A 72,089-nucleotide genomic window follows, 5' to 3' on the forward strand; every position below is an offset into this window, starting at 1 on the left:
CTTATTCCCTAAAGAAACTTATGCACCTGTGATCAAAGGTACATCTACAAGAATATTCATGGATGATTTGATCATGGTAGCTAAAAAATTAGAAAATAAACCAAATATCGAATGATAATAGAATGGATGAATACGTTGTGGTATATACAATGAAATATTATGCAAAAATAATAATCCTTACTACAGATACTTCCAAAAATATAAAACAATCTCACAAACATAAGCTTGAACAAATGAAGCCAAAAACAAACAAATGCATCCATTATAATTCTGTTGTATAAAAATCAAAAAGACCTAAAACTAAATTATAGTGTTTAAATATCCACACAGAGAGGGCAAACCTATAAAGGAAAGCAACAGGGTGTGTATAGCTAAAATTGAGAAGATCTTGTCATCAGGTGGAAGGCACAGAGGACTTCTAGGGTACTGGCCATGCTCTCTTTCATAGCCTGAGAGGAATTCCATAGGAACTGACTTTATAAACATTTATTATATTGTGCAACTATATTTCATATATTTTCCTTTTTATATACTTCAGGATTTTCTAAATGTTAGATTTATTGGAAAATATCTGCATATTCATAAGATAATTTTTTCTCAAGATCCAAGATACCTGTTTATCAATAATTCCACTACACATTTATTTGTGTAATACTATTCATTTGAGGATTATTATATGAGTTTGCCAAGCATTGACTATATTTTTTTATTGAAACACACCTCTTCTGTCTTCCACTAAATTTAATTACCTCTCAAATGCTTTACCAAGTTTATCATAGTTTCTAAAAAACTACAATGCCCTAAAACATCTGGAAATATTTTTTTAATTAATGGTGACATTTTCATCATTTCAGAGTATTGCCTCTGGCTAATTTTTTTTTTTTTTTTGGTAGAGCTGGGTGTCACTATGTTGCTCAGGCTTGCCTCTTGCTCCTGGCCTCAAGCAATCCTCCCAGACTGTCCTCCCAAGGCACTTGTGATTACAGGCATCAGCCAGGGAGCTCAACCAATCCTTTCTTTTTTGACAATCCAGAAATAAGTCTAATATTTATCAGAAGAGTTCATATCTAGATCTATCATTCCATTTCTACCCATGATGGCACTTAAATATAATAACAAAATGAACACATAAGCATCATCTGTACACTTTGGATTCCTACTCAGCCTGTAGTTTTACCTTATCAACCAATCAATTGGATGCTTTGAGTTATGTCTCAAACAAACAAACATGACTGCTTTGAAGGATCAAACCATTCAGAATACTTTATTCTTACAAACTAATTTTGTTCCTGCAAAATAATTTACTTCAACCTCTGGAAAAACAGTGATTTCGGCCAAAAGTTTCTTTTGGTTTTTAATACATAACTTTCTTAAATGATGTGCTTGTGTTTTAAGCTTTATTTATTGTAAGTGCTTAGTAACCCAAGCCACAAAATTGCAAAGACCTTATTCTTTTATTTTCCCAGTTCCTTTTCCTTCTTTTAGTGGTGCCAGCAACAAAAGGACATGTAACTTTATCTCTTTTCTGGTTGCTAGGATTTTACCTTGTAGTCTCTGGAATGACAAGTTCTCTAATTGCTGCTATTTTTCACCATCCTCTTCCTTTTTGTGCTATCAAGTGGCTAGTGTGTATTTCCAAATTATATTTTTAAATAAAGTTTCCTTAAGACAACAGAGGTTAAAAGAAATACTCAAGCCAAAATGTTTTGGCTTTTCATGTTTTTAAACAGGATTTGGTTTTGTAGTTCCAGAAATGGGCCACATCAAACTTTCCAGGATTTTTCCTATGGTCTTTGTATGAAATATAAACCCTTTAACCCTTTGGAAAACATTTACATCATCATTACTCATTAGAAATAAAAATAATTTGATTAAAAATTTTACTTAACATATCCTGAATGTATTCACAAAACTTTCAGATTAACAATGGAATTATACAGAAAAAAATTAACTGGCACTTACCAATACCATGGGGAAAAAGGCAGAAATCACTGACTCATAGAATTTAATAAGAGTTCTTAATAATTCAACATGAAACTTAAAATTTAGATTTCTCCCCTGCTTTTGGATATACAATTAATTGATCCATGCATTCTCTCTATTCCATTTTTTGTTCTTAGGAAGGCAAAGAATGTTTTCTCTAACTCATGAGAGCAGTGTTCTCCAACTTTCCTTAGTCCACAGTGAATAGGAAGAAAGTTCCTGTTCTACAAGGAATGAAAATGTCCCTGCATTGATAAAAAAATTTCAGAAAATCTGCATGGCAATTCAACAAATGATAACTGCTACATGTCAGAGGGTTCAGAAGGTAAGAATATCCAAATTTTAGATTATTTACATGATGTAAACCACAAAGCTTTTTCACTACTTCAGTCCTTCTCCTTGGACACATTCTAGTTTGCCTGTTTACTTGTTAAAATATGGTGTCATGTCTTGAACACACCACGTTGCATGTTAGACCAGCACAGGGTAGAACAAGGCTGTCCCTGTGCATATTCTGCCTCTGGCACTTCTGCTTATAAGCCTTTCTCACACATGTTGCTCTTAAGCCATATTTAATTCATCTTAAATTGTGCAGTGAGATTTGGAGTTCTAAATTACTTCTATTAACTATAAGCTTGACATCACAGAATGCCAGCCACTCAAATTTGAGTATTGATTCCATCATCTGATATGTAACCCTCCTGTTTTATATCATCTACAACTTTATCAAGGTCATAACTGAAAATACAGAGTAGAGCAGGGCTAAATATAAGTTAGTTTTAATCAGTGATCTTTGCACATAGTTCTCAGCCCTGCTATAAATTCATTTAAACACTGTCCTATTTTTTTGGCTCAAATTTTTCCACCAATACCTAGAGAGTTGATCTAATACATCACTGAACTTAGGTAGTACAAATATCCATACTGTGCCCTTGATCCACAATCCAGAAAGAGAATGAATCCAAAGTTTGTTTGCTTTTTATTCGTAAACCCAGTAGTTCCCTATTTGTTTCCTGAGTTTTTACAATCAACCTTTTAATAATCTGTTCCGGAATCTTTCCCAAGACCAGTAAGAAGTTTGTATAATCTACTTTCTTACAAATTTCAAAAAGAATCTAGTCTTCAGGTATCTATAAGTTTCTTCATAGCACTTTATAGATTATTAAGCAGACGCTCAACAATGCTGCACATGTTCTCAGTGTTGTGCTCTCCAATTTTTTCTAACCTAAGAGAATAAGATACACTTAGAGCATCCAATAATTCAGAGCAAATAATCTTTTTACTTCTCTTTTTGAGAAGTATTACATTTACCAAAAAAAAAAAAAAAAAAAAAAGAAAGAGACTGGTGTTTGAATGTACTTCAAAATGAATTTGCTTTTAGGTGAGCAGGTGGAAATCATTTTCACTATAAAACTCTGTTAACACATACTTCCTTCTATGAACTTTTTAATTTAATTCTGCTCCTACCTGAACAACAAAACCTGCTTTTGAGTCAAGGATCTGATATAGCCAGATATTTTAGTGTGACTTTAAGTCAATGTGCTCTTTCTTAAAGGGAGTATTTGTGTTTTAATCCCGATCTCTCTTATCTTGCAGTGTGGAATTTAAATCTGGGTTCTTTATTAAGGGAATTTCAAGTACCAGAGAGCAGGTTGGGGGAATTCAGATAAACTGGGAGAGGGAGAAGGGCTCTTATTTATACCTGAGATCACACCACTTGACTGCTTTTCCTTAGACTTGTAACTGAAAACCACCTGAACCAGAAAAGAAGAAACCAAAAAAAAAAAAAAAAGATAGTAGGTGCGCACTAAGTTTTGACCCTTTGTGTCTGAAATATGAGTTTGAAGATATATCACTATATTTATTTTCAAAAACATAAATCTTACATTTCTCTCAGTAATTCAGTGCTTGCTGCTAAAAGATTGCAAGAGAGGCCCTGGAGCTGAAAGTGGAAAGTCACTGCAAGTTCAGCTCAGAACATTTCAGAGGCTGGGCTTCAGTTCTTGCACCATCTCCTTGTTACAATGGCTACTACGAATGGTGCCAGTTTGGAAGCTTAACAAAAATTTTCAGGCCCAATTCAACATAAATCACATCTAATAATAAATATAATCATCATATAATAATATCCTCAATTAAATTGGACTTTTAACCTTTCAAATAATTGACCATATAGTGTATCTCCTGCAACTTCTATAACCTAATAGCCTGAAACAACCATTCTTAAGTCAATCCTTATACATAATTTTAGATGAAAGCATTTCACTCTATGTCATTACACTAGTAAAATGGCCCATGTAATATATTTTATTAACAGTTAATTCAATGCCATTCATAGTTTAGGTCAGCTATTGATGAAAAAAAATCAAAATTACCCAGGGGAATTATTCAATGCCCTGTGCGATGAGACAGTCTCAGAGAGAAACATGATAAAGAAAAGATACAGTTGAATAGGATTAAGATGGATCCAAAATTCATTCTCATAGTTTTATGATTTCATTTGCAATTCCAGGAAGTTAATTTATGGTAAATCTTTGTTCTTATATTCCATCAGATAATTTTGAAATGGAAAAGCCTCTGAGAAATGACATAGAGAATTAATGATATCTCAATACACTCTTGGCAAGTAGGAAAACAGATCTGAATAACTATCACCCATTCCAGTTGTGAATTTATTGTGAAAATTCTGATGCAATTACTTTTAGGTTAAAATAATAAAGTTGACATAATCTATTGAAATGTTGCCTTTGGAACTTATACTAGGAAATATGTAGGCACAGCCACAAACTTCTAAATCTGCCACTATAGTTTGTCTTTGAAGATAAAATAGCTATATGGATAATAACTATCAGATTTGTAACATGGAACAAATAGGAAATCAGTTTTTGTTTGTTTTTGCTATGATGGCTTCAAAGTAAAATAATTACTTCTTAATTTCGATATTATGAATTAAGTAAAAAATCTCAGATCAATTATGAATACAAGAATAACATTTAGAAGATTTTCCTGAGCTCACTTACAAATTGATAACATAGCATCTTAGTAAAATATAACATATTCAGTCCAATTTTTCTTTTAAATACTATCCAACATATCTTGCATTTAAGAAAATATTTGAGTAAAAATTAGAGTGAGAATAGGATGGAAAAGAACTGTTTCGGAGTGGGGTGGAAGGGAAATATTTCAGCAAATACTTTGCATCAGAGCCTTGCCTGCATAATTTTTAAAAATAAAATAATCCTGGGAGTTAAAAATCATTATTCTCATTTTATAGATAAGAAAAGCAAATCTCAGAAATGTTAAAAAGCCCACTGAATATTATCTGACCATTATTCAAATCAACTAACTCAATTCTAAAATCCATGCACCTTCTGCTACTACACAGATGTTGAACGACGAGTTAAAATTAAGATAAATGGCAAATTTTCAAATCCTAGGAGTATTACACAGCACTAAAATTGTATTTTTGAAAACTAATATTTTAAGAAAAGTGATAATTATTACATGAACTAGAAGAATTCCAACTGTAGCCATCCTGTGATTATAATTATGTAAAAAAAAATTTAAGTTGATTTCATAAGATAGTAGGATTACAAAGAATTCTAAATATAGCTCTTATTGGTCTAGAGATATCTCTGAAAAAATATATATGTAGAAAGAGTGGGAGAATACCTGTTTCTTGAATATGGTCAAATGAATGTTTTGGGACATGATTTAAAATTGAGAATACAACCGGGCGCGGTGGCTCAAGCCTGTAATCCCAGCACTTTAGGAGGCCAAGGTGGGTTGATCATGAGGTCAAGAAATCGAGACCATCCTGGCCAACAAGGTTGAAACCCCGTCTCTACTAAAAATACAAAAATTAGCTGGGCATGGTGGTGTGCTCCGAGTAGTCCCAGCTACTCGGGAGGCTGAGACAGGAGAATTGCTTGAACCCAGGAGGCAGAGGTTGCAGTGAGCCGAGATTGCACCACTGCACTCCAGCCTGGCGTCTGGGGACAGAGTGAGACTCTGTCTCAAAAAAAAAAAAAAAAAAATTGAGAATACATTTTTACACAATGGATTCAAATATGATATCTCATTTAATACTCGTAAATATATGAAGTGAGATCATTGTTATCCACATTTTACAGCTGAAGAAACTGAAGAAGTAATAGATTAAGTAATTTGCCTCCAGTCATCCAGTTGCCCAGCTAACTACTGTTGGAGGCAAGCAGCCCACAGCTCACATTTTTAGCCAATAGCACCTACACTGGTAATATTTAGGAAAGACAAAATGCATCAACAGCGCTTACTTATGGAAATAAAAGGTGTATGATGATAGATTACATAATAATGACAAAATGACAGGCTAAAATAAAATACCAAAGAAGTAACAAAGGCAGATCTGAAAAGCCAAAAATAATCAAACATTATAAATAATTCCAAAAGAGTCACTAACACTCGTATGGTATCACAAAGGCTAACCACATAAAAGGATGTATAGAGAAAAACATAAATACATCTTATTGAAGTTAGCAAAAATAAGTAAGTTATAAATATATTAAGATTGGCACTATAGATGCCAAAGAGGAAAAGTGGGAATGGAATGAGAATTCTGTATATAAGGAGAAACAGGAGGTGAAGTGGGTAAAAACAAATGGAGGAGAAAATTATGTACCTGATGTTTACATGTATTTTATAGTTAATTCTGGAATAATCCAGAACTGGATTACATTAACTTGAGTTTTGTCTAAACAGGAATTTCCATATGTTTTGGTAACATGCTGTGGTAGAGGTCGGCAACTCACCTTCCAGTCTTCCTTTTTCCTCATCTATGTCACTTCAGGCACTGACTTAGCCTCCCATGTCCTCAGTTTCCTAACTTGCAGAGGAGGGAGTAGAGATAGAGACTGTCTAAGCTCATCCTATGGGTGTAAGTAATTTCTGAACTGTATTTCACTAGTCGTGTTTTTTGAGCATAGTGACAGAAGAAACATGAAAAAGAGAGATGAGCTGTAGTAACATGGCAGTAGTCTAAACAGGATGACTGCCTATTGCTCAATATAGCTATTGGAATCTATACTCCCCCTAAGTATTTATCAATTCATTTTTCTTTATGGTGAGTTATTTAATACACCCAGCTTTAACTGCACACCACAAATCTCAAGGACCATACAGAGAAAGAGGCTTCAGAGGCAGGCAGTCTGTGTTAGAATGTTCTGCCCTGATGCTTGCTAAGAAATTTGCTTACTTCCCCTAAGCCTCAATTTCCTCATCTGTGAGCAAATATTATCTACTTTAAGAATTAAAATGAGGATTATGAAATAAATGATGTGAATTATCTAGCCCAATAACTGCCACCTGGTAGGGAGTTTAATAAGTGGCCACTATTACCAGGGTGCTACACTACACTGGGGTTAATGAGTAATGGGAACCAGCCTTATCAGTTGAGCAGCAATCAGGCTTAAAGACTGAGAGAAATAAAACAGGCAAGTGTCCATTTTCCCGGGTTCATGGAGACAGGCTACAAAGTGGAAGTGTGCCAAAAAAAAAATTGTAGAGAAAAGTATATGACAAAAACACAAAGAAATCAACACAGAATGCAGATAAATGTGGAAGAAAAAAACTAAGCTAAGAGGAAAACTATTTTGATTCTGATTCAAGTATGTGACTGATAAAGCCATGACCCTTCCCAGGAGGGGTGAGTGGTGGTCCCTGAGTTTAAATGTGATCCCAAGAACATACTGACCCGGATCTGGTTTTAGTGACTCTATATACAGAGTCAATGGCAATTTTAAAACATAAAAAGGCTTTCTCTACAAGATGAAAACTGATGCAAATTATTTTACTTTCAATAAGAAACTTGAACACATGCAGCTTCCCACTAAATAAACACAGACACCAAAGAGAAGGAAAGTCCAGAGTTCCCCAAAGTCTTTAAACATATCCCAGAGTGACTGCTCTATAAGGTCATCAAGGGCACCTCAAGCTATAGAGGCATCACTTTGTTCTTTAGTGACTAAAGTGAACACTTAGAAACCAATGACAAACTCTACATAGGAAATGCTTAGTGTTAGAAAATGTATGCATGTAAACGTCCACAGATCAGTTAATATCAATTGCACTTTCTTGCCTTCCTGCTTTTGTTTTTGTTCTTTTCTGCCTGAAGAGCTCTGCTTTTCACAATTTATACAGTTTCCAAGTTTCAGCTCCAATTGTATCATCTTCGGGAAGATTTTTTTCTCCAGAACTATAATCTATGGGATTATTTTCCAAGACTGGAACCTCCCATGTTATCATTTACACATTTTTCTGATACATATTTTTCTTTATACTATATAATTTTTTGCTTCATTTTTTCTCATCAGGCTGTAAGCTCTTCTAAGGTAGATAATTGATTTGATTGTCACCACTGCTAAGCACACATTTTCCCACGTCGTGGGTACTCACTAAATATTTGTTGAGCAAATGTTGTATCACAAAATTTACCAATAGTGCCCTACCATTTTAAATGCTAAAAAATGTGACCAAAAATGTAGAATCAAGACTTCCTTCTACCGTATTGCTCTGGAACAGCCCATGGACCAGTCATTTCAAAACCACACCAGCTGCTCGGCCAGAAACTCTGTGTCTTCAATGTGAAGTTAGTTTCACAAGCTTTTTTCAAATCACATGAACCTTCCTCTTTCTTCTGAGACATTTATCATCTTTTTTGCCTGATCAGTTTAAACAAGCTTGTTATATTCAGGGTCTCAAAAGTTAACACATTCAAAGTTTTGTGTGTATGTTCATTAATTAATTTACTTAGTAAATATACTGAGCATTCCCATAAGCTACATAGCAAGGATTAAAGATTAATAAACAAAAAACTCTCCCATCAAGGAATTCCTGATATAGCAGAAGGGACAATGTTCATTGAGCACGGTGGCTCACAGCTGCAATCCCAGCATTCTGGGAGGCTGAGACACCAGCCTGGGTAACATAATGAGACCCTCACCTCTACAAAACAATTAAGAAAGAAAGAAAATTAGCCAGGCTCACACTTGAGCCCAGGAGTTAGAGCCTACAGTGAGCCATAAGTGCGCCACTGCACTCTACCCTGGGCAACAGAGAAAGGAGAGGAGAAAACATTCCATGAGGTCAGTGACCATGCCCACCTTGCACATCCTTATTGCTTGACACAGATCTTCGCACATCTGGGGCACTCAGTCAATACATGTTGAGTTAAAGAATTAACTAAAAGTGGTATGTTGTGCAGAGGTATGGGTAACGTTGGTTGGTAGCACATGGAGAGCAGGAATTTGTTCTGTAAGAAGGAGGAGTAACAGGGGAAGGAAGGAGTGACTACAGAATAAAGAGCATCATTACCAGGCCTCGAATGATGAAGAGAAATGTATTAAATTGAGAAAGAATAAGAGCTGACCAGGCTGAGTGAACAACAGGAGAGACGTGAAGGTGTATGATAGGTCATCTGGTATGATCGTTGTTTTTAACATTCTTTGGATTGAAGATCTTTTTTTTTTTTTGAGATGAAGTCTCACTCTCTCACCAGGCTGGAGTGCAGTGGCGTGATCTCAGCTCACTGCAACCTCCACCTCCTGGGTTCAAGCAATTATCCTGTCTCAGCCTCCCAAGCAGCTGGGACTACAGGCATGTGCCACCATGCACAGCTAATTTTTTGTATTTTTAGTAGAGACGGGGTTTCATCATGTTGGACAGGATGGTCTTGAGAAGATCATTTTTAAGAACATGTTGACACCTTTGACCAAATTGCTTCAGAAAAATAAGTAAATAACCATATGTAAGAGGGAGTTTTCCTGCATACTTTTGGCAGAGTTTCAAAGGCCCAAAGGTTGGTACCACATACCTCCATGTTCCAAATTAAGGTACTACACCACCCATGCAGGACTTGCAAAAACTAACCCTAACTCTTTATGCTTCATGTAGTTGGAGGTTATACAAGAGGTTCAGGAGAAGAGAACATTAACATAAGGTGAGAGAATGTTTTGAGGCTGTTAGGCTCATTGTTAGGCTCATTTCCTTATTGCTTCTGGTGAGGAAAGGAAGAAATGGAGCCAAGTGGTAGGGCTACAAGGGATCTGCTCAGAGTACTTGCTTGGGAGACACAGGGAACTAGGCTCTATGTCATGACTGAGAAATACAAAGAGGCTGAGAGGCCAGGAGCAGCAAGACAAACAAAGGGAAGAATTAGGAGTATGATGCTTTTCTGCCAAGATGGGTGAGCAGTCCTCTGAGCCAAAGGGCACCACAGGAGGGAACTGGGCCAGGCTTCCTTTAAAAGGGCTCCACCCAGTAGTGCTATCTGTGAGAAAAGAAGTCAGTAAGCAAAATGACCCCCAAAAAGGTAGACTTCCAAGGCCTTGGGGCTGAGGTGGCTGGTTGCATGAGGGAAAGTGATATTGGATATTTCCAGAGGTGAAACTTTCCTGGAAACCCACAAAAAATGTACCAAGGAGAAAAAGCCCTGGTGAGCCACCAATAACAAATTTCAACAATACCCACCAAAGTCTCTTTCACAAATTGTCTTTCCCCCTGCCAGGTGTGAAAAAATCAGAATCTTAGCCAGTAACTTGTGAAGAGCTGGCAAAGCAAGGAGAGAAAAAGACTGGGCTTTTCAGACTTGATAGTTATTCAAAGCTAGGGCAGAGGGAAGCTCTAAATTATAAGAGTTTGCAGTTTTGATTGTTACCCTGGACTGGACTGTCAAATACAAAACATATCTGGACTTTGTAAGGACAGACTTTCCTTCAAAGGATTATTGCAAGGTGAGGAAAGGGACTATCGCAATAGAGGCATGGGACGATTACAGCAGGGAGAACACTCACGGTAGGATTAAAAAGTGTCTCAAGGGTTAGGCAGAGAGTGTTTCTGCTATCGGGAAAAGTGAACAAGGTTATAAAGAACCAGGTGTTGGCAAGTGGATGGAAGAATGGTATGATCAGAGCATGTTTGCCTTGAAGTCAGCTTACTCTCAGGATACCTTGTGTGCAGCCCAGGCTGGGGATAGGGGAGCTCAGGGCCCTGGAGGAAAGAGGGAAACTCAACAAAAGTTTGGTCAAGAAGTATTTTGTTCTGATTGGTCAGTAGAGACATGTGGCTCAAAGAAACATTTCTGAGTCAAAGAATGAGAATTTGCAGTCTGTGTCACAGGTAAACAAAGAGTATTCGAGTCTTCTCTAAGTCACAGGGGGCAGGGTGGTAATGTGCAAAGAGCTATTTGCCAGAACACAAAAGAGTGGGGGAATTTCTTAACCATCATTGTTTTCCAACAGCACAGGTCTCAGGTAAAATTCAACATTTTCAGGACTTTGCAGTTTCTGAAAAGAGATTGTAGCTATGATTGAAAAGAATCAGAAAATTTAGGAAAATTGCCAAAATTATATCCAAGGGCAAGAAAAACTAGCCCACTGGACGTACTTAAAGGGATGGCAGCTGATTAAATCCCTTTGAGTCCAACTCATTTGACAGCTACACACATGAACACACAGTTGTATGCAAACCTTCAGGGCTTCCTCAAGTCCTAAGCTAGATGAGAACAACTGAGCTAGGAGCTTCAGGGGATCCAGCAAGGGCAAAATGAAGCAGAAGAGGCACCACTCCTACCCAAGCAGGCTTGTTGGTTCTCTGAATCAGATAAATAAGATACAAAGTTGTTTGCCTTTTAGGAGCTTTTACCCCAAGGAGAAAACTTTTTAAAAAAGAAATATATTATTCTATAATAGAAATATACAAACACCACAAGAGATGAAGGAATTCTAAGGAAAAGGTAATTCTTATAACCCAGACAGCTCTGAGAATTCTGAGGAAAGGAGCATGATTTTTTTCCTGAGAGCATCAGGAGAGGTTTTATGAAAGGATAGTCCAAATCTGATGTTGGTCCAGTGCAGGATCAGAAAAGATGAAAAAAGGAGGGTCCCAGCCATGCCAGGTGAGGTGAACAATATGCACAGGTGGGAGGCAGGGCCTGAAAAGGCCTGTTTGTGGGCTTGCAAGTAGCTAGGCACGAAGGAAAGGAAGGGAGATGGCATTCCCACGGAATGGTAATCCGTGAATGCCACACACTAATGCAGTTTCATGCGACTTTCTTTCTGCATGAAATAATATGCCCCAGAAAATATTTGACAGACAAATGGCATGTTCAGACTTGTGCCTCAAGAAAAATAAATGACATTAATGTATGAAAAGAATTTAAGAGAGAGGCCTGGAGTTAAGATGGGGGTTGGTGCCTTATTTGACACATAAGGTGTGTCACTTTTTCACACCTACTTCCTCTTCATAACAAACTTATTTTCAGTAATAACCATAAAATGAGATAAATAATGACAATGGCTAGAAAAGAAATGGAACCATTAAGATTTTCTTTTCTAAAACTTTACAGTGTAGTTATACCACTAAAAAAAGTAAAAACAAAATCAATAAAAGAGAGCAATATATATGATGTATCATGATATACACTTGTAGATGTCTAAAATATTTTTGGAAAAAGAGAAAACCCTTATACATACACGTTGATTGCCACAATAATGAATAGTAACATTATAGTTTCTGTTAAGAGCTTTTATTTCTGGAACTTTACCAAAATCAATATTTATTCATATTCTTGTTCCATAGCAAATATATCCATATTTGTCAATGTCTCTTCATTCAAAGTTGACTGAAGAACATGTTTTGTTAAAGTTTGAAAATTTTCTTTTATCTGAAGCAACCAATATAATACAGGACATTTCAAACAGTCTCCAACGTAAATTTGGCAGAGAGTCATAAAAATCCTATTTCACAATAATTGCAGAAAATTTAAATGCAAATAATTCTAAGTGGTCATGAAACGGAACTAATTCAAATTCTGCTTGTTTGTCTTTACTGACCCTGAGTCATCATTGTTCGTTTGGATCTATGGTTTAAATGCAGGAATAGGTAATACTACAAGATTGGAATACTTGAATCACACTTGGAACATGCTTGCATACTTCCAACCTGCTATGTATGCCGTCTGTGAACAAAGGCTGAATCTGTATGTCAGGGGTGAACTGTTCTCTGCATTAATGCTTATGTACAGTACAGCATTTATTGAAAGTATATTAGTCCGTTTTCATGCTGCTAATAAAGACATGCCCAAGACTGCATAATTTACATAGGAAAAGGGTTTAATGGACACAGTTCCACATGGCTGGGGGCCTCACCATCATGGTGGAAGGCAAGGAGGAGCAAGTCATGTCTTACATGAATGGCAGCAGGCAAAGTGAGAGCTTCTGCAGGGAACTCTCCCTTATAAAGTCATCAGATCTTGTGAAATTTATTCACTATCACCAGAACAGCATAAGAAGTACCTGCCCCCATGATTCAATTACCTCCCATTGGGTACCTCCCTCAATAAATGGGAATCGTGGGAGCTACAATTCAAGATGAGATTTGGGTGGGGACACAGCCAAACCATATCAAAAGGTAAGTAACACAAATGTGCTGATTTTAAGCTACTATAAATTGATGTAACTATGGAAACTCAACAATAGCAGCTATTCTTTAGAATATATACCAAAGAAAGGATTCTTTATAGAAGAGAAATATTTTATCACTGACAATATTTAGGGTTATAAGTGCAGGATATAATAACAAACAAATGATCTTTTAGTTATTTACACTGTTGACTTTAAATTCCCTGTAATTTAAAATGCACTATTTTATTACCTGTAACCAAGGAGATGGTTTCTTCTAGCCTGCCATAGAAACCTCCACAGAGATGGGAAAGAAAAATGGTAACTGGAATTTCAAAGTATCAACACTGTGCCAAACAGAATGTTAGATCCTTTGAAGAGATTACTATTTCTCCATTTTAAGATGAATACTAAGATCAATTGCCAAAGATCACACACCAAAGTAAGTGGTAAAATTGGAATTCAAACTGAGGTTTCTCTGACTCCAAAACATATAATATCTTCAATCTAACCCACTGTTTCTTTACAGAGGATGGGAGAGAGATGAGCTTATGGCTATGGCAAAATTTAAACGAGATGTAATTGAGCTTGGGTTTTGGCAGTCAGGGAAATGGAGAGAAAAGCATGGTGGGAGGTCATGTTGCAAGACCAGATGGACCAAATCTGGCAACACATAGGATGTGGGAACATGACAGATGATAAAATCCAAGTTTGGAGGCCTGAAGAAAGCAGAGACAGGCATCTAAGACACTAACAACTAGCAGTTGCCAAAATCTGACTGAAATTACAGTGAGATATGGAAGTAATCCACCCACCAGGATCTATTAGAGACCTGTAAGTGCAGAGCTTATGCTCTGATAAGCTGCTTGGTATTGACAGGTAATGTTATATATAAACAATAGATGATCACAAATTTCTTTCTAAGAATGAGGAATTGACTTACTCACAGAAGTTTCACTTTGCTGAGTGGAAAATGCAAGTTTGGAGGCAGAGCTGAATTGCTCAGGAGGGCAGACAAGAGGCTAAGGTAGCTATGCTCCTCAGTACCATGCGTCATGGCTTGTCTTTGTAAGCTCAGTCTCTTTTCTAAATAAAGAATTAAAAATGTTTTTCAAATATAATGGCTTCAAGTGTCACCAAATTACTAGCTTTCAAAGTGCCCCTACATTGGGGTACTACAGTAAGGATAGTATTGCTTGAAAAATAACTTAGAGGATAGACAGACAGATAGAATAAAGTAGCAGGTTTTCAAGAGCCAATCTGCAGAAATACATGTAGACTCACAGCAATTTAGGGCCACTCTGCTCATGCCATTTGGACTAATGGCATTTTCTCGGGCAACGTAATCCACAGGATGGTTCTTTCTGATACCTATGTTTCTTTTCTTAGGTGGGATCTTGTTTCTTTTCTTCTTATCTATTATTCCCACCGGGCTTTACTGGTAAGAATAGAGTAGGTTGTGTTTACCTTCCTAGCAAACTCCTGGTTGTTTTTCCATGGAGCCCCACTGACCACCTGCAGGTAAGAAACTGTACTGACAACAACTGCCACTATGGGGCAGCAGGGAGCTATATCCCTGCATATCTCAGATTTCATAGTCCTAGGAGGAAACACACATTTGAAAACTAGTTATAGTTTTTATCCTCCAATATTTTTATATGGTCAATTCTTATATGATAGGTGTGTTTGGCTGCCTCTAAATCTTCATAAAGAAAAACAATTTAGATTCCTACTCTACCTAAAAAGAACCTTAAATACCTTGAATCTTGGTCTTTAATGACACTTACCAATGTGACTATCTGGTCTGTATCAATCCTTTACATGATTCTGAGACTCATTTAAATTTTGAAAAGTTTACTCTTTCCCACATCTGAAACATCACATTCTACTTTTGTTTACTAATAGCTAACATTTCCTCAGCTCATATGTGCCACACACAGTTCTAGGCATTTTACATGCATTGGCTTATTTACTCTTCACAACTCTCTGAGGTAGCTTTGGTTTTGAACCCATTTTCACACAAAAAACTAATTAGAGAAGACAAAACAGTTCAAAAATCATACTACAGCTAATAAGGAAAGCATGGATTTGAAACCAGGTAGTGTTGTTTGACTCTAGATCCCATGCTCTGAACCAACACTCATTTTACTCATAAAATCTGAGGCAGGCTTTCATAATAAAAATATAATTTAAAAATTAAAATGTAATAAACCTCACTGTACCATGAAAGCCTAGAGTGTGTGACAAGTCTACAAAAATCAGAAATTCTGAGATGATTCAGCAAGACCCATCTCTAAAATATGGAGCTAACTAAGAAAGACAGGAAGGAGAAAAACTACTTTGAAAGGGTTAAGGATTCCAGAAGGCTGTAATAGCAGGTTTGCAATCAAGGGCCACCATAAAGAAACAGCAGGAGGCGGGGAGGTAATCTTGGTCATGCTGGGAGTGCACAAGTCTTTAGTTTAGAATTGTGTCAAACCACCCAGAAAGCTGTGTTTAAACTTTGTTCCATTTCAGAATGGACATGGCATTTTTTTCTGAAGCCAGAAACTGAAGATCAACTTATAGCCCTTGATTCAATAGAACCTCGCTGAAAAGTTAGAAGGGGTTTTTGTTAAGAGGGTTCAATTAGGATAAGTCTATTTTTTCATCTTGAAATAAAATAAAAATTATCCATACCATTTAGCAGCAAAAAGCTTTTGAACCCACCTCCCAAGTAAAACCACAACATTCTTCAATTCTGCTTTCTGGTAGGTCAATAAATGTGGCCTTAGCGGGGGGAAAAAGGAAGACGTACATGTTTAATACCCTGCTTCAATGTTCCACTGTCTGAGTCCCTTTACCCATTTGGAAGAGAGATTCATTTAGGCCGTTCATATTCTTTTGTTCATATCTATGGGCATAACTTGATTTTTTTTCAGGTGCAGGAAAAGTCTTTGGGGAGCATAGTTAGTGCAATTATATGTTTCCAAGCAAGAAAGCCGAATTGAGGTTTGGAAGAGCTACACAAAAAGTGTTGGCAATAATTTCCTTGGCAAGTTGATCCAATCTGAAAATGGGATTTTGCTTTGGTGTATCCTGTGTCCTTTAACCAACCTTTCTGAATTCTGATTGAATCATGCAAGTGTATGAAAAACCAGGTTTTATCAGGATGTAGAGTCAGAATACTACTCATTATTTAACCTGCTGGAAAGAACACTACTATTTTGTAATTCTGCTCTTATGGAGTATCATTTCTATTAAATAGAAAAAATGTGAGAAAGGGGAAAATGTAGAGGTTAACCTATTTCTCCAGAAAATAGACTTCACCCTGAAAGCTGAAATCCTATGCTCAGTGGTTTCTACTGAGGACCAGCTGAACAGCAATAGTAGACTTATCTCAGTCATGTGCTGCTACAAGAGTAGCAATTGAACACCTCTCAAGAGAATCAATATTTTTTGCTTTGTTTTTTAATTTTTTTTTTTCGTGATAGCAGATCACTGCCTTCTGTCTGTTTAATAGAGGTGTTTCTATTTAATGCAAAGATAGAAGTTAGGTAACTACTGAAGAAATTAACTTTCACAGCATATTTTCTAATTAACTTTTCCTCCAGTGATGACCTGAGACTTTTTGTAGATTTGGTTTCATCAGCTCTACTTTATATCTGTCTACTTATGGAAGCATCAATTCTCTCAGCTCTGAATGCTAAATGGATCCAATAGTTCCCTAGCCTGTCTCAAACAAACCTGATTCCCCATAGTCCACAATGTCAAGACTGCTAGTTTCTCTCCAGTTATTCCCCCTGAGCACTTCTGACTGGTTTCACAAAGGGAATCATAACAACTGCCCTTTCTGCCCCAGCTTACCCAGAGCCCTAAATTTGGGTGAAAGACATTTATTTTACAACTGGGATTGTAAAGAATCCAAATCCCTATTCTTTCTGACTGAACATATTTCTTCTCATATGCATTAAATATTTTCAAATCTCAGTGTGATTATGTTAAAAGAAAAATCATAGAATTTCTCAAAATTATCAGTGTTATTAAGGTGACTCTCCCAGATATGCTATCTTTTGAGATGCAAACAAAACTGAAAGCCCAGATCCCTTGAAAGAAATGAATAGCTCCTTTGTATGTGTTAATCGTAAACACACAATAAAGTTCAAAAATGCATTAACAGTCAATGTTTCAACTGCAGAGAAACAAAGACTTGACAGAAAAAACAAAAGAATTTAATGATGCCTATAAAAACATCCTATGTGAAAATACTGCCACCCACCATCACTTTTCTTTTTTTTCCTTTTGCTAACTACAGCATAGTTTTTCAAAGAATCTTTGGCATCTCTAGATGATAAATTATGTGAATTATTGTTGGATCAAAATTCCTTTGAAATAACTGCAGGTGTTCAAGATCCTGTCAGAGTAAATGTATTTTAAGTACCCTGAGGACGCTGACATCCAGCCATTTCTCAGGCTTCTTTGAGGTAGAGCTCCTGTTGGGAGTGGCCTGGTTTAAATTGGAGACATATGGAGAGCTACTCCGCAAAGACTGAGGAAGCCTATCCAATTGGCATGGAATTAGAATCCGACTCCTGATTTAACTCCATATTTGTGGGTCATTTTTCTGCTATGTATTCTCCCATTTATTTCTTAATTCATAGTAAAATGCTTCAAGAGAGTATCTCATTGCTAGGTTAGGAAGTAACCTTCTTAAGAACATAACTTAGTGGATAGAATTATATTAATTATAATGTGATCTGCATTGGACAACTCATTTGTATACATGCTTTATTTTCTTTGGGGGTCTTTAGAGAACACAGGTTTAAAGATTTTGGTTTTTTAATTAGCATAAGCAGTAAAACCTAGCAGGTGCTTCTAGTTGTTAAAAGAATGAAAAAATGAATGTTATCTTGTATTTTAAGAAAAAGGTAAGGGAATTAAATATATATAGAAAATTATGAGTCACCTGAGCATATTACATGAAGAAATTACATGTCTCATTAAATTCTTATATAATAATTAGAAGAAAAATATTATTGTTCACACATCAATTAAGAAAATTGAGAGTCAGAAAACAAATTGTACAATACCACACAAATAGTAAGTAAAAAGAAAATATTTTTTCCAACTTTGCTCCCACCAATGATCATTCTCTTTCAATTTTATTCCAGTTTTCCTCCTGAGTAGCTGGGACTGCAGGTGCACACCACCACACCCTGCTATTTTTTTTTGTAGTAGAGACAGGATCTCACTATGTTGCCCACTCTGGTCTCCAACTCCTGAATTCAAGTGATCCTCCCAGCTTGGCCTCTCAAAGTGCTGGGATTACAGACATGAGCCATTGCTCTGGGTCTTATTCTTCTTTATTATGTTTTTAATTTTGAATTGTGGGCTCATGTTTGAATATCTATGTTTTCCCTATGGAAGTCCTATCGGATCTGAGTTAAGGATTTTTATTTGCTTCTTTCAAGTGCCCTTAGATACTACCTTACCACTCAGACATCATTGAATAAGTTTCTTGGTTTAGAATTTCCTTGACTATAAATAAAGAGGAATTATTTCAAACCTAATATCTGCACAAGGGAATGCCTTTTCTTTTTAAAAAAAAATTCAAGGAAATTTCATTGTTTCCCACCTAGAACCCAGGCTGAGATCCTTACTATTGTTCTTTGCTACCATAGATTTTCTTCATAATCCTCCATTTCACAGAGAGTGTGGATTTCTAATACTCTTGATATACATGAGACTATCAATTCAAACTCCTTACTTTTCATGGATTCAAGGCCATATCGCCTGTCTTCCATATTACTAATAGAATCTAGGACTGTCAGGAGAATCAGCTACATAATTTGTGGGGTTTACTTGGGCCTGATCAGGTATCTATCACTTCCATTTGATGATGCTTTTGTGCACACCCAACTTTATGAATTTCTGGGTCAGGTAACACCCAGTTCACGACCACATGGTCATCTCAGGTCATGTGGTAACTTGGTGGCCCATGGTCAAATGCTCAGTTTCTACTAAAGCCCAGTAAGAGGCCAAGAGCTGCTTCCCAAAAGGAGAGTAGTTATCTGTGTGGGTGGTCACAGGGCCTTGCTCCAAATCCTAAAGGCCAGTGCAGTGATTCACCTACAGAGGTCTGCCAAAGGCGCCAAACAGCATCTGCCACTGATACATCAAATGTCATCGGGTCTGCTGGATCATCTAGCCCAAGTGAAGGCATAAGTAAGTTATCTGAAGTAGTGGCCCAAGTGCCCGTGGTTCCTACTCTTGCCACAATGCCCTCACTCTCCAAATCTGCATTTATGGCCACATAGGGAATGTCCTATGATCAGTTGATAGAAGAAGACTAGGACCTGGTTTACAGGCAGTTCTGCGTGATAGGCAGTCACGATCTGAAAGAGGATAACTGCAGCACGACAGCTCCTTACTGAGACATATCTGAAGGACACTGGTGACGAAAAGTCTTCTCAATGGGTGAAAGTTCAGGCGGTATACCTGGTAGTACTCTTTCATTGGAAGGAAAAATGCCCAGATTTGCAATTATCTACCAATTTATAGGCTGTAGCCAAAGGTTTGGCTGGATAGAGTTTGGGACTTAGAAGGAACCAAACTGACAATTGGAAAGTACATGACAAAGAAAATTGGGGGCTGAGTGAAGCCACTTTGGGAAGCCTAGGTGGGATAATTGCTGAATCCCAGGAGTTCAAAATCATCATGGGCAACATGGTAAGACCCGATCTCTAAAAAACAAAAAGCCAAGTATGGTGGTGTGTGCCTGTAGTCCCAGCTATTCAAGAGGCTGAGGTAGGAAGATCGCTTGAGCCTGGGAGGTTGAGGCTGCAGTGAGTCATGATCATGCCACTGCATGCACTCCAGACTGGGCTGCAGAGTGAGACCCTCCCCTACAAAAACAAACAAAAAAAAATTGGAAAAGGGATATGTAGATAGACCTCTGTGAGTTGGCAAAGGACGTAATGGTATCTGTCTCTCATGTGAATGCTCACCAAACAGTGATCACAGCAGAGAAGGACTTTAATAATCAATTGGATAGGATGGCTCATTCTGTTGATATAGAACTGGTGGTGGCTTTCCCTAGCCATCTCTGCCATTGCCCAATAAGCTCACGAACAATGTGGCCATGGTGGAAGGGATGGAGTTGATGCAGGAGCTGAGCAACATAAACTTTTACTCACCAAGGTCAACCTGGTTATGTCATCGATGATTGCCCAATCTGCCAGCATCAGAGACCAACACAGAGCCCAAGATGGTACCATTCCCAAGGCTAATCAGCCAGCTACCTGATAGGCTCATTACATTCAACCTCTTCCATCATGGTGGAGGTAGCATTTTTGTTCTTACTGGAATAGACATGACTCTGCATACAGATTTGCCTTCCCTTTGCATTCCCTGCATACAATTCTTCTGCCAAAACTACCATCCATGGACTTACAGAATGCCTTACCTACCATCATGATATTACACACAGCATTGCTTCTGACCACAAGATTCACCTCAAGACCAAAGAAGCGTGACAGCAGGCTCATGTACCAGAATTCAGTGGTCTTACCATGTTCCTCATCATCCTGAAGCAGCTGGCTTGATAGACATGTGGATGGTCTTTTGAAGACTAAGTGCCATCTAGGTGACAGTACTTTTCAGAACTGGGGCAAGATTCTCCAAAAGGTTGCATATGCTCTGAATCAGCAACCAATATATGCTCTGTTTCTCCCATGGCCAAGATCCATGGGTCCAGAGATCAAAGAGTGGAAATGGAAGTTATACTACCTCACCATTACCCCTAGCGACCCACTAGCAAAATTATTGCTTATGTTCCTGTGGTGACTTCATGCTCTGCTCCCTAGAGTTCCAGAAGGAGAAATGCTTCCACCAAGAAACACAAAAATGATTCAATTGAACTGGAAGCTCAGACTGTCACCCAGACATTCTAGACTTTTCATGCCTCTGAGTCAACAAACTAAGAAGAGAATTACTATATTGGCTGTGGTGATTGATGCAGACTATCAAGGAAAAATCAGACTATTACTCAACAATGGCAATAAGGAAGAAAATGCTCAGATTAAATAAGATCTCTCAGAACATCTGATAATAATACTGTACCCTGTGATTAAGGTGAGTGGGAAATTCTAACAACCCAATCCAAGCATGGCTACAAATGGCCCAGACCCTTAAAAAATAAAGATTTGTGTTATCTTTTCAGGTAAATAACCATAACCAACTGAGGTGCTTACAGAAGGCAAAGGGAATACAGAATGGGTAGTAGAAGAAGCCACTTATAAATACCAGCTACAACCATACGACCAGTTACAGAAATGAGTATTGTAATTGTCATAAGTATTTCCTCCTTATTTTGTTAAAAATATGTTTAAGTGTATGTATGCATATGGTAAGCAAATATTTTTGGTTTTGCTCCTCTCATTCATCATGTAACATAAGGTTCATCCACTTTATATTAGCATTTAAATGTTGTTAATTTTACATCATTAGTTTATGAGTAATCAGCAAAACGTAAACATCACTCAAGAACTTTACCTCTTCTGAGGAGGAGGATATCAGCGGATTTTCACTTGTATGTAGGATAGCTGTTTCATGTTAGGATAATAGATGGCATTATTACCTGGTTATTGTCTTTATTTGGAGGTTAAGTGTGAGTTAAGAAGATGAGTATGAATGTCAAATTGACCTGGGGTGGATTTATAATGCTTAGTTTTAGGTGCCAACTTAGATTAAGGAATACCTAGAGATCTGGTAAAGCATTACCTTTACCAGACCTCATGGGTCTGCAAGAGTGTACCCACAGGAAATTGCTGTGTGAGTCATTGGGGTAAGTGAAAAGATCTGCCCCCAGTGTGGTCAGGCACCATCCAATCAGCTGGGACAAGGACAGAATGAAAAAGGAGAGAAAAGATGAGTTCTTTGTCTTTCTTTTCTGGGGCTGGGATGCCCTTCTTCTCCTGCTCTTGGATATTAGAACTCCAGATTTTATGGCCTTTGAACTTGGGGACTTACACGAGTGGTCTCCCGGACTTTGAGGCCTTTGGCCTCAGACTGAGAGTTACGCCATCTCTTTCCATGGTTGTGAGGCTGTCAGACTTGGACTGAGCTGTGATACTGGTCTTTCTGGGTCTGTACTTTGGAGATGGTCTATAGGACTTCTCTGCCTCCATAATTCCTGAATCAATCATCCTAATAAAACCCCTTATCTATCTCTCTATCATCTCTCTATACTATTGATTCTGCCTCTCTAGAAAACCCTGACTAATATTGTTACAAGCCTGGAGAAGGCTTTCAAAATAGTCAGTGGAAGTTGTTACTGGAGCCCAGAGAAACATGTAGGGAGAGATACCCAGCAGGAGTTTTGGGCTTTAGCAGAGGTACACAGCCAATATATACAGGTAGAGGTGTGAGTAGGGGAATAAAAGCCTTGACCTCATTTTCTCATCTTCAGTCTAATTTCCTGTTTGTGCCTCCCATTGGCCAAACCCTAGGAATCTTGTAGATACAATATACAAAGGTCAATATTTTGAGGCACAGGACATGATATAGAAGGATGAACAGTTCCTTTGGAGGAAGAGTTGCCAATTCAGAACTCGTGAACTCTCTCATAATATGTATGAATGCACATGTGTGGAGGGGATGGAATTTTCTTGGAAAAATAATAAACACAGCAGTTGCTATCAACTTCATTGATCATTACCATGAAGGTCTGTGGGCACAATCGTTCCTTTAAGATGAAGCTGAAACTCTCCTGTTTGCCACAGTCTTCACTATATTGGTTATTTACGTTAGCAGCCTGGCCTTGTAGACTTTCGTGTCTATGACTTATAAACTTTCAAGTTGTTGTAAGTATTATAATGAAGGTGTGCACAAGCTAAATCGCTTTTTCTTGCTTGGAGAAATACAGAAAGGATTTCTAGAAGGTTTGATATTTGAATTGAGTCTGAAAATGTAGATTTCACAAGGTGTGTATTATGGAGAAGGCATGCCAAGCAATGGAAACAATGAAGACTTAAAATTGCTTTAACATACAGTTGAAGAAACTAAAAAGTATTTCAACATGGTTGGAGCACCAGACTGTTGGGGTTAATGGTAGAGATGAGAAAGAAAAGGCAGTCAGGGCCCACGTAATGAAAGTCTGAGAGCAGGATGCCAAGGAATTTACTCTTCATTCTGTAGATCACTGTTTCCTACTTCTAGGAAGAGGGTGATCCTCAAACCTCCTGGGAAACTATCAACTATTGTCACCTGAGAAGCTGTAAAACAATGAAGATTTCTAGGCTCCAATTCAGACTTCATAAATCTATACTTTTTATTAATTCTTCTTGTGATTCTGATGATTATCCAAGTTTAGGTATCCTAGATGTAGGTTTTCAAGGTCTACTGTATGATATGTAATATGGTGAGTGCCTTAGCAGAGCTGCCTTTAAGAAAGATCATTCTAGATGCAATAAAATATCAGCCATAAATTGAGAGAATTATAGATTGGGAATTTATTCAGAAAATCATTATAATACAGAAGAAAACAGGGGAACTTGATAAAGAGAAAGAGAAGAATGAGTTGAAGGCTAATTTCAGAGGTGAAATTAACAAGATGGTGACCAATTAAATTTGACAGATGAGTGAGAAGGATGAGTTAATATAAATTTTAGATATGTGGATTTATATATCAGTGTATGTTGAGTCTAGAATACCAAAACAACAATGGATTTTGAAAAAGATGTTTTATATCCATGGAATATGAAGTTTAGGTGTGGAATCAACCTAGAAACATTATACATCATTTTTTAAATCTGAGATTCTCTCTTTGAAGGTTCTGGTTTTGTAAAGATTTTTTTCAACAAATTTTTCCTCTTAAAAGACTTAATCCAGCGTAGCTGCTTTTCTCCAAAATTTCTAGAACCAGGTAAAATTTTCAGCTTCACATTTATTCTCCTTTTCATGGAAAAGGCGTTTGTAGTTTTCATCTTGGTAGAGAGATTCATTTCTATGCCTAGAAAAGTAAATATTATTATATACAATAACAATGAACAATGTGAAATGTCTAGCTGCATACTAATGAAAAGTAAACTTAAGTAGTCCTTACTAACAGTATGTAATAAAAACATAATTCAAAATGCCATTAGGCTAGCCTGTCAGCAGTCAAAATGCACATATGATATTGTAGAATTTAGACATAAAACTCTTTATGTATACACAGCTATTTCTTTTCAGTAATGAATACAAATGCAAGGTAAACACTAAGTGAAGCATAAAATGTTTGGAATTAATTTGACTTTTTTATACAGCTTTTATAAGAGGTTCTCACAATTCTCTGCAGAAATTCTGGTCCATGAACTATGTAAATTGCTTCTTTACATGAAGATTAAAGTAGAAAGCTATACTCAAGAGATTGGGTTGTCTTAAGGGAGAGAAACCTTATTCCAGACCATTTATTGTAAAGGCATATACAAATTGTATTAATAAGCAGATATTATCTGGAAAAAATAAAATACTTCTCTCATTCATCCTTACTGATTACCTGTAGATGATAAAGAGACTGCCTTTATCTACATTTTAGAAAGCTGAATTTAAAGGAGTTGATTCCACTTCTAAATTTTTTAATATTATATTCTGGCAAAAATTTTATTTACATGTATCCAGGCATATCTTACAAATATGTGAAATTATATTTACAGTGTAAATTAAAATTTCATGGAAGTCTCTGCATAAAAATTTATTGTCGTTAATACCTAGAAAATATTTGTTAAGATTATGTTGATTCATTGACATTAAAAAAGAAATTGTAACTACGAATTTTCAGATAGAGACATTTGAAGATGTGCCTCTGACAGCAGCCTAAATTCCCTGACACTAGGAGAAGTTTGGGGAAAGCAAGTATGCAAACCAAATAAACCATGCAAAATAAATAAACTATGCGTAGTAAGCCAAAGGGAAGTTTCACAATCTTGACAATGATAACCCCTAAATACAGATTATATCTTTATTATACCTTTGCTTTCTCCACACTGCCTGTACCACTACCACTATCCAATGGCTTATGGAATGCGGAACCCACCATCATGTAAAACCACACAGCATGGGATCAGACAAGGAGACCATCTGTCCACTGCACAGTAAGGGAGGTACCAGAGTAAGCTCATGGCTATGGGATCCTCTGGTTGTGTCCTTTAAGAAAGGAAAAGAATAGTGGAACTAATTAAATTTCTTGACCAACAAAGGACATTAAGAATAGAATTTAGAATGCATCGTCCTGCATATCTATCTAAGAAATAAGCTGTAGAAATATTTGTATGGACATGTGATTTATTTGCCTTTGGTGAGATACCTAAGAATAGAATTGCTGAGTCCTTTGGTAAGTGTTTGACTATATAAAAACTAGATTACAAAAACTACCAAATTGTTTTCCAAAAGGGTTGCACAATTTTGCACTTCCACTAAAAATATATGAGTTCCAGGCACTCTGTGTACTAGCAAAATTTTTGTGTTGTCAGCTTATTTAATATTAACCATTCTATTGGATGTAGAGTGTCATCTCACTAAGGTTTAAATATGCATTTTTCTAATGACCAATTAATCACATTGGATATCTTTTCATATGCTTATTGGGTTTTATGTATCTCCTTTTAAAAATACCTATACAAATCTTTTCCCAATATTTAAATATGTATTTGTCTTTGTATTATGGAGAGAGGGGAATGCATTACATATTCTGCATACTAATACTTGAGTTAAATATATGTATTGTAAAGTTTGCCTTTTAATTTTTTTATGCTGTCTTCAGAAGAATGGAAATATTTTTAATTGTGTGGATAACTAATTTACCAATATTTTTCTTTTATGGTTTGTGCTTTTAATATCCCTTTAAGGAATCTTTGTCTAACCCTATGTATTGATCCCCTTGTGATGCTATAAAGAACTGTCCAAGACTGAATCATTTATAAAAGAAAGAGGTTTAATTGCCTCACAGTTTTGCATGGCTATGGAGGCCTCAGGAAACTTGCAATCCTGGCAGAAGGGGAAGCAAGACACCTTCTTCACAAGGTGGCAGGAAAGAGAAGTACTGAGTGAAGAGGGAAGAGCCCCTTATAAAACCATCATATCTCATGAGAGCTCACTATCATGAGAACAGCATGGGGGAAGCGAACCCCATGATTCAATTACCTTCACCGAGTCCCTCCTTTGACACATGGGGATTATGGAGGTTATAGGGATTATAATTCAAGATGTGATTTGGTTGGGGACACAGTCAAGCCATATCATTCTGCTACTGACCCCTCCAAGATCTCATGTTGCTTTCACTCTTTGCAAGCAGTCATGCCTTCCCAACAGTCCCCCAAAGTCTTAATTTACTTCAGCATTAACCCAAAAGTCTAAGTGCAAAGTCTAATCTGAGACAAGGCAAGTCCCTTCTGCCCAGGACCCTGTAAAATCAAAAGCAAGTTAATTACATCCTATTACATCCTAGATACAATGGGGGCACAGATATTGCATAAATACACCATTCCAAATAGAGCAAATTAGCCAAAATGAAGGGGCTAAAGGCCCCATGCAAGTCAAAATCCAGCGGGGCAGTCAAATCTTAAATCTCCAAAATGATCTCCTTTAATTCTATGACTCACATCCAGGTCACACTGATGCAAGAGGTGGGTTCCCATGGTCTTGGACAACTCTGCCTTCTTGCTATACAGGGTACAGCCTCCTTCCTGGCTGCTTTCTCATGCTGGTGTTCAGTGTCAGTGGATTTTCCAGGCGCATGGTGCAAGCTCTCAGTGGATCTACTATTCCTGGGTCTCGAGGATGGTGGCCTTCCTCTCATACCTCCTCTAGGCAGGGAACTCTGTGTGAGGGCTTCAATTCCACATTTCCTTCCCACACTGCCCTAGAAGAGGTTCTCCATAAGGGCCCCACCTCTGCAGCAAACTTCTGCCTGGACATCCAGGCATTTCCATGCATCCTCTGAAATCTAGGCAGAGGTTCCTAAACCTCAATTCTTGACTCCTATGTACCCACAGGTCCAACACCACCTGGAAACCATTAAGGGTTGGGGCTTTCACTCTCTGAAGCAATGGCCTGAGCTGCATGTTGGCAACTTTTAGCCATGGCTGGGATGCAGAGCACCAGGCTGCATAAAGCAGCAAGACCCTGGGCCCAGCCCAGTAAACCATTTTTTCCTCCTAGCTCTCTGGGCCTATGATGGGATAGGCTGCCTTGGAGACCTCTGATACGCCCTGGAAACATTTTTTTCATTGTCTTGGTGATTAACATTTGGTTCATTGTTACTTATGCAAATTGCTGCAGCTGGCTTGATTTTCTTCTCAGAAAATGGGATTTTCTTTTCTATCCCATCATCAGGCTGCAAATTTTCCAAACTTTTGTTTTGCTTCCCTTTTAAACATAAATTCCAATTCCAAACAATCTCTTTGTGAATGCATAAAACTGAATACTTTTAATAGCACCCAAGTCACATCTTGCATGCTTTGGTGCTTAGAAATTCTTCTGCCAGATACCCTAAATTACCTCTCTTGAGTTCAAAGTTCAATGGATCTTTAGGGAAAGGGCAAAATGCTGCCAATCTCTTTGCTAATGCATAGCAAATTATTCCACTTCCCAACAGCTTCCTCATCTCCATCTGAGACCACCTCAGCCTGGACTTCATTGTCCATGTCACTATCAGCATTTTGGTCAAAGCCATTCAAAAAGTCTGTAGGAAGATCCAAATATTCCCACGTCTTTCTATTTTCTTCTGAGCCCTTCAAATTTTTCCAACCTCTTCCTGTTACCCAGTTCCACAGTTGCTTCCACATTTTCAGGTATCTTCATAGCAGCACTCCACTCTCTGAGGTACCAATTTACCATATTAGTCCATTTTCATACTGCTTTTATACCCTGAGACTGGGTAACTTATAAAGGAAAGAGGTTTAATTGACTCACAGTTTAGTATGGTTGGGAACAACTCAGGAATCTTATAAACTTAGTGGAAGGTGAACAGGAAGCAAGGCACCATTTTCACTAGAGAGCAGGAAGGAGAAGCGCTGAATGAAGGAGAAAGAGCTCCTTATAAAACCATCAGATCTCATGAGAACTCACTCACTGTCATGAGAACAGCATGGGGTAAACTGGCCCCATTATTCAGTTACCTTCACTTGGTGTTCCCCTTTACACCTGGTGATTACGGAGATTGCGGCCTTGCAATTCAAGATGAGATTTGGGTAGGGAAACAAATCATATCACCCTAACCATGAATATTTTTCCTGTACTTCTTTTTAAAGTTTTAAAGTTTAGCTTTTATATTCTTTTAATTGTCTACTGCTGCATACAAAATGTACAATGATTTAGTAGCTTAAAACAGCAACCATGTTTATTTGGCTCATTAGTCTGCATTTAAGCTGATCTTGGTGAGCACTGATTGTCTCTGTTCTACTCAATGGAAGGCTGGGAGCTGAAATCCCCTGAAGTCTCATTTGCTCACATGTCTGATGGTTGATACTGTCTATCAGGTGGAATCATAGCTGGTGCTGTCAGACAGAACGCTTACCTGTGGCCTCACCATGTGGCCTGGTCTTTTTAAGAATATAATATTATGAAACATCTTGAGAGAAAGTGCTAGAAATAAAATGTCATACATCATATGACCTAGCCTCAGTTATGGTATCATCTATAGTCTCTTGGAATGAGTTGCTAAAGCTGGTCATATTCAAGACTGGCCCATATTCAAAAAGGCTCTGAGTTTTGAAAGGAGGTTAAATCTGAGCAGATGTGTTTCAAACCACTACATGCTTTTAAATATATGTTTCATTTTGAGAAATTTTTTAGTATGGTGTTAGGTAAGAATTATAATTAATTATTTTTCCAAAATGAGTATTCCATTTCGGTACCATTAGTTGAAAGAAATAATGTTTTTCTCTTTGAATTACATTAGAATCTTGTATAAAATTAAATAACCACATATGGGTGGGTCTCTTTTGGACATTACTCTTTTATTCTATTAATTTATATGACTATCCTAACACCAATACTACTCTTCTTTGATAACTACAGCTTTATAATAAGTCTTGAAGTCATGTAAGTCCTCCAACTCTGTTCTTATTTTCAAAATTGTTTTGGCTATTCTAGTCATATTTGCACATAAATTTTAAAATCATATTGTCAATTTCTATTTTTAAAAAATTCTACCTGGATTTTGATCAGATTTGCAGAAAATCTATAAATAAATTTGAAGACAACTGACATTTTAACAATATTAAGACTTCCAATTCATAAACATGGTATGTTGTTACATATATTTATGTATTTCTCTAGGGATTTTTGCATATATTTTCCAATGTACAGGTCTTACAAATATGCTGTTATGTTTATCCCCAAATATGTTGTATTTTTAGTCACTTTTAACATAGCAATTGAAAGATTTCATCTTTTATTTGTTCATTGCTGTCATATAAAAATATACTTTTTTTGATTTGGAGGATTCTGGTCTTTTATTCTGCTAAGTTGACATAACAATTTTGGTAGCTGTTTTGTAGATTTCTTTGGGTTAGCTATGTAATCATTCCTTCTAAGCCGTATGTCTTTCACTTCTTTGGCCTACTTTATATCAGGCCACGGTACATTGTTTAATAGAGGCTTCAGAGCAAACCTACTTGCTACTTTCTGATCTCAGAGGAAAACATTCAATCTTGTACCAGTAAGTATGATGTTAGCTTTACATTTTTGTTAGGCACCTTTTTCAGGCTGAGAAATGTCCTTTCTATTCATAGTTTGCTGAGAATTTTTAACATAAATGAGAGCTGAAATCTGTCAAATATGTTTTGGAGTAGTATTTATCAATATAATAACATGGCTTTCTCCTTAATGCTCTTAATATAGTGAATTATATTGACTGATTTCCAAAGGCAAAATGATCCTTAGATTATTGGAATAAATACCACACAATCATGATATATTATCTTCTCCTATGTTACTAGGTACAATTTGCTTTTATTAATAATATTTACATCTAAGTTCAGAACGGATATTGTCTAAAATTTCCTGTTCTTTTAGTATTTGATTTTGGACACAGAGTAATGCTGAACTCATAAAATGAGTTGAGAGGTAGTCCTGACTCCTCTGTTTCCTAAAACAGCATAGTTAGGATTGATACAATGTCATCCTAAATATGTAATAGAATTGGGTAGTGAAGCCATCTGCCCTTGAGCTTCTGTAGGTGTGTGTGTGTTGAAAACGTCTAAATTATTAATTCAATTTTAGATACAGATTTATAAATGTTTTATAGATGTCAATGTCAAAGTGCAGCTGGTTGATGTCTTCTATGTACTGATATTCTGTCAATCAATCACTGAGAGAGAAGTGTTAAATCAGCAGCTAAAATTATGCATTTATCTGTTTCTTGTTGTAGTTCTATGTTTGTGTTATGTTTTGAGGTACATAAATATTTAAGACTTTTTGTGTTCTCTTGATGATTTACCTCTTTATTATTATTAAATGTGTGCATTTGTTTCTTCTTGCAATTCCATAAATGTTTGTGTTATGTTTTGAAGTACATAAATATTTAAGACTTTTTGTGTTCTCTTGCCTCTTTATTATTACTAAATACACGTCTTCATAAAAAATATTTTTGTGCTTAAGGTGGTAGTTGAAACCAAGGTTTGGAATGATATGTCAGTGTAGGATAAGGGGATATAGAATGAGAAAAAGACAAAAGTTAACCACAGGACTGTAGGGAACACCAACAATTAAGGAGTTGGCAAAAGAATAGGAGCCCATTAGAGAGATTAAGATGGAGCCAAGGGCAAACTTGAAGAGGTACCATGGAAGAGTAGCGTGACAGAAACAAGTGAAAAGAGAATTTTAAAAGATCATTGATATGGTTTGAATTGTGTTCCTGCCCAAATCTCATGTTGAATTGTAATCCCCAGTGTTGGAGAGGGGCCTAGTGGGAGGGGATTGGATCATGGGGTGGATTTCCCTCTTGCTGTTCTATTGCTAGTGAGTAAGTTCTCATGAGGTCTGACTGTTTAAAAGTGTGTAGCAACTCCCTCTTTGCTCTTCCTCCTGTTCCAGCCATGTAAGACATGACTGCTTTCACTTTCACCATGATTGAAAGTTTCTGGAGTCCTCCCCAATCATGTGTTTTGTACAGCTTTCTGAACTGTGAGCCAATTCAACTACTTACCTTTAGAAATTATCCAGTCTCGATTCTTGGGCAAAATGGCCAAATAGGAGCAGCTCTGATCTGTAGTTCCCAGTGAGATCAACACAGAAGGTGGGTGATTTCTGCATTTCCAAGCTGAGGTACCAGCTCATCTCATTGGGACTGTAGATGTGGCCCACGGAGGGTGAGCAGAAGCAGGTTGGAGCATTGTCTTACCTGAGAAGCACAAGGAGTCAGGGAACTCCCTCCCCTAGCCAAGGGAAGCCATGAGATACTGTGCCCAATTAAAGGACACAGACTGGCAAATTGGATAAAGAGTCAAGACACATCAGTGTGCTGTATTCAGGAAAACAATCTCACATGAAAAGACACACATTGGCTCAAAATGAAGAGATGGAGGAATATTTACCAAGCAAGTGTAAAGCAAAAAAAAAAATAAAAATAAAATTAAAGCAGGGGGTATAATCATAGTCTCTGATAAAAGACTTTAAACCAACAAAGATCAAATGAGACAAAGAAGGACATTACATAATGGTAAAGGGAGCAATGCAACAAGAAGAGCTAACTGTCTTAAATACATATGCACCCAATACAGGAGCACCCAAATTCATAAAGCAAGTTCTTAGAGGCCTATAAAGAGACTTAGACTCCCACACAATAAAAGTGGGATACTTCAACACCCCACTGTCAATATTAGACAGATTAATGAGACAGAAAATTAACAAGGATATCCAGGACTTGAACTCAGCTCTGGACCAAGCAGACCTAATAGTCATCTACAGAACTCAACATCACGAATCAATAGAATATACAGTCTTCTCAGCACCACATCACAATTATTCTAAAACTGACCACATAATTGGAAGTAAAACACTCCTTAGCAAATGAAAAAGAATAGAAATTGTAACAAAAAGTCTCTCAGACCTCAATGCAATGAAATTAGAAGAAACTCATTCAAAACTGCACAACTTCATGGAAAGATGTTCCTGAATGGCTGCTAGCTAAATAACAAAATTAAGGCAGAAATAAGTAAATTCTTTGAAACCAATGAAAACAAAGACAAAATGTACCAGAATCTTTGGGACACAGCTAAAGCAGTATTTAGGGGGAAATTTATAGCACTAAATACCCACAGATGAAAGAAGAAAAGATCTAAAATCAACACTCTAGCATCAAAAATAAAAGAACTAGAGAAACAAGAGCAAACAAATTCAAAACCTAGCAGAAGACAAGAAATAACTAAGATCAGAGCAGAACTGAAGGAGATAGAGAAATGAAAAACCCATCAAAAATCAATCCAAGAGTTGGTTTTTTGAAAAGATTAACAAAATATTTAGACTACTAGCCAGACAAATAAAGAAAAAAAGAGAGAAGAATCAAATAGACACAATAAAAAATGATAAAGGGATATCGCCACAGACTGCAGAGAAATACAAACTACCGTCAGAGAATACTATAAACGTCTCTATGCAAATAAACTAGAAAATTTAGAAGAAATGGATAAATTCCTGGACACATACACTCTCCCAAGACTAAACCAGGAAGAAGTCAAATCCCTGAATGCACCAAGAACAAATTCTGAAGTTGAGGCCGTAATTAACAGCCTACCAACCAAAAAAAGTCCAGGACCAGATGGATTCACAGCCAAATTATACCACAGGTATAAAAAGGAGCTGATACCATTCCTTCTGAAACTATTCCAAACGATAGAACAAGAGGGAATCCTCCCTAACTTATTTTATGAGGCCAGCATCATCCTGAAACCAAAATCTGGCAGATACACAACCAAAAAAGAAAATTTTAGGTCAATATCCCTGATGAACATTAATTTGAAAATACTCAGTAAAATATTGGCAAACAGAATCCAGCAGCACATCAAAACCTTATCCACCACGATCAAGTTGGCTTCATCTCTGGGATGCAAGACTGGTTCAACACACACAAATTAATCAATGTAATCCATCACATAAACAGCACCAAAGACAAAAGCCACATGATTATCTCAATAGATGCAAAAAAGGACTTTGATAACATTCAACACCCTTTATGCTAAACACTTTCAGTAAACTTGGTATTGATAGAATGTATCTTAAAATAATAAGAGCTATTTATGACAAACTCACAGCCAATATCAAACCAAATAACCAAAAGCTGGAAGCATTCCCTTTGAAAATCAGCACAAATCAAGGATGCCCTCTCTCACCACTCCTATTCAACATAATATTGGAAGTTCTGGCAGGGCAATAAGGCAAGGGAAATAAATAAAGGATATTCAAATAAAAGAGTGGAAGTCAAATTGTCTCTGTATGCAGATGACATGATTGTATATTTAGAAAACCCCATCGTCTCAGTTCAAAATGTCCTTAAGCTGATAAGCAAGTTCAGCAGTCTTAGGATACAAAATCAATGTGCAAAAATTACAAACATTCCTATAAAACAATAACAGAGAGCCAAATCATGAGTGAACTCCCATTCACAATTGTTACAAAGAGAATAAAATACAACTTACAAGGGATGTGAAGGACCTCTTCAAGGAGAACTAGAAACTACTGCTCAAGGAAACAAGAAAGGACAAAAACAAATGGAAAAACATTCCATGCTAGTGGATAGGAATAATCAATATCACGAAAATGCCATGCTGCCTAAAGTAACTTATAGATTCAATGCTATCCCCATCAAGCCACATTGACTTTCTTCACAGAATTAGAAAAACACTTTAAATTTCATATGGAGTGAAAAAAGCCCATATAGCCAAGACAATCCTAAGTAAAAAGAACAAAGGTGGAAGCATCACACTTCCTGACTTCAAACAATATTATGAGGCTACATTAGCCAAAACAGCATGATACTGGTATCAAAACAGATATATAGACCAATGGAACAGAACAGAGGACTCAGAAATAATGCCACACATCTACAACCATCTGATCTTTTACAAACCTGACAAAAACAAGCAATGGGGAACAGATTCCCTTTTTAATAAATGGTGTTGGAAAAACTGGCTAGCCATATGCAGAAAGCTGAAACTGGATCCCTTCCTTACACCTTATACAAAAATTAACTCAAGATAGATAAAAAACTTAAATGTAAGACCTGAAACCATAAAAACCCCCAGAAGAAAACCTAGGCAATACTATTCAGGACATAGGCATGGGCAAAGACTTCATGGCTAAAACACCAAAAGCAATGTCAATGAAACCCGAACTTGACAAATGGGATCTAATTTAAATAAAGAGCTTCTGAACAGGGGGAAAAAAACTATCATCAGAGTGAACAGGCAACCTACAGAATGGGAGGAAATGTTTGCAATCTCTCCATCTGACAAATGGCTAATATCCAGAATCTACAAGGAACGTAAACAGATTTACAAGAAAGAAAACAAACAACCCTATCAAAAAGTGGGTGAAGGATATGAACAGACACTTCTCAAAAGAAGACATTCATGCAGCCAACAAACATGAAAAAAAAATCATCATTACTGGTCATTAGAGAAATGCAAATCAAAACCACAATGAGATACCATCTCACACCAGTAAGAATTGCAATCATTAAAAGGTCAGGAAACAACAGATGCTGGAGAGGATGTGGAGAAATAGAAATGCTTTCATACTGTAGGTGAGAGTGTAAATGAGTTCAACCATTGTGGAAGACAGTGTGGCAATTCCTCAAGGATCTAGAATGAGAAATACCATTTGACCCAGCAATCCCATTACTGGGTATATACACAAAGGTTTATAAATCGTTCTACTACAAAGACATATGCACACATATGTTTATTGCAGCACTGTTCACAATATCAAAGACTTGGAACCAACACAAATGCCCATCAATGATAGACTGAATAAAGAAAATCTGGTACATTTATGTCATGGAATACTATACAGCCATAAAAAAGAATGAGTTCATATCCTTTGAAGGGACAACGATGAAACTGGAAACCATCATTATCAGCAAACTAACACAGGAACAGAAAACTAAACATTGCATGTTCTCACTCATAAGTGGGTGTTGAACAATGAGAACACATGGACACAGGGAGGGGAACATCACATCACACACCGAGGCCTGTTGGGGGTTGGAGGGATAGGGGAGGGATAGCATTAGAAGAAATACCTAATGTAGATGATGGGTTGATGGGTGCAGCAAACCACCATGTCATGTGTATACCTGTGTAACACCTGCACATTCTGCACGTGTATCCCGGAACTTAAAGTAAAATAATTTTAAAAAAGGAATTACCCAGTCTCAGGTATTTCTTTATAGCAGCACAAGAACAGACTAATATAAGCTTGCATAGTCACTTTTAAGATGTCTAAATATTGACAACAGAAGGTGATATTGAAAAGTTTATCAATAAACCCTAGCAAAAGCATTTCAATAATGAGTTGGACTAAGATTGGAATATGAAAGGAAGGAAAGAGAAGTCAGTATCTTGAAGACATATTGAAAAGAGGGCTATAAGATAGGAAAAATTTGATCATGTTTATGTACTAACATGAAAGGAGAATTTGAAGGTACAGAAGTGAGGGGCGATTATGATCTCCATGAGAAGGAAATAAATCTTGTAGTTATAAGCTGATTGGAGCAAGACCTGTAATATACTGCCAATTATTAATTGCCATAATTCATAAAAACAACATTTTATTACTCTATATAAACATCAGCTAGGATCATTTCTACATATTTTATGGCACTATTCAACTTTATTTCCCTCCTATTTCTTTGCAGAAGAAATACTAACTACTTTTGACACACCTGGCTTATCACAGAAGCACTCATGATTTCCCAATTGCTTTTCTTTAGTTTCATCAGTTTCCTCTTTGTGTTACGCCTCATCACACAAGTATGTCATGTTTTCCCACTACGTTAGTGTATACAAGATGAAGAATATGTTTTCCAAGTAACATTCTGGACATAAAGTACATATTTTCCATCATTTCTAATTTAGGGCAATTTCTTTGTGGTTTCTAACATGACATATACTAAATATAAAATGTGAAGAACATCATAACTGCAACAATACAGAAAATGCTATTTGTGTAAATACTAATAACCATACATTTTTCTTATACGCATGTCAGTGTGGTTTTCATATGCATTACATATTTTTAAAAGGTCTTGATGATGTGATGTATCTGATTATTTACTGCTCTTTTGGGGTTCCTAATCATTTTTGAATCACAGATAAGCTTGAGAACCTGATGAAAATTATGTTTCATGTTTCTAGAAGAAATACATAAACCTGGACCTATATGCCCATATAATTTTGCATTACCTTTTTGGAGATTAAAAAGCCTGATTTAAAAGAATATAATTTTTGGATATTACACTTAATATCAAAAGAAAAATAAAAAGCATAATATTAAAGGCATACCAACATGGTTTGTTTGTTTAGTTAGTTAGCTAATTATTTGGAGGCAAGGTTTCACTCTGCCAGCCAGGCTGGAGTGCAGTGACTCAGTCACAGCTCACTGCAGCCTCGAGCTCCCAGGCCTAGGTAGTCTCTTTCCACGTCAGCGTCCCAAGTAGCTGGGACTATAGGCATATGCCACTATGCCCAGCTAATTTTTTGTATTTTTTTGTAGAGACAGGGTTTCGTCATGTTTCCCAGGCTGGTCTTGGACTCCTGGGCTTATGCAATTCTCCTGCCTTGGCCTCCCAAGTGCTGGGATTACAGGCCTGAGCCACCAGGCCCAGCAGCAACCTGGTTTAAAAGCCAGAGTTCTGGAGTCACATTTGGATTCAAGTCTTGACCCAGCACTTAGCAGCTGGGTATTCTCGGTCATGTTACTTAACCACTCTTAGCTTAAGTATATGCCTATGTAAAATGAGGCTGGAGCAAGGATTAGATTAGATAAAAAGCAAAGTACATGACTAGTGCATATAATATGTAGATAATCAATGTTTATTTTAAATATCAGAGAAACAGCTTCAATCTTATGGTTCACAAAGGCACGGAAATTTTTTATTTAGATTTTGTTGTTTACGTTCCAACCTATAGGATTTGGATTAGGAATCTCACAGAAAGTTAATCTCAAAATCCAGCTTTCTGATTACTGAGTCTGATAGAAGTATTGCTGTGCTGGATACACGCCCTTCAGGTAGTGCCCACGTTTGATGGGGGTGACCTTCTAGGGGTCACATGTGACAGAACACCATGGATCAGTGGGCACAACTAATTCTCTTTAGTATTTAAAATATCCCATAGGGTGACATGTTTTACAAGGTTGTTCTCAATATTAGTCAATTAAATGATAGTGAGACTGAAAAGGTGCTTAACTTTTGTAGAAAAAAAAAATACACATATTCCACAAACTAGAAAGATAATTGTGATAATTTTGTCAAATGCCCTGAGTCACCCTCATATGTTTCAATTATCAAAAGTAATATTCTTGGTATATAATAACATATAATTCCAGATTTTAAAATGCATTATAATATTTCATGAATCATACTAGTTGTGATGGCAGCTCATTTAGCTAATATTGAGATTTTTGGCTTCTTAAAACAGTGCTCTGGGTCCTATAGCTTCAGGCACAGCTTCACTAACAAGGTTGAGACCTTAATTTGAATTTCCTCCTCTGTTCTCTTATTTCAGCCAATGAACAGTATCCTAAGGCTGTGTGCTTACCTCAGAACATAAGTCTAGACAGAACACTAGAAAATGCCTTTAAAAGGTTCCATGAACAATATCCAAAATGTCATCCCTTGAATGGGCTGGACAATTTATTGTGCCAAAATCCTTCTATGTGTAGCTGCACCCAAAGCAGGTGCTTCTATGGAAAATATATACAAGACAATTTCTGTCTCATTTTACTTTGAGCAAAGCCAGTTTTTAATTTAAAAAGTGCATGCTTAGATGCCTCTGAGATGTTTTCCTGACATAGTAATTTAAGTAACTTCTGACTGAGACGAAGGGAAGGCATCTCTCTCTGAAGAGCCTTATCATAGAGTGAGAGCTTTTAAAGAGTTTTGGGAAAGCTCTGCCCTTCTGAAATTGAATTTTGTTCAGGATATTAAGATTTTAAGGGCATTTTGCCTCCTTGCCAATTTTATTGTACCATTATTTTTTATTTAAATTACAGATCCTTTTTTGTCTCTTTCTCTGCAAGAGGCTGGCACCAGATCACCTCCTGAGTAGAGCAGACATTCCAACGGATGTCCTGCCAACAATAATGGAAAGCTGGATACAACTGAATATATAAAATGGTACCTGAGATGTTTAGAAAACTGTAAAGTTTAATGCTGCACATCCAGTGCAAATGTCAACTACTACAGCTGCTGCTTCTACATGCTACATGAAAAGTGTGTGTGTGTGTGTGTGTGTGTGTGTGTGTGTCTGTGTGTTTAAATTCATGACTCCTTTTTTCTTTGCTTATGAATCTCTGCACATCTGTCTTTAAAAATGTCTTATTTATAGGGTCAACATTTCTTGTCTAATGAGATGGGCCAAAAAGACCTTTAATCACTCACATACTCACAAGGAAAATGACATGTCCCAAATAAAAGATTGAGCAGGATTTATTTCTAAAATATCTTAAATGTTCTCCAATAACATTTGCCAAATATAATTTTCAATACTGACTGAACTTTTCTTCCCCTTAGTCCTATACTTTTTAAAAATAAATAGCATGTCGTCGATCATTTTGAAATCTCAAAATGTTAAGCTGCCTTTTAAAAATTCTGAGTTTCACTGAAAACATTAAGAATCTATCTCCTTAATTTAAACAAATGGCATGATACATTCACCAAACACTCAGTCACCATAAATAACACTGGGAATACTGAGAATGCATGATTCAGGAGATACAAAAAATTTCTACTTTCCCAGAAAATCCATGTTTGACAAGGAAAGGCACATAACCTTTCTGGAAGCTTCCGTTATTGCGCCTTCAAAGGTGATTCTTTTATTCAATCTTAACCTAAATCACAGGACTATGATGAAGAATAAATTTCAAAATAAAAAATTACTTAAATATTAAAAGTGTAAATTACTGAAGATTTGAGGACAAACGTAATTTCGTAAGAAGGGGCTTCATATGGGCATACGGTACAAAAAATGTCTTCATAAAGAAACAATGACATGAATTGATCCTACACTTTAGGGAAGGTATTCTCCTTAAATTACACTTTGAACTGGGGACAAAGACCTTGACACTGGAGTACCTACTATAGTGTAGCTGATTTAAAGCACCAGGGGTTTAAACGGTCACAATATATTATTTTCGGTAAGTACACTTCTGGAATGTTTCAGTTTGGATTAAGCATCCTGAAACATGGATTTAATTAAAGGAGCCCTTCAGATAATTATGGGACTGATTTTCAAAGGCATGCTAGATGATTCAGATTCCTAGCAACATTCTGAGCTGCATCATTTAAAGCCTGGCCTGGAAGGGCCATCCTCTGGGAATTTATCATTTTCCAAGAACTGAAGAAATTTCCTGGCTGAACATCTAGAAGTCAAAAACTGAGATCTGGAGCATCTTTATCTTAAATACTATCAACTTTGAGTGACATTTAGGAGCCTCTTAGAAAGGCCTCAAAGGAGCAGGCTCATATCTATTAGAATAAGAAAACATATTGTCTAAAACTGAGCTGGGAACCTGGATCATCCCCAAATTCTGATCAGTGAAGGGACTCCTATGTGTACTCAACAGACTACCACAGCTCTGCTCGAGGATGGATAAAAACAATGATCTCCAAAATGGAAGTTTAGAAAATCACAGGAATTGGGAAAACAAATCATTTTGGTCTGGGAAGGCAATATTATAAATTCTATCTGTATCTACTATTAAATTATTTCCTTAAAAACTTTTTATAAACACATTTAAAATGTACCTAATAGAATTTAATGTTAGGTAATGTATAAATAGGCATACTTCTGTGCAGACATGTGATCAACAATAGCTACCACTAATTCTAAGACAGTTTCACATTCTGGGACCTCTCATCCTTCTCAGAATGGGGCGTAGGTTCAGTGGGTCTGCTGCCTGGCAGTAGCTGACAGCAAGCTGTGGGGGATCAGCTGTTCCACATTATTCTAGATAAAGCTGGTACGCTGTGGATTCATTCACTCATTCAACAAATATTTACCAAGCTATCAAGATGAAGGGGTGAACCAAGGAGACACAGTTAGATCTATGTTCATGGAGCTTAAATTCTCACAGGATAAAGAAGATAAACAAACAAGAAAATTAGTAAAATGTAAAGCAAGGCAACATCACATATCCCTAATGTGAGAAGACATTATTCATGAGATATTCCTGCCAAAAATGATCAACTATAATCTAATCTTGAGGGATTAACTAAAACAATAAAATTTAAAAAGACATTCTCCAAAGTTGTTAATAACATGAAAGAAAAATGAAAGAAAGCTGGGGGACTATTCCATATTAAAGGTGACTAAAGATATATAATACAATGCAATGTGGAATCTTTGTTAGAATCCTGAATTGGAAAAAAACAGCTATAAATAACATTATTGGAACAATTAAATAATTTAAATATTGACTGAATATTAAATAATAGAATTTAATCCATACAATTTTTCCTCATGCAATCATTGTATTATGATTATTTAAAAGATCTTGTTCTTGGGAAATACTCATGGAATTAGATAAATCCAGGTGAATGGGATAAGGTGTTTATTCAATATTCTTGCTGCTTCTAAGCTTGAACGTGTTGCAAGTGAAAAGTTGTAGAATAATAAAAGCACTGTGTGTGTGTGTGTGTGTGTGTGTGTGTGTGCGCGCGCGCGCGCGCTCGCGCGTGCGTAGCAATATAAGAGAACAAAAAGCCATGAGGGTGGAGATGGAGATAATTGTTTTATATTTGTGATGAAAGAGATCCTTTTTTAAAATATATTGACATTTGAACAGATATGTAGTAGCAGAAAGAAGTGAGGAAAGAGACCATGCAGCTCTCTGGGAGACAAGGGTTTCAAGCAGCGTATCTGCCATATTTGAAGACAGAAAAGATGCCAATGAGACCAAAGCACAGCAAACAAGAGGGACAGCAGAAGGAGATGAGGTCAGATAAGTAGCTCAGAGGAAGGTCATTGTTGAATCTTATAAGGAAAGATGAGATCATTGGGATTTTACTCTGAGTAGGAGGAAAATCACTGGAGGTTTTTGAATCAAAATATCATACCATATATTTTGATGCTAGTATAAATGGAATTATTTTCTTAATTTTATTTTACAGTTTTTCATTGCTAGTACGTAGAAACACAATTGATTTTGTGTACTGATGTAGTATCCTACAAACTAATATTTTTTAGCATTGCAAAACATCTCATGGTGTGAATGTCCATTCACCTACTGAAGGATATCTCGGTTGCTTTCAAGTTTTGGCAATCACAAGTAAAGCTGCTATAAACATCCATGTGCAGGTTTTTGGTATGGACATAGTTTTCAACTCATTCGGGTAAATACCAAAGAGCATGATTTCAGGATCATATGTTAAGAATCTATTTAACTTTGTAAGAAACTGCAAGGCTGTTTTCTAAAGTGGCTGTACCATTTTGCATTTCACCAGCAGTGAATGAGAGTTCCTGTTGCTCCACATTCTCATCAGCATTTGGTATTATCACTGTTTTAAATTTTAGCCATTTTAAGAGATATGTAGTAGAAATTACTTTGTTACCCTCTATAACCACCCCCCGCCCAACACACACACAAAAATTTGAAGTCAAATTTGAAGTATCATCACTTTTTGAACTGAACATGAAATTTTTTCAGTAGACGAATTTGTGCTACACTTGAATCACACCACATTACATAAGGTGGGAGCATTGTAAGATGATCTAATTTCATGTCTACAAGTGATAGATTATGCCAGAGTTGCAGCTTGACCAATATTCATATCTGATATGAGCAATAAGACACAAATATACATGGTCTGAATAAAGTGCCATTGTGTCCTTTAAGTAGATTCCTCCTACTCTAAGCGTTCTAAGGGAACATATTGTAAATGCATGACATCTTTAATAAAAATCTTGTAAGCTTTTCTTAAAAGACTTCAAAAAGCATCTTTTTCTTGAATTTTAAGAGCAGAAAGACCTTAAAGATTATTTAGACCAAGTCTCTCTTTTCCACCAGAGGCAGAGGAGGGGCCCGGAAAGGTAAAGTGATTTACCCAGCTCACATATTGGACTATTTGTGGCAGATCAGCCACAGGAACTCTACTCCACATCCTTTCCATTGTATAACACAAGGGTGCCCCTTGAAATTGACTGTGAATTATGTTCTTCCAGCTATGAATTCTGCTTGCCTGCCTTACCTAAGCAATTCCAACTCATCGATAGTCTCCTATTCTGCTTCATAAAAGCTCTATCTTCTTTTGAAATGATAAATCTTCTGCTTATAACATTCAAATTGATGGCAGTGATAATTCCAAAATTGACTATTCACAAGTTTAAATTAGTTTTCCTTAAATAAATTTCAAAGCCAATAATCTGTTTATCTGAATTGTTTAAAATTTCCTCATCCCTTTTTTTCTGTCATCTTCTTTTCTTAAAACCCTCCCCACATAGAGTGAGCCATGGTTTCCTTCCTATGCTTTCTCTGCACTTTGGCATCTCTTTCCTCCCAAGAGGAATCTCTTTTAGGTTCATGAAATTGCCCATTTTAATGCTCTCTTGGGAAACTGTCTTTTATGTTCTTTTTTGGTGGAGGATTTGTATACTTCACCTTCTCTGTGCAAATCCTATGATTCCAATCTATTAAGAGATCCGATGCACTGTAGATTAGTCCCCTAGTAATAGAAAATAAATGTTCTTCCATGTAGTTATAAAATAATAGGAATGTTATAAGAAAAACAGCAGCAGTAATTTGTTCCCTGACTTCGTAAATTAAGAAAAATATCATCCGAACAAACATCAAAATCATGGTATGATTAAAAAATCTATTAAAGATATAACTAACGTGCTCAAATATAAGATTGCTGAAGTGTTGTGACTTATGACTAGAAGAATATAGAGGAGCTTCCATGAATATCCTCTGAAAAAACTAAAAATGATAAGTAAATAAGAAGCTAGTAAGTAACTGTGAGTGAGGAGATGCAGATGTTTCAGAGAAATAAAATATCACCTTAATGTTGCTATGACTGTATTTAAATATAATAAGTGTACACAATGACAGATTATCTCAAGACAAGAGGTTATCATTATGAGATACTTATAATGGCTAGGATCTGTTTCAGTGTCTAATTGAAATATCAGACATGATACATGTTTAGCAGATATAATTACGCTATAATCATCCTAAAGATAGGATGCAAACCTAAGAAAAAGTATGATGTTAATGGAGATGAAGAGGATGTGTTTTTGATGATTTGGAAGAAAGTTGGACTAGAAATAGAAAATAAACCAGTTCTCTCAGACATGAGTGGTTGATATATTTCATTCATATAGTTGTTTTATTAATTTATGAATTTAGTCTATTTAGACTGCTCACTTACACTGTTTTTATAACATGTAATATGTTAAATATTAAAACTTTTGAGAGAGTACCCTGACAGTTAAATATTGAAACTATAAACAGATACTGTAAGTCTGTTTCTAGGAAAGACTTCAGAGTATGTATTACTTTTCTAAGCATTTCAGTGTATTTGATTATTTACTACTGGCCTTTAATGTTACAGTGTATAGAATAGTATATATTCTATACAATGGACAAACACAACTCATTCTTGGGGTGTAATCTTAATACAACATTTTTTGTCCCCCATTGACTGTTATTTTTATTAGGAGGGAGTAGACTTTCCTTATCCTTGGAAATAACAGTTTCAATACAGATCGTAAAATGTCTAGAATTATGTAACAGTTAAAACTCTTGAGTTTATTTAAAATTAGGGTATCTCTCACAGTATAGCTCATGTACTCCTTCCTGAGCTCACAGAAATATGATGATGCCTTCACTTCCCTTGACCAATGTCCCTTCGTCCCTCAGTCTAGGCTACCGTCTTAGATAGGACCTTCCCCATGTTAACTTTCATCCTCAGAACCTAATTTACAGGTTACTTGTATATATTCCGTAATCCCCAAAAAACTGGAAAGTGCAGGGCACACAGTGAGACTACTCTCCTTTCGTTAATTGCTAACATGCAGTTTGCTATTTCTCATCCTAGAGATTTCACACATGACAGTAAGATCCTATTCTTGGAGTGGTCTCATTAAAGCCTTCTTTCTACATGTGAGACTTAGAGGTTAAGTAACCCTATCCCTTTGTAGGGAGATGTGGCTATTGACAGCACTCAGTATTCTCTCTTAAGAAATTCTTCTTGCATTGTCCTGGGAAAAGGGTCTTTATGCAAGGAGATCTTTGCATCAGATCCCTAACAGAGCTTTCTAAAGAATTTCTCTCCTCCCTACACATACTGATCTTTTATTTTGCAGATGTGAATGAAGAGTCAAAGAGTATTGCATCTAGTTTTCTGCTCTCCCCTTTAAGTATTTACATTTATACTGCCACTTCACTTTGGAATGTCATATTGGTTGTTCCCAGCTCCTCAGTTTAAACTACCAACTCTTTTTTGATACTACCAACTACCAGTAATGACGGTGAAAATAGATCAAGAAATGTATACAGTTCTTAAAAGTCGACTTGGCCGGGCGTGGTTGCTCACGCCTGTGATCCCAGTACTTTGGGAGGCCGAGGCGGGTGGATCACGAGGTCAAGAGATCGAGACCATCCTGGTCAACATGGTGAAACCCCGTCTCTACTAAAAATACAAAAAATCAGCTGGGCATGGTGGCACATGCCTGTAATCCCAGCTACTCAGGAGGCTGAGGCAGGAGAATTGCCTGAACCCAGGAGGCGGAGGTTGCCGTGAGCCGAGATCGCGCCATTGTACTCCAGCCTGGGTAACAAGAGTGAAACTCCATCTCAAACAAAAAAAACAAAACAAAAAAAACCAAAAAAACAAAAAAAAAAAGTCGACTTAGCTGTCACCTGAGTCATTTAATGTTTAGAAATAGAAAGGCTTGACTTTCATGTGGCCACTGGATGGAGACTCTGTCACCTCCCATCCCCTGTCCCTACCTCACTGACTCCAGTGAGTAGATTAATTGCATAGCCATTCTGGCGTCAAAACTAGGTCCAACATAACTTTGGGAAAACATGTCCCAGTGCTTCTACATGTCCCAAGTAGAAGATGCAAAAGGTTCCACTGAACAATCTCCATCTAGGCCCTTTGCATGTGGCCAAGATGAAGTGAGCAGGGGTGCCTTGGGTTTATATACAAATGACCAGCATGTTCAGGTCATCAGTCTGTCCATGACAATCTGGGACCAGCAACTCAAATAAGGTCCATTGGTAGTCAAGCCATTATGACATCAATGCTGGTTCATGTTTCTGGCCCAGGCAGCATGAGTGTACTAGACAGTGTACCTAAAGTATTAATCGTAAGTTTATTCAGGCCATCAGTCTCTTCAGAATGGACACTGTTGAAGAGCTGGTTCAGATGTTGGCCATATGTTTTATCTTTGGCCATAATTATATATCCTTAATTATGGTCTATACTCTAGCTGGGAATGCCTAAATGTGACTATGGTTGAGTGGGAGGAGCAGGATTAGGTTTTTACCCAAGATTTGGGTCCTTTCTGCCTTCTGGCCTGGCCAGTAGGCCCCTTAGATGAATTAACTTCAATCCCACTGGATGGAGACTCTGTCATCTACCATTTCCCATCACTACCTCACTGACTCCAGGCTCTGCCACGGTTTCCTTCCAAATCCCTGGAGAAAAATACTCCAGAAATAAGGCAGAGGACTAGCCATGGGAAATACCTGCTCTCTCTGACACTGTCCATGTGGCCTTAGGTCACTTTAGTTTTCTGGGCTTCACTTTCCTTCTCTTAAAATTAGAACAATGATAATACTTGCCTCATAGAGCTCTTGTGAGGATTTAATAAGCTTATTCATGCAGCAGTTCTAAGTCAAGAACCACTGCGTTTGATGGATACTAGAGATTTTACTGATTGTAGAGATCACATGAAAACTTCTTGCAACCAAACATGGCACACCTAAGATATATCATATATGCACATAATATGATATATATATAGGTATACATTTTACACACTAACAAGTATTTGATTTCCTTCACTGTATGCTTTGAAATGTTTTGCTATGATTATAAAGTTTCAAAAATACATGTAATGGTGAAAATATTTAACTCATAATTCTAAGGCAATATATAACTCATAACTCTAGGGTAATTATCCCTGAAATATTTATTTATATATATTAAAATTTGATATTAAATACTCACTTCTATTAAGAAATAGAGACAGGTAAGTTTAAGTGTCAGATACAGGAGTAAATCTTTGCCAAGGCCTGTTAAGCAAGTCTCCGACCCACAAAAATGCTTTTTCCACATCTGACAGATGAAGGCAAGTGGAGAAAAAGGGATTTCTTTATATCTTTTGTAGACCACCAAGGATTAGGTCAGTGAAATGCAGTCCTAGTCCTAATCTGACACTGGCTGTGTGCAGCAATTGAAAGATTTAATTTCTGCGGACCTCAATTTTCACATGCTTCAGTGAAGAGGTTGGTACTTGATTGCTTTGTGCTGTAATGAGCAGAAAGCCCTGTCTCAACTATTTTAAACAATCATGAGACATCACGTCTCAAAAATAAGACCACCATAAATTGAACAGGCTCCATGCACAGTAGCCCAGGATCATTGCACTGCTCCTCTGTGATGCTCTTGACTCCATACTTGTCCACGTGAAGGTTTCAGCCCAGCTTCTCTCATGATCACAAGATAGGGTTTACTGAACCACATGTATCACTTATAACATGATAAAATATACTTGAAGAAGGGGTGCTTTCTATGAATAAGAAACCCTTTCCCTGGCTCACTTCAGCAGCCTTCCTTCAGGTCTCATTGGCTATAATGAAATCACATGTCCCTTTCTAAAAGCAGTCATAAGGTTTCCAGAACTGGGTAAAATAAAATTTACTTGAGCCATGTTGGAAAGACTTTGCTAATTGCTTTAAGAACTAGGCTTTTATTGAAAAGGCATTGGAGCAGGCAACCAGTGGTGCTTGCTATCCTCATTTAGGTATCTTTTAGTTGTAAAAGAATGAATCTGAGGTTTTTCTGTAATTGCCTGATGAATAATGCCATGCTAAGTGATCATTTAATGCAACACTGAAACCGCTGGCTTCAAGAAGACACATAAAGATTATGTATAAGTCATGGAGGAAGCAAACAAGATTTATATTCTAAAGAGATTATATTTATATTCTAAAGAGATTATTCATATTTATATTCAAATACGCTGAAAATGTTACACGTAGTTTTGGAATGGCCAATGATTGGGCGAAGGGGGTGATGATCAATTTTACCTTCTTCATTTAAATTTCCATTGAGATAATAAAATATGTGAGTCTTTCCTAAAATACCAAATGAAGGCTGGGAAAAGCAAATTGCATCCTGGCTACCAAGTCGGAAGTCAGCCTAAACCAAGAATTAGATCAGCGATGCTTAAGTAATCAGAAATGCAACTGTAATAATCAGAAAAACAATCTTGTGAAAGCTAGATTGTTAAAATAAATTCACATTATTTCTATCTGCACTTATTCTTTATCCTTTGGATGATAAAGCATAGTTAATATTTCTATTAGAAAATTTTTTTTCCCTTCATTTGCTTTCCTTCTTCCTTTGGCTTTTTCACCTTTCTTTCTTTTTCTTCCTTTCTTTCTTCCCCTCTGCCATTCCCTTTTCTCTTTCTGTTTCTATCTTATTCTCGTAAGACCAGTAACATTGTTTCTCCATTTAGGGGAAAATATTCAGTGGTGTCCTGAAGATGGCTCATGCTGGCTCACTAGACCTAACTGTGCATAGTCTTCCCAACTCTGAGTTCAGTAAAAATTTTTAATAATTTCAAATTGTCCACAATGGGAAAATTTACACAACATAATTTGGCCGGCACTGCAAATCAGAGCTTATTCTTTTTGTCTTTTTATTGTTTTTCCAGAAAGCCATATCACCAGCAGCATTTCAGAAGCTGCATATCAGAATGACTAAGAGCAAGGATTCTGGTGTTATACTATTTTAGTTCAAGTACAGTCATCCTCTGGTATCTTTGGGGAATTGGTTCCAGAACCCCCTGGATACCAAAATCCATGGATGTTCAAGCCCCCTATATAGAATGTATATAAGCTATTCAATTCCCCTACATACTTTAAATCATCTCTAGATTACTTATAAGACCCACTGGATTATAAAAGCTATGTAAACAGTTATTAATCTGTTTAAGGAATAATCACAATAAAAAAAGTCTGCAGATGTTCATACAGATGCAACCATTCATTTTTAATTGTTTATTGGTTAAAGCCACGGATGCAAAGTCCATGGATACAAGGGCCCGCCGCACTTTCTTTCCCACTTAATTTCTCTGTCAGTAAAGTAGGGATAATAATACATATCTCATAGGCTAAGAATAGAATGGGACAATGTTTTTTGCAAGTATTATTACTTGCTGTAAAGATTGTCACAAATTCTTTGTTTAAAAGGCAAAAAGGCATGATTTGTGTCTGCTTCCCTAGAAGGAGTGCAACTTTGTGATTGCTTGTGCAATAGACTCTGATGACAGAAATGACGTTCCAGTTTCCAGACCCAGGCCTCCAAGAAACTGGCAGCTTTCACTTCCCATCTCTTGAAATGTTCCTTCTGCTGTATATTAAGGAGGAGTCTTCAGGGAAATAGAACCGATAGGATAGATAGGTATACATGAGGTTTTTTGCTTTTGTTTTTGTTTCAGTAACTGGCTCATATGCTTGTGGAGACTGGCAAATATGAAATCTTCAGACCAGGCTGGCATGTTGGAGACCCAGAGAAGGGTTGATACTGCGGTTTCAGGTCAAAGGCAATTTGGAGACAGAATTCCTTCTTCCTTCGGCCTCAGTCTTTTCCTCTTCAGGCATTCAACTTATTGGATGAAGCCCACTCACAATATGGAGGATACTCTGCTTTACCTAAAGTCTACTGATTTAAGTATTAATCACATTTAAAACACACCTTCTCAGCTACATCTGGACAGTTGCTTGCCCAAACATCTGGGAAACATATCCTATCCAAGATGACACATATAATTAATCATCACATAGGGTAGCTAACTCCAGGTAGGAAGTCCAGTTATATGCTGCAGAGATCAAATACAGAAGCCCTGAGACTATTTGGAGATGTACAGGGGACAGGCTGAGACGTGCCTTCCAGATTTCCCTATCAAGTTATAAGACATGTGAGTGAAGCCATTCTGGAGTCCTCCAGTTCATCCCAGTTTAATGGTCAATGTTAGGTGTCAACTTGGTTGGATCAAAAGATACCTAGATGGGCTGGTATTGTTTCTGGGTGTGTCTATGAGGGTGTTGCCGGAGGAGATTGACATTTGTGTTGGCAGACTGGGAGAGGAGACCCCCCCTCAGTGTGGGTGAGCACCATTCAGTCAGCTGCCAGTGCAGCTAGAACAAAGCAGGCAGAAGAGGGTGGGATAATCTTGCTTCCTTTGTCTTCTGGTTTTCTTCTTTCTCCTGTGCTGGATGTTTCCTCTCACTCCTCCTGCCCTTGGGCATCAGACTCCAGGTTCTTTGGCCTTTGGACTCTTGGACTTGTACCAGTGGCTTGCTGGGAGCTCTCAGACCTTTGGCCACAGACTGAAGGCTGCACTGTCAGCTTCCCTGGTTTTGAGGCTTTCAGACTCAAGCTGAGCCACTACCAGCTTTTCTCTTACCCAGCTTGCAGATGGCTTATCATGGGACTTCGCCTTATGATCATGTGAGCCGATTCTCCCTAATAAACTTTATTTCATATCTACATATATTCTATTAGTCCTGTCCCTGATTTGTGTCTGATTTGGAGAGCCCTGACTAATACAGATTTTGGTAAAAGGGGTGGTTCTAAAGGAACAAGTTTTAAGGATGGATCTCTTTAGTCAGCTTTGGAGTTCCTGGCTCTTTAATCTGGTTAGACCTAAAAATGCTAATGACTTTACTTCTAATAGTATGAAGAGCACTGATAGTTCTTGGTGTGCATTGTTTAGAGTTGTGTAAAATAAATGCACTTGATAGTCCTGATTCACCACTCTTGAGAGGCAAGGAGTTTAGTGACTCTATACATGATACCTTTGAACATTTGCAGAGAACCAAGGAGTATAATGAAGTTAGTTGGTTGCTCCTAAGTTTCCTGGAGAAAGTGATGAAAGAAAAGGATGAGCTCAGGGATTCCATCTCCCATCTCCTGGCTCCAGAAGCACATACTTAGCCTCAATTCTTCTAAGATTGACCTGGGTGAGAGTCTTGTCTCCTATGGAAAAAGGGCTGAAATTGCTGAAAATCAGACACAAGCTCTTATCACATGAGTGGCTGACCTGCAGCAAAAGATACAGGCTCAGCTTCACTAGTCTACTGTTAAAATGAGGGCATTGATTGGGAAAGAATGGGAGCCTGTAACTTGGGATGGGGATGTGTTGGAGGACCTTGATGAAACTGGAGACTCTGAGCTCCTAAATTCTGATGAACCTTTTTCTCCAGAGGAAATAGCCTCCCCACCCCCAGTGGTGGCAACATCACCTCCCCACCCAGGCTACCATGAGCCTTTCCACCTCTGTCTGAGCAGATTAACCCTGCACTGCCTGAGGCCACAGCGATGTTCTCCCCAATGCAGTTGCCAGGCAAGGGAATGCTGATTCTCCTCAGGACCCACCCCCACCACCCCTCTTTGCTTCTACACCTGTAACTAGACTCAAGTCCTAGTAGGCCTCTAGAGGTGAGGTTCAGAGTGTGACCCACAAGGAGGTGCACCACACTCCAAAGGAACTACTTGAGTTTTCTAATTTATATAAGCAGATATCCAAAGAGCAGGTATGGGAATGGATATTAAGGGTGTGGGATAATGGTAGAAGGAACATAAAGTTGTATCAGGCAGAATTTATTCATATGGGCCACTAAGCAGAGATTTTGCATTTAAGGTTACAGCACAGGGATTTTAAAACGGTTCTAATAGTTTATTTGCTTGGTTGAATCATGGATCAGAAGATGGTCCACTATGAGCGAGCTGGAAATGCCTGATCTCCCTTGGTTTAATGTAGAGGAAAGGATCCGAAGGCCTAGGAAGATTAGAATGCTAGAGTGGATTAGTCACTTTAGACTTACTCATCCCAACTAAGAAGGTCCAGAAGACACATCCTTCACCGCATTCTCAAGTAATTTGTATAAGCAGATAACTTCCAGGTCAATTGGACAAAAGACTAACTTGAATTATAAAAACAGAGCATCATGGCTTTTCAATCGCTTTTCAGATTTGAGCCAGTTTACAGACCTAGAACCACTTGAATGGAGGGGAGGCCTGTTCCCTTAAGAAATGACCCCACTGCACTACCAACAATTTATACTGTTAATCCTTCTCCCATCCTTCCCCAAGGAGACCTCTGGCCTTTTACCAGGGTAACTGAGCACTGGGGACAGGGGAGTGATCAGATCTTTCAGGGACTACTGGACACTGGCTGACATTGACTCCAAAAACATCAAAACATCATTGTGATCCTCCAGGAAGAGTAGGGACTTATGGAGGTCAGGTAATTAATAGGGTTTCAGTTTAGGTCCAACTTACAATGAGTCCAGTGGGTCCCTGGACTCATCCTGTGATCATTTTCCCAGTGTCAGAATGCATAATTCGCATAGACATACATAGCAGCTGGCAGAATCCCCACACTGGTTCTCTCTCTGACCTGTGAGGTGAGGACTGTTATGGTGGAAAAGGCCAAATGGAAGCCAATAGAGCAATATTGCAACACTGGAAGGATTTCAGAGATTACTGCCACCATCAAGGATTTGAAAGACAGGGGTGGTGACTCCCACCGCATCTCTGTTCAACTCTTCTATGAGGCCTGTGCAAAAGACAGATGGATTTTGGAGAATGACAGTAGATTAGTACAAGCTTAACAAATGGTGACTTCAACTGCAGCTGCTGTACCAGATGTGGTCTCATTGCTTGAGCAAATTAAGAAACCTCCTGGTACCTGGTATGCAGCCATTAATTTGACAAATGCCTCTTTCACCATTCCTGTCCATAAGGTTTTACCTCAGGGGTATATCAACTCTCTGGCTCTGTGTCATAATCTTGTTCACAGAGATCTTGATTGATTTTCCCTTCCTCAAAATATCACACTGGCCCACTCTATTGATGAAATTATGCTGGCTGGACCCAGTGAGTGAGAAGTAGCAACCACACTGGACTTATTTGTGAGACATTTGCATGCCAGGGTATGGGAAATAAATCTGACTAAAATTCAGAAGCTGTCTACCTCAGTGAAATTTCTAGGAGTTCAGGCTGCAGGGCCTGTCAATCAAAGGGTGGAAGTGGAAGTGGCATCACTCACGATCACCCCTAGTGCCTCACTAGCAAAATGTTTGCTTCCTGTTCCCGTGACATGTTTTGCTGGCCTAAGAGGTCATAGTTCCTGACAGAGGAATGCTGTCACAAAGAGACACAACAATTTAATATTTAAGATTGCCACTTGGCCACTTTGGGCTTCTTCTTCCTCTAAGTCAATAGGCTAAGAAGGGAATTACAGTGTTGGTGCGGGTGACTGACCCAGACAATCAAGACGAAATCAGACTACTCCACTATGGAAGGAAGAGTATGTCAAGAATACAGGAGTTCCCTTAGGGTGTCTCTTATTATTACGATGCCCGTGATCAAGGTCAGTGGGAAACTACAATTGCCTAATCCAGACAAGATGAAAAATGGCCCAGATCCTTCAGAAATGAAGGTTGGGGTTACGTCACCAGGTAAAAAACAACAACAAGCCAAGGTGCTTGCCAAAGGCAAAAAGAAAACAGAAAAGGTCGTAAAAGAAGCTAGCCATCAATATCAGCTATGAGCACGTGACCAGTTGCAGAATCAAGGACTGTAATTATCATGAGTATTTCCTCGTTCCTTTATTAAGAACAGGTTTGTGCATGTATACACCTGTACCAAGAAAATATCTTCATTTTATTTCCTTTCTTTTTCCTTTATTATGTAACCTAAGTTTTATTGATTTCCTATCAGCATTTAAGTGTTATTAACTTTATGTAAATATTATTTAGGTTAAGGATTAGGGCACTTCCAGTTGTATGAAGAATGGTTATATTATGTTAAGTGTAATTATAACCTTATTATTGTCTTTATTTAGAAATTAAGTATGATTTCAGGAGATGTGTATGGGTGCCAAGTTGATGAAAGGTGAACTTGTGATGGTTAAGGTGAGGTGTCATATTGGCTGGATTAAAAGATACCTAGGCTGGGTGTGGTAGCTCACTAGTGTAATCCCAACACTTTGGGAGGCTGAGGTGGGTGGACCACGAGGCCAGGAGTTCAAGACCAGCCTGACCAAGATGGTGAAACCCCGTCTCTACTAAAAATTTAGCTTGGCGTGGAGGCAGGTTCTTGTAATCCCAACTGCTTGGGAGGCTGAGGCAAGAGAATCACTTGAACTTAGGTGGCAGAGGTTGCAGTGAACCAAGATCGCACCACTGCGCTCCAGCCGGGGTGACAGAGTGAGACTCTGTCTCAGAAAAAAAAAATTCCTATCTGGTTGGCTAAGTATTGTTTCTAGGTGTGTCTGTGAGGTTGTTGCCAGAGGAGATTTACATTTTGAGTTGGTGGACTGGGAGAGGAAGACCCACCCTCAATGTGTGTGGGCACCATCCAATCAGCTGCCAGTCCAGCTAGAACAAAAGCAGGCAGAAGAAGATAACTATTCTTACTGATTCTGCTGGCTTCCTGCTTTCTCCCAGGCTGGATGCTTCCTCCTGCTCCTCCTGCCCTTGGACATCATACTTCAGGTTCTTCAGTTTTTGGACTTTTAGACTTGCACCAGTGGTTTGCCAGGAGCTCTTGGGCCTTCAACTATAGACTGAAGGCTGCACTGTTGGATTCTCTGGTTTTGAGGTTTTCAGACCCAGACTGAGCCACTACCAGCTTCTCTCTTCCCCCAGCTTGCAGAGGGCCTATCTTGGAACTGTGCCTTGTAATCATGTAAGCCAATTCTCCCTAGTAAACTCCCCTTCATGTATACATAGAGCATATTAGTTCTGTCCCTCTAGAGAACTCTGACAAATATACTCTAGTCATCAGCTGAATACCACCAAGTCTACCCAGTCAATAATCATGTGGAGAAAAAGAATCACCCAGTTGAGTCCTGCTTAAATTTCTGACATACAAAATCATAATATAATTAAAATATTTATGCACTAAGTCACTAAGTTTTGGGGTACTTCCTTATACAAGAAGAGATAACTGAACACTATCTACCTTTATTTAGACCAGGCTTTGTTTAGGAGATAGTTATGCTATAATTAATCTTATTTTTAGATTTCCAAGCCTCATTATGAGCTTAAATTGTGCTCCTTTCTGACAGCAAGCAGGTCTGGATTTGTCCAAGTGCATTTGCATGAAAAACTGAGGCAATTCCTGGAAAGTGAAAGATCCTAAACAAAAACTAGTTTTGCAGATAATCCTGACCCACTTCATGAGGATGCGTAGGCTTTTGTAAAAGTGCTTGCTCTCTGCCTTTCTACCCAACCTCACATGAATTAGTGCCCTATGTAGAAATGAGTTCACCATGTGCTGGGAGTGAGTTGTGGGAAGAATGAATGCTATAATCAAAGCCTGAGAAAGTTATCCCAGTCAAATTTTCATAAGCTACCAAGCACAAGCATCTTGTAAGTACCCCTTTTTGGCAAAAATAGCTTTGGTACCCCCAAATCTCAGCACATCAGAGGAATAGTGCCTAACAGGCCATAGCAGTCTTTAAAGAGCTAGTATGACATGGTTTGGCTCTGTGTCCCCACCCAAATCTCATCTCGAATTGTAATCTCCACTTATCGAGGGAGGGACGTGGTGGGAGTTGATTGGATCATGGGGGCAGTTTCCCCCATGCTGTTCTTGTGATAGTGAGTATGTTCTCACAAAATCTAACGGTTTTTAAAGTGCTTGGTAGTTCCCTCCTTGTGCTCTATTTCTTACCTTCTGCCATGTGAGATGGGCCTTGTTTTCCCTTCCCCTTCCTCCGTGATTGTAAGTTTCCTGCACGTAAGCCATATGGAACTGTGAGTCAATTAAATCCCTTTTGTTCATAAATTACCCAGCCTCAGGTAGTATCATTATAGCAGTGTGAGAACAAACTAATACAGAGTAGTTACACTAGTCAGGAGTGGCAGAACTTAACAGAAGCCATGTCAGTGCCCATTAACTCAACTGTGACTGGCTTGCTAGAATCAGGGAGAAAGGGTCAGGAAAAGAGAAAGCAAACAGGAGATCCATGTGGTCATCACGGGAGGGCAGGGGTAACAATCTCCCAGGCACACTTGGATATTAGAATAGTTTCAGGAAGATGAGATTCTGCAGATGGAGTGAGAACCATCAAAATGTGAGTCTGCACTCTCTTAACCCAGCTCCCTTTAACCAACTCTCTAGATTCACTAACTTCCAACTTTCCTTATGTAAAACCATTTGAATAACGGCTGTGACATGCTCCACACGCACCAGTAGAAAATCAGTCTCTGCCATGGGCACACAATTTGGCTACTACCACATGAGTGGTTATCAAGAATCAGTCATTCTCCTACAAAATATATCATATCTATTACTGCAAAACCAAATTTATGTTAAATAATATGTAAACCAATAAAAATGTGTGTGAAAATTGTTTCTCTGAAAACTACCTCAGTAAGCTTTCAATAAAGACTATAAAGTCACCATAAAAAACTATCAATTTGAGCAGATGTGATAAAATTGTAAAAGATTAAAACAAAAATGTAGAAAAATTCTGCATTCAGATTCCTTTACAACTCTTAAGCTCTTGTCTCTTCTTAAAGAAATCAAATCTGGAACTTACATTCTAAGGGGAAAATGTCTTGCTATCTTTAGGGGACACTCAAGATAACCTTCATCCTTCTTGCTTTGCTCTGATAGCCTCTGAGAATCAAATGACATTCTATAAAGTGCTATTCCATCTCCTTCTGTAAACCTCATGTAGAGGGTAGATTTAGGCTAATATTCTTTTGCATACACCCCCATATAAAATAGGATTACTTTTTTTTTTGACTACTATTGATTTAACTTATTTTGCTGACTTTCTCCTTTTCTTGAAGAATTCTTGATATTGATTTGGATTTAGTGTATGCTTTCTATGTTTTTAAATTTTCATTGACTATTAAAAAATAATTTTTGGTTGTCTAAGTTTGTCAGCTTGCACAATCTCATTTAGAAAGTGGAAGACCAAATTGTCCGTCCTTGTATAAAAACCTAGTTTCTTTAACTTTGATGTAAATTTACTAAAAAAGTAAAATTCAAGATTTTAAAACTGTGCATCATAAATTCTAACCTTCTGTTCAAATTCTAATCTAATAGATTAGATAATCATCACATAAATTCTAATCATCTAATCGATTCTAATCATCATAGATTCTAACCTTTTTGACAAAGCATAGTTTTGGTATTCCAAAATCTCAGCACATCAGAGGAATAGTGCCCAACACATCACGGCAGTCAGTCTCTAAAGAGTGAATATGACATGTTTGGCTCTGTGTCTCCACCCAAATCTCAACTCGATTTGTAATCCCCACTTATTGAGGGAGGGACCTGGTAGAAGTTGATTGAATCGTGGGGAAGTTTCCCCCTTGCTGTCAGGGTAAGTAAACTAGCTTATATACAAATAAGCCCTCAAGTCTCAGTGATATACACAAAATGAGTACATTTCTCATACAAAGTTTGTTCTGAGTTCCTGGTCAGCATCATTTTGGAACCATGACTTCCCATCATGTGACTCCAATATTTCTTAAATGCTGGGAACCCTCTGCTGGATTTCCTACATAAACCCAGCAAACTAATGTAAAGAATAAGAATGGGAAATGGTGCAAACATTTTGAATGGTCCAGGCCTGAAAGAGGAGCACATCAATTTTGTTCATATTGCGTTAGACAGTATTCAGTTACCCAGCAACATCAGACTGCAAAGAACACTGGGCTATGTAGTCTAATTGCGTTTTCTGGAGGAAGAGTTTGAGCACACAGCAGCCTCTTTCTCATAAGTCCTCCAGTACATATAATATTTCTAATGCATAAGGATAAACTTACTTTGTGTCTTAAAATAATATTTAGAGGTAAACATGAAGAACGAAGAGGAAAACTTTCTTTCTTTTCCTATAATGAGCTATAATATATTCTGAATGACTGCTACCAGTGAACAAGCTGCTTCATCATTACAATGTGAATTGTAAATTGCTTTCCATAGTGTTACACATGTAGTTTTGGGATGTAGCTATTACTTCTATAGAAATAAAAGAAACTGCTCAGAAAATATAACCTGTTAGGGAAATAAGCCCTGAGTAGAGACGATTTTTAAAATGAATTTTATTATTATTGCCTATTTTCAATTGAAGCAATGTAGCTGATTGATCGACTTACTGAGTTTTTTAAACTAATGATAAAAATATTTTAATTACACAAAGATAATTACAGATTACAGAAACTTAATTTGTGTTCACTTTATACTCTAGAAGACTATATAAAAACCAAATGTAATATGAGAATAGTAGAATAATAATTTAATATCTGAGAATATATCTCATGAAAGCTTATTCCAAAGAAAACCAAGCTAGAATTACATAAATTAGAACTCTAAAAACATTCTTGCGAATATATAATTTGGAAATGAAATAACCAAATCTAATTTAGAAGAAATAGTCAAAATGATTAATTTAACATTTCACCCAAAAATTCTTTAGATGTCCCATAGCATTCTTAAACTATAATCCAGATAAACTTTAAACTATGGCAGAAGATATCTCAGTTGTGTACATCTAATATTTTAAAGTAATATCCAGAATAAATACATTGTATATTATACAGCATTAATGGACTTTCTCTTTTAAAAACACCACTTCTGCATTCCCTTTAGGAGAAAGATAATCTGCTTGTCTTTCTGTCTTCTTTGAATGACCTCCTGAATAAAAAGAAAATGATGTCTCCTTGGCCGCATTTAAAAAATCATTTTCTATTCAGCAGTGCTTAATTCTCCCCATCCATTTATTCATCCAAGCACAGGCCAAGAATATTCTGGCACATTTCGGAGCAAGAGGATTGAATGGGTGGTGTCTGATAGTTTGCTTTTTGGAACAGCTATCATCACTGGTGGAATAATGATTTATTTGACCAGAGTGTCTGAGGAACAAATTGGAGAAGCCTGGGAAGCCGAACTGAGTGCAAGCAAAATAACGTAGTAGGTGAGATTTATGTTCAGCATTCTTGATCGCTTCACTTTCATTAATTCCCCCTCCTTAAGTTCCTCAGTGTGGAGCTCAGCTGGTATGCAACTTCAGGCAGTGCCTTGCAATCCGAACCTTTATTCCTCTTCATTCTTTCATCCTGGATTCCATTTCCTCCAGCTCTCCGTATTAACCTAGATGACATGCATCGAATAATCAATTAATCTTTAGTAATATGTGAGTGCACATCAGTCCCTCTATATGTCACTCCTACATATCATTAGTATTTTAACACAGAACTATGGGACATGAAAAGCTTTAATTTCCCTGTTGGCAACTGATAAAGAATTCAGGCGAATTTGAAACTCCCTGGTTTTCAAATCTGAACCATATCTGTAATAAATATGTAATAAATATGTGGCCTTTTCCTTTAATAATGGGCCATTAGTTTTATTTCCTCTTTAATATGTTATGAGATAATGGGTTTGTATGAAGAGAATAATCTTCTATGAGAGATTTATGTAATTTGTATTATAAGAAGACTCTGATTATTGTGTTATCTTAAACTACATTAACTCTTTAAAGTGTTGGTTGCAGTCTCAAATGCCTACAGGAATTAGATAGGTACAATAATTGTGTGAACCTGGCAGCACATACACCCACCTAAAAGTATTTAAATTCAACTGTCTTAAATGTTATGATGGCTAAATTAACTGTGTCTGCATCCTCTGCTTTAAAACCTGTGATAACAAAGCCGTGCCTCTGTAGTAAAAGACAGGAAGCTTCATAGGACAGAGTGATGTCTTGGGCTCTTCACTTTGGGATGCAAGAATTGAGGTTTCAAGAAAGATGGAGGATACTTTTCCTCTCCAGGTTTTGTTGATGGAAGAAAAGCAAAGCTAACTAATCTGCAATTTAGAGAACAGACCTGATCATCAAACAGTAATATTTCATGTTTCTAAAAATATGTTCAGGTATAAAGTAAATAAATGGTGAGATTATGGAATTTTAATTTTTTTAACTTTTTGCCTCATAATTTAATCTTATTTTTTGACATGGTCTCATTCTGTTGCCCATGTTTAAGTGCAATGGTTCAATCACAGCTCATTACAGTCTCAACCTTCACAGCTCAAGTGATCCTCCCACTCCAGCCTCTTGAGTAGCTGGGTGTACAAGTGCAATCCACCATGCCCAGCTAATTTTTTATATTTTTTACAAAAGGGGTTTTGCCATGTTGCCCAGGCTGATCTCAAACTCTTAAGCTCAAGCAAACCACCTGCCTCAACCTCCGAAAATGCCGAGATTACAGGTATGAGTCACTGTGCCTGGCCCAATCTATTTTAAGTGCAACATAATAAGCAAATACTAATTTTATAATCAGGTAACAATGGAGTTTCTTTTAATTCAGATCAATATGCTTACAAGGCAATGTTTACACCAATATATTTATAAGACTACATCCAAGAGGCAGACATTAAGATAGTGACAAGCACGGAGAGTTAGGCCAGGATGTGAGAAGGTCTCCTGAGAACTACAGGTGCCTGCATCTCCAGAGAGGATGCAAAGTGGAGCCCTCTGGACTAGTAGACTCAGAATCATGTACTTTACATGACAAACTGTCTATGTTGCTTATGCATTCTGTGTATTTGCCATTTTTTCACTGGTTGTTTTGAAGCTCCAGCTTGCCTAAGCGGGACAAACAAAAATAAGAGAAAAAGCGTCTATCCATATTTGAGCAGAAGGGTAGAGAGGAACACACTCCTGGAAATCCAGCTTTAATGGTGGCAACTATAACCAAAGACCACTGGGCGGGCAGAGTGTACATCTGAAAGTCAGTTGAGCCTAATTCTCCTTCCAAAGTCATGCTGGGAGTTCAGGATTTATACCTTGGAGGGGAGGACAATCCCAATAATAGGTACAGAATAAGTAATCTCATAAGTACAGAAATTGAGACAGAATTTAGACAACTTTAGACAACTTTTATGGTGATTTGACATTACTATGACATAAAAGCACGTAATTGTTTTCTAAACATTTATTTCCATTATAAAGTATTATTCTGTAATAGATTAGAGATTTTTTAAAAAACTGGTCTTTTACCCCAAATAATTTAAAACACTCCATTATAGAAGGCATTGAAAATGTATAATGAGTACATTTTTACTTTTCCACATATTAGATTAAATTCATTCACTTGAACAAGGTCTTCCTTAAAAAAGTTAGCATCTATTCTAAAAAGTTAGAATTTGGGACAAACTTTTTATATTTTTAGAGTTAATGGTGATTGTTACTATAAAGCACTCAGGTAAGTTCTATACTCATCTCGTAAATCATACCAAGAATAGCTGTTATCAACAAATCAACACACGACACCTTTTGCACTTTCAGCAATTCCCCTAATGAAACATATTATCTTTACTATGGTAGTTCTTTTAGGAATTCTGGTAACTACTTAGAAATGTTAACAAGATGATTCACAAGCAAAGGGTAGTACTATTTCTCCTCTGCCTAAACAAGGGCATATTTCTGAGTCTCTAAGATTTCCTCTGACCAAATTCATTAAATAAAGTGAATCTTTGCTATTGTCTTTTAATTTCAACCACAAATTGAGACGACTCAGGAGCTTGGGCAAGGTTGCATGTTCAGAATTTCCTTTCACTGTAACCAAAAAGAACATTATTATTCGTTTGTTCAACAAATATTTATTGAGGTCCTATCATGTGCCAAGCATTCTTCTCACATGGAAATAGAGGAGTAAATCAAACACAAATCACTATCTTCCTGGAAATGACACCCTAGCATGGAGTTTTCATTCTAAGGGAGCTGGTCTGAGAAGTGCTCATTTCTGCTGCATGTGTCCCGCCTTGCCCAACTCTTTGATAAGCCCTCTTGGACATTCAGCTCATTCCTTGGAAAGCATAAAATTGAAACATTTTTTTTTTAATATACAAATCAGGAGACGTACTGGGATCTAGTTCTGGGATTCTCTGTAAGAATTCATTCTAAGGTGACAGATCAGTAAGATTATGGGAAGGCTGTTCATGTCCACATGTGAGGACATGGGAGACTCCTAAAATACCTAGAGAGATATGATTTTGGACAGCAGAGAACTAGGTTCTATATCATAAAAAGTGATAGCTTTAAATTAACAATTTAGAAACTGACATTTTTGTAATATATTTTCCCCAAGGTTATGTGAAACCTTGGTTATACACTTAATGGCCCAATGCCCCAATCTACTTTTCTATCATCAATTCCTCACCTTTAATGATTCATAATTTTGGTAACCAATAGAATGAATATAAATGACTAAATCACCCAAATCTTATAACACAAATTGTAGCCCTTCTATTCCAGACAAGACTTGGCCTAGGTGAAAGCTTAGCTCTGTAGGTAAGCAACCAAGAAGGCAGGGTGCTACAAAGGTGTCTGCGAAGGTGTCTGCAAATAGATGGGACAACACACATTTGTTTATTCACAAGTAAGGAATTGTCCAGGTATATCTTCATTTTGTTCTGCATCAAATCAAGTTTTCAGGAAGTCACAGGAGAACTTCTCTATTTTAGCTTTTAACCTGGCTACAATTATGATGACATTAAAGATCTCATTATCTTCAGGGTAAGATTATTAGTTTAATTTCCTGTTTAATGTGAATCCATGAATGTATATTCATGGTCTGCATTTAATAGGTACTTTTCATTATTGGGGATATAACTATGGAAATGCTTCCCTGGATTGAAATGTATGCATAGAATGTAGACACATCAATTCACTTATTTACTAAATTTGCACAGCCTGTTTATAAATGTGTTTTTCAAAATGTTCTGTTTAGTGTAAGTAGTCACTTAGCAGATTTATTCCATCTGGGCTTATGTATGTCAAAGATTCTTTGCAAGTTTACAGAATAATGGACTGAGCCATAGCTTCCAGAAAATATTTTTTAGTTAATATGTGCAGGAAATCTTTAGGTCCCCACTGAACAGAAGGTAAGGTGGATAATTCAACCATATATAAGATATTCTCCTCCTGCCCACCCCAACAGATACACACACACACATGTACGTGCACACACACTATATTTATATAAAGAGAGATAGAGACAGAGAGACAGACAGAGAATATGAACTCTAAAGTAAGATAGAAAGAAATTTCACCAGATTTAAAAGGTCCCCTCTCTTTCATTAATGTGCCCTTCCATCTTCATATACTGCCCTCTAATTGTCTTATAAGTGTAATACTGGAATGGCATAAAGAAATAAGACAACCCAACCATTTTTGTTGTATCTGTGCCTGCAGAGTACAATGGACTATAAAGCAATATGGCTAGCCAGTGTCACAACACAGGCTTCAACTCTCAATTCCAGAGCTTCCCATTAAACTACACAGTGAGTTATTTAATAATTGCAAGACTTACTCTCAAACATTTATTCCCTTGTTACTAGCTGAATTAGTACGTTCTCAATAAGAAAGATTTAATTCTTTTCTTCAAGGGACCAAAATGGCTTGAACCTGCCTGAAGGGTCCTCCCAATTTGCACTGTGTGTGCCTCTGTCTATTCCACTCTCCCAATACTTACCACAGTGAAGTGATCTTATCTCTGTCCATTGTCTTCTCTGATGCTAAACTCCTGGAGGACAGGGATTGTGTTTTTGTCATTCATTTATTTGTCACGTTATTGAATGCATCCTTGTCTTAGTCTGCTCAGGCTAACAAAATAACACACACTGGGTAGCTTATAAATAATAGAAATTGATTTCTCACAGTTCTGAAGTCGGCAAGTCTAAGACCAAGACACTAGAAGATTCCGTGACTGGGGAGGCCTATTTTATAATTCATTGATGGTGCGTTTGCTGTGTCCTTATGTAGCAGAAGGGGCAGACCGGATCTCTGGTGCCTCTTTTATAAGGATACTAACCTCATTCATGAGAAGTCTGCCCTCATAACCTAATCAGCTCCCAAAGGACCCACCTCCAAATACCTTCACATTGGGTATTAGGTTTACATATAAATTTGAGTCAGGGGACATAACATTCAGAACATTGCACTCCTAGTACTTGGCTTTGTGCCACAAAGCTAGAGATGACCACACTGAACAAAATAGACCTCATGGAACATGCGGTCTGACAAAAAAGACTGACATCAGAAAAACAATCACAAAAACAAATGTATAATTACATAGTACCCTGAGGAATCTGAAAGAAATGTGAAGGGTATAATTAGAGAGAATACCAGGGGAGTTATTGAAGTAGAAGGGCAAATGATGGCTTCCTTAAAGACACGACATCGAATGTGAAACCCGAAAGAAGGATAGGAGCTTTTCAGAAATAGACATAGAGTGATCCAGACAGTGGGAACATAAGTAGGGGCAGGATGTGAACTGAGGCCAGAAAAGTAGAGAAGGCCTTGAAGGGGCATGTCAAACATGCGGGATTTTAGCTGAGTGCCAGTACAAGTCTTGGCAGTTTTAAGTAAAGAAAGTGTGGCTAGAATGGATTTTTAGAAAGAACACCTGGTTGGTAATGTGGAAATGGACTGCAAGGATCACTGAGAAAGCAGGGAGAGCAACCAGGAAGCACTACAGTCCCCCAAGAGGTTCATAATCTTCAAGTTTGCCATGACGTGTAGATCTTTCTATCAAATATTAACCAGACTTGGCTTGGCTTCCATTGGGTGGAGAGACTCCTACCTCAAATATTTACTTTACTTTGGTTAGAAAGACCTTAAAAATGCTATGCTATATATTAACATAAATGCTATATGTTTCCTTCACTAGAGATTATCTAACTTGTAATGTTAATGTAACTTGATTAAATTCCATGCATAAAATACCTATCACATCAACTGGCCCATTATAAATGATCAAAAAAATTAACTTCTTGTGCTTGCTCTTTACGTGATCTTCTACACAACACAGCATCATATTTGTGACACTGACTTTACCACTTCCTTATAAGAAACCCAACACAGTCTGTTCTGTTTTGAGAATTTCACTACAAATGAACATTCCAAAGGACATTAAAGTTATATATCATTCATTTATGCATCTAAGTGTACTACAGACATCAATAAAAATCACTAGACACTCGTTATCCACGTGGTATTTGAAAAGAACAAAACCCTAGCAAGCATTCTCCCGAACTGGCAAATACTCCACTGCATCGGGCTCAGAATCAGTAAGACAGAAGTGATAAATGAGTTAACATGACCCAATATCAATAAATACTCTGTCCACATGAATTTTATCCAAGGCAGTTCACAAATTTTGAGGAGAAATAAATAGACCAATGGCAGAGATCCTGGAAAACTAGAATATTTTCAAAAAGCTTTGGAAGACCTACAATCAGAGTAACTTCCAAAGAGAATAAAGTAGGTGAAATTTGGGAGACTGACCTAAAAATTGTGAAGAAAATCAGTATGATTGACAGACCGAATAAATTCTTGTTAAAATATAAGGATAGAAATTTTATAAATGATTATACATGTGAAGCATTAGAGGGTTCAGTTGACTTACAAATTGATGCAGTTATTGACTTATCTTGGATTATATGTCAGTTTTTCTGACATGCCAGAAATCCTTCACTTAATCCCTCTAAATCCAGTCTCCACCCTTCCATCTTGTTCATTAAGTAGGAAAGCTGACTTGCCTGGGTTACAACAATAGACTTGCATGGCCTCTTGCATCCAGTTGGTTTGGCCAGCAGAAAGCTGAGTGGAAGAAAATTGAGCACATTTGGGCAGCCCGTGTTCCTTGACAGCAGATTATTTTTTCACTCTAGATGGCTGCTCTCTAAGACATTATCTCCTTCTGAGGTCTGGTAATGTCTTCTTCCCACTGTCTACTCAGTTCCAAGGTTGGTACAAGCTTGTTTCTGCTAGCTTCGGGTTTCTACACTATTCCTTGTGTTTCACCACCACCAAACCCCACACACACTTTATAATTTGTCCCTTGTCTAAATAAACTCTCTTTACTTATTCTAATTTGAGTGTAATATCTGTTTCCTTTAAAGCCCTGCCTGGTATCTGTAATTCCTGATGGACTATATTTCTAATAGACTTTTTTCTACTAGACCAAAACTTCACTTATTTACATATGAACCCTGTAGCCAGAGAAGTTTGAGCAATTGATCTTGGTTGTCATGCCACAGCACTGAGTTCAGAATGTCCTTGGAACAGATTTGGCCAGGCTAGGGTGGGAAAAGGTGATAAATTAGGGCTGTGTTTTTGGCCTGTGATCTGTATCAAAATGCACTCTGTGTTTTGTATTTTGTATAATACAGAGACAGATGAGGTGTACCTGGCCAGGTTGAGGGGTCTCCAGCATGCAGCCAAACTAGCCTATCTACAAATGGCTTGACACTTACGTATTGAAATTGAAACTGGAGGGAATAGCTGAGCTTCCAGAAGCTCTGATGTGAACTTCAGTGACTCATGTTATCACCTGAAATTCCATGACCCCAATGAAGATTTTAAGGTCTAGAAGCGTGTGTATCTGCCGGTCCTGAAAAATGCTGCTGATCCTTCTATTGTGACTTGTAGCTGCTCTGGCTTCAATCTCCAACCTTTGATTATGTAAACTATGTCTAACACACACCTGAGTTTCTGAGTCTGCTCTCACCATCAAGCCAAATCTACTCTTGATATTTGTCAATACAGCAGTCGTGCAGCTATCTTCATGATTTCTGCTTTATCTGCATACCATTTTTAAAATCAATTTTAGGCCAGGCATAGTGGCTCACGCCCGTAATCTTAGCATTTTGGGAAGCTGAGGCAGGTGGATGATCTGAGGTTAGGAGTTTAAGACCAGCCTGGCCAACATGGTGAAACCCTGTCTCTACAAAAAACACAAAATGTAGTTAGGCATGGTGGTAGATGCCCATAATCCCAGCTACTCAGGAGGGTGAGGTAGAAGGATGCTAGAACCTGGGAGGTGGAGGTTGCGGTGAGCCGAGATCATGCCACTGCGCTCCAGCCTGGGCAACAGAGTGAGATTCAAAAAAAAAAAAAAAAAAAGAAAGGAAAAAAAATCCATTTTAAATCCACTTCTTATTTTAATATTACACTACGTAAAATATCAGTAAATTACAGAAACAAGCCTCAAAGTCCATTCAAAAGGGGGAAATCTAAGAGGAGTGGAGCTCCTCTGCTTATAAAACTTGGACTAACAAGTCATGAGCTGTTACAGGGTAAGCAGAAACATTATTCCCCCAAAGCAGATAAAAGGGCATCAACTCTCCACCACTTAGACATGAAGAAAAGAAGAAAAAAATTCATTGTTAAAAGTTAGAAACTAGAAACCAGCCTTCTTTATCCTTAACCTGTACTACATAATAGACCAAAATAACCCGATTTGTAAATGTAATTCAGAGTGATTAGAATGCGCCCACATACTTATCTGAAGCAAACACAATCCAGTCTAGTGATTCCAATAGGAAGCACTAGAATTTTAGGCCTCAGAGAATTTCTAGAAATAAACTGACAAGAAAAGTAAGCATCTTACGGGTGAAAATAATTACACACACAAAGAAATAAAGCCCCCTGAGGAAGAATAAGCAAAAACAACAGAAACTTCAGGCACCAAAATATTAGGACACTGATTCTGAAAATGTTATACTCATTGTGTTTAAAGAAATAAAAAACTAAGTGAAAATATAAACAGATAGCAAGAAACTATGAGAAATGGCCAAGCAGATTTTAAGAATAAAATAAACTTCTAGAAATAAAAATGTTAATGATTGAAATTAGAAATGTGTGGATTTAATAGCAGCTTAGATATTTTATGAAAAGATATGTTACTTGGAAGTAACATATTCTTAGTTTTCCAGAATGCATCATAAAGAGGCAAAAAGAAAATATGAAAGAAAATAAGAGATCTTTGGAATAGAGTAAGAAATCTAACATATCAAGATATAGTTCCACATGGAAAAGGGAGAACAAGTCAGAGATAATTATTTAGTGATAATAATATATGAGAGTATTCCAGAACTGATAAAAGACATAAAAACCTTCTGACAAAATAACTAATAAATGTCAAGAAACCTCTGTCTAGACTTATCATAATGAAACTTCAAACACCAAAGAAAAACTCTTAAGAACAGCCAGTCAAAAAGAATAAAAAACAAAAAATGTATTATGTCCAGATGAACAACTGTACAGAGTATGAGTTATTAATATAGATATTGTTATTATTAATGTAGTTATTAATTTAAAGTTAATAATCTCAATCTGGAGTCACAAAACTAAATATCTTTTTGAAATGAAAGTGTACTAAAGATACTTTCAGACAAATCAACACTGTGAGAGTTCATCACCTAAAGATTCTTAGTAATTGAAAGTTCTGAAGTATGTTTAGTAGGGAGAAAAAATTAATAAAATAAAATAAACAATAGAGAACAATCAATCTAAAAGTAGTCCTTTAGTAATAATTCATAAAGTAAGTAAACCTCTGACAAGAGAAATCCATGAAATAGAAAGCAAAACAATACATAAGGAAGGACCAATGCAGAGAAAAGAGACATTAACAAATAAACAAGAGGACACCATGAATCATTTAAGCAAAAATTTTAAAACTTGAATGAAATTATCAATTTCCCCAAAAAATTATAGCATCAAAAAATTGGAACAACTATTTGAAACAAACCTGAAAAGAGATGGAACTGGGAGTTTAAAATCTTTCAAACGTAAACGAAGGGATCCCCACCAGGACAAGTAGACAGGCACATTCAAGTTTACACTCAAGAAAAATGTAATCCTTCTACAGTTACAGTTTCAGAGAATTAAAATACAAGAGGCCCAGTGCAGTGGCTCATGCCTGTAATCCTACCACTTTGGAAGGCCGAGTCAAGCGGATTGCTTGAAGCCCAGGAGTTTGAGACCAGCCTGGGTAACATGGCAAAACCCTGTCTCTACTAAAAACAAAAAAAAACATTAGCCAGGCATGGTAGTGCATGCCTGTAGTCCCACCTAATTGGGGAGCTGAGGTGAGAAGATCATTTGAGCCCAGGAAGTCAAGGCCGCAGTGAGCCAAGATTGTGCCACTCCACTCCAGCCTGAGCAACCAAGTGAGACGGTGTCTCACAAAAAAACAAAAAAAACCCAAAAAAACAGAAACACTCCCCAAATCTTTTTATGAGATAAATATAATATATCATCAAAACATACAAGGACAGTACAGGAACTGAAAAATATAGACCAATCTTAATTAGGAATAAGACACAAAAAGTCCTAATAAAATACTAGCAAAATGATTCCAACAAAGTATACCATGCAATATACCCTGACTAAATAACATCCATTACTGTTATGGAAGCTGGATTTAATATCATAAAAGCTATAAATATAATTCACTAATTATATGGAAAATATAATTAGAAAAAAAGGAAAAAGACTATATGATCATCTCAGTAAATATAGAAATAGCATTTGATAAAATACACCACCGTTTCAGAAATAAAGCCTTTGACCTACTTAAAAGAGTAATTCCTTAACCTGAATTAAGCAATATATACCAAAAATTCTGTACCAAAACTTTAAAGTGCCAAATATTGTTCTAACTGTTCTAATTAGTTTATTCCCCAAAACAACCCTATAACATGAGCACTGTTACTGATCTTGTCTTATAAGTAAAGCAGTAATAGAAAAACTAAGTCACTTGTCCAAGGCCACAATAGATTGTAATTGGCAGAGATGGGACTTGAACCTGTGCAGTAATTTAGAGTTTTCTCTCTGAACCACTATGCTAAGTTTCAAAAATACCACACTTTCTTTAAATAAATTTAAATTCCTCTCTGAGTCTTCAGATGGAAGGAAACTCCATTTCAGTCATTATTGGGGTACCAAATCAAATATTTGCAGTTAAACAAGTTGTGAACCAACTTGGCTGCACTCCTAGGCAGGTGTTTATGTGTGGTGGTTCTGAATTTTACTGTAACACAGCACATTAGTATGAATCTCTAAAACGGCTGTATATCCCCCAAGAACCTCCTACTGGAAGATTGTCTGTAGGACCATCAACGCCAGGCGTATGCAAGTATCTCAGAGGGACTACGTAAAACAGGACATTTGGGAAAGGCCCCTTGTTCTCTAGCTCCCCTTGGTCTCTAATCCAAAGGGTCACTGGGGATATGTTCATTATTAATCTTGCCTGGACCCTGAAGTTTGGAAGCTCTGCTATTTCAGTGTCAAACTTGAGCTCAGGGGTTCATGTGAGGATGGTGATTGGCACTCAGCCTCAGAGGGCCATCACTCATCCAGTCTCCCAGAAGCCCTGACAGTCCCTGGGGTCCCAAGAGACAGCAGGGCACAGAAACTCTCATATCTACCCTATCCCCATATCTGGCCCTGGGAAAAGCGGTCAAAACCTTCCCCTTCCCCAGTTTCAACAAATTCCAGGATGTCCTTATCTCCTTAGACCATCTGATTCTGTTGCTGCATGAATCTACCTTTAAAAAAACTCTCCATGGGTATGGTTCTTTGTCTGGCAAATTTTACTCCTGGCCCTGAGACAGAAAAGTCGTTATTCATTTCCTTCAGTAAGGAAAAAGGACTTGGCCACTAATCTTGGAACGTAGAAGGGAAAATTACCTACAGCAAGAGAACAAAAAACAATATTTCAATAAATTGTCCTAGCCTATGTGTATATTTACTTAAAAATAGTCCTGATAGTATATCCCAAAATATTTATCGTACCAAGGATTCATGAGATTTTTAAATTACTTTTTTCTTGCTTTTATCTACATTTTTCAAGTTTTCTACAATGAATATAGATTTGTTTTTAAAGTTGAAGTTTTTAAAGTTGATCTTGCATTTAAAAGGGCTCATTTGGGGTGTTTTATAAACTACTCCCAAGGTTAATTTTTTCCCCTCCTTTAAGAATTCTACAAAGACTTCACAGTTTCAAGTCCATATACATCCCTATGATGTGCATAGGACGTGATTTCAATGAACGGTGATTGTGGACACTGGGTTCTATTTTAATTTATAAAATATTTAAGAAAAAAAGCTAAAAATACTGTTCAGTTCCTGGAAAAAAAGAAGAAGAAATGGCCACCCACTCACAGAGAAGTGGGAAAATGAAGGTCACATCTATCAGGTCCCCATTCAAATGGACTCAAAACCACTTCAGTGTGTCCTGTCTTACCTCAATCACTGTTTTAGAGAAAAACTTTTTTTTTTCACCATTCAAGAAATTGGTGGAATTCAGAAACAATGAATATTTGTATGGTGGTGGACATAGTACACTTTATATCACTTCCAATGACATCAGTGATAAGGCATGGTTTGACTAGTGAGATTAAAATTTATTTCACAGCTATTCAATTCCAGCACATTTTGGGTTTTATAACCAGTTTTCCAAAGTTGATTATCCCTTCTGACACTGAAGTTTAGACAGTTTGAGTGTGTGTGTATGTGTGTGTACTTTGCAGAAAAAGAAAATAGACCACCCCAGAAGTCAGGATATTCCTAATACATTTTGGGGACACAAATAGTTTTTCCAGAAGTCAGAGAGTAAAAATCATAACAGTAAGTGCTGAAATTTTCCATATTCTAATGGTTTTTCTAGAAGAATAGGAAAGCAAGCCTCTTTTATGTTACATTCCTAAGAAAAATGTTGTATCAGCTGACTTCTGTACATAGCTGAGCAGTGAGGCGCTAATGAGAATTCTCATATATTTTTAAGGAGGGTTACTTGTTAGCAGTGCATCCTTGATATTGACTTGAGTTGGTCAGAGTAATCAATTGCTTCCAACCTTGGTTTTTAATTGTAATTTACTGTTAATTTAACTTCAATACTATTTAGTTTGTTAAGTACTGTAATGATCCATGTTTGAATCAATGGTGTTTTTTCAGGGAAGTAAGATGTTAGGACTATCCAATAACTTATATTTTAAAAATATGTATATTGTGCATTTCAACTATGAATCATTCACATTCTATTGCTAAAGCAGATGTATCAGTATTCACTATCTTCATTATCCCAGAATATAATGTGCTTAAACAATAATACTATTATTAAAGTTCTTTAATAATTCTCACTATTATTAAATTCACTATTAGTCAAGTCCTTCCCAGTTGTATAGCATGACTGAGTGGCTTTTAATTTTTTTTTTCTTTTTTTTTTTGAGATGGTGTCTTGCTCAGTCGCCAGGCTGGAGTGCAGTGGCGTGATCTCGGCTCACTACAAACTTTCACTTCTGGAGTTCAAGCGATTCTACTGCCTCAGCCTTTCCAGTAGCTGAGATGACAGGCATGTGCCACCACACCCAGC

This window comes from Sapajus apella, unplaced genomic scaffold (genome assembly GCF_009761245.1).
Source record: "Sapajus apella isolate SASKATOON/1434 unplaced genomic scaffold, GSC_monkey_1.0 scaffold1, whole genome shotgun sequence".
Classification (NCBI taxonomy): Eukaryota; Metazoa; Chordata; class Mammalia; order Primates; family Cebidae; genus Sapajus; species Sapajus apella.